Raw genomic sequence first — 72,089 nt, forward strand, 5'->3', positions numbered from 1 at the left:
CCACTGGCGAGCTAGCGAGCAAATGGAGAGTCCGGGGAGGATCTACGGGACGCGGTGAGTGTAACCGACACTTGCCCGGGACCATTTGGTCGCCGGAAGCTCGTCGGCAATGAGCTCCCGCGGTGATGGGCTCGGGCACGTACGAGACGGCAACTACGGGCACGTTGGGGCGAGGAGAAGAGAGCGGGGAGGAAGGAGAGCTCACCGCGGAGCACAAGGAGGCTCGGTGGCGGTTTAGGAGCTGCAGGGGCGGCGCTGGAGACAAAGAAGATCGACGGCAGCCGGAGATGGGGACGAAGGGGATCCGATGCTGCAGCTCCTCCGAGCTCCAGCTGAGGCCATCAGTCAAAGGAGTCGACCCTGGCGGAGCTCACCGACAGGGTCATCGGGCGCGGGGCCACCGGTGTCCGCGACAACGACGAGGACGGCGGCGACCGCGCTCGGGCGTGGATGGGGAACCGGGGGAGAGGAAGGCGAGCGCATGGGCGAGAGAGAGAGGGAGGGGGCAAGTGGAGAGGGCAAGTGGGTGAGGGGAGACGAGGGGAGCCCGAGGCGTCGCCCTTATCCTCTCCTGGCGAGGCCGGCGAGGTGGTCCGGGTCGACCTCGCCCCTGTAGCGACATGGAGCAGAGGAACAGGAAGGGGAGGGAGCGACTGGTGAGGGGGGAGTGGGCCGGCCTGCTGGGCCAGCTGGCTCAGGTGGGCCGAAGCCCAAGTGGGGCAGGGGCTTTCTCTCTCTCTCTGCTTTTCCTTTTTCCTTTGTTATTCTTTCTGTTTTTCTTTTTATTTTCAGCAGCTTTTTCATTTTCTTTTTAGCCAATAATGACTTTGCAAAATTATGCCACTGGCCAAAACAATTTCAAAGAATTAAAGTGCACTGCCACAAAAATATTGTGAGACTTTTGAAATAGTTTGCCAATTTTATAAATTAAAAAGGCATTTAATTTATTTCTTAGGTCACTGTTTTAAGTAGTTTAGGCCACTCAAACCCTTTGCAAAAATGTTGGTTCACCACCAATTTTAGTTTTGGATTATTTGGCACATGATGAACATTTTAGTTTTCATGTTTGAGCAATTTTGAGTTTCACTCAGAAATTGAAATTGAATTCAACTGGAATTTGAAATGGAATATTGATTAAAGTGACTAAGCACTGTTATAGCAAAATGATTAGCTTGATCTCAGGGATTACTGTAGCATCATTACACCGGGGTGTTACAATGGGCTCCAAAAAAACCTTCAGAATTAGCAAATGGGCTGTAAATTATTAGAAATAATGGCAGATGGGTTGTATGCTGTTTTCCACAGATTTGAGGCTTTCCTAAAAAAAGGTTGACGCACAAGCAGTGACTATTGGATGTCCATCCAACGGCCGTCGTGCTTCTTCAATCTCTACTCTTCCTGCTCCAGCCGCTCAAACAAGCGCCGGCGGGAATGCCTGCTCCCTCCTCCCCGCGGCCGGCTGTGCTGCCGCGCAGGCTTCACCGCCCCACCGTACTCCCATCGCTGGCCTAGCCATCCCTCTACTCACCCACACCTGTTGTTATTCTCCGGCGACGGCAGACGGACCAGTAAACCCTCGTATAGTCGTACTCCCCTCCGCGTGGGAAACAACTACCGAGTCTTCCCTGTCTCCGTGTCGTTCCCTTCCTAGGCCTCGCCGTTGTCCACCGCCCTGGTGCTCCCGGCGCGGCATGGTCAACGTGGTCAACAACCGACATGCATCTGAAGTGGACTGTACGTGGAGAGGCTGACAGCTGGGTCCACGGCCGCACGCAAGGAAATGCCTCCTTTTTACGCGCAAAATAATGATTCCTCCACCTGACATCTGGGACCGTATGATGTCAACTTAGTCAATATGCACGACTCTAGCTCCAGTGACCGTATGATGTCCATCCAACGGCTGTAGTGCTTCTTCAACCTCTGGTCTTGTTGCTCCAGCCGCCCAAAGCAGCGCCGGTCGTGCCGCATGCTCCTGCCTCCCGTGGCCGGTTGTGCTGCCGCGGAGAACTCACCGCCCCCTACTATTCCCACCGCTGGCCAGTCCCTGCGGCGACGGCAGCCTCACACCGCAGCCGAACCAGTGAACCCTCATACTCCTCTCCGCGCGGGCTTCCACTGCCGCGTCTTCCCCTGCTCCGCATCATCCCCTTCCTAGGCCTCGCCATCGTCCACCGCCCTGGTGCTCTCGGCGTGGCGTGATCAACATGGTCAAGGAACGGTTTCCATCGGACGTGGACTGTACATGGAGAGGCTGACAGCTGGGTCCACAGCCGCAGCAAGGAAGTGCCTCCTTATTACGCGCAAAATAATTATTCCTCCACCTGACAGCGGGGACCCACCGGACAGGCCACGGTATTTCGTAAAAAAAATGTTTCCCCCTGACTGCGGGGACCCACCAGCTACATCTTCGCATGCAAGGAAGTGCGTCCGGGCAAAAAACCGATTCGCCCCCCTGACTGCTGGGACCCACCAGCTACATCTTCGCAAACAAGGAAGTGCCTGACAGTCGGGACCCACCTGGTCGAAGCGTACGTAGCATTGTCATTCTGGTCGCGAACGTGTACGTACATACTGGTCGATGTAGAGGCGCGCACGTGTCGTAGTAGAGGCGCGCACGTAGCATGTACACGTACGTACAGCGGCCAGTGTGCAAGAAAGAAAATACGGCCACGTACGTATATATGGGCAGGGTCTCGAACGCCTACTCGCGCATACGTACGGCCAGGGCTCGTGTACATGGCTGGGTCGGAACGCAGAAACAGCGTCGTCGTCGTGTTCATGGGGAGCCAACCGGCTGGGTCAGAACGGAATGCGTCGTCGTGTTCATCGGGAGGGCTTGGACGGAACAGCCAATGGAAACGAGGCCTGGCGTACCGCAGAACGGAGGAAACGGCCTTGTGTTCGACCGGCCACGTTTGAAATGGGATCCTATTCATCGGGAGGGGTCTGGCGTACCGCAAAACGGAGGAAACAGACCTCCTACGGTCGAAATGGGGGTCCTGTTGATTGGGAGGGGTGTGGCATACCGCAAAACAGAGGAAACGGACTTGTGTTGGAGCGCTACGGTTGAAACGGGGGTCCTGTTCATCGGGAGTGGTGTGGCGTACCGCAAAACGGGACTCCACGGGATACTGTTCATCTCCACCATCGACCCCCTCCAGCCTCCACGGGCTACTGTTCATCCACCGTCGACCTCCTCCAGCCTCCACCTGCGACTGTTCATCCACGGGCTCCTGTTCATCCAGCCTCCACCACGCGCTACTCCACCGGCTACAGTTCAACCAGCCCTCTCCACGGGGTCCTGTTCAACCACCCCTCCACGGGCTACTATTCATCTAGCCCTCCACCGTCTACTGTTCATTCTGCCCTCCACGGGGTGGTCCTGTTCATCCTGCCCTCCACGGGGTCCTGTTCATCCAGCCCTAACCGGCTCGATCGATCGGGGTCCTGTTCATCCAGAGGCAACACCACGGGGTCCTGTTCATCCACCCCCACCGGGAACTGTTCATCCAAACCCCACCAGCAACGCTCACTGTTCATCCAGAGGCAGCATCGATCGGCTTCAGTTAGCAGCAGTAGCGAAGGAATCGCTCGATTGGGTTCAGTTAACAGCCATCGATCGATCGCTCGGGTTCAGTAACGCGTAGCCTGCAGTGCAATCACTCGGGTTCAGTTAGAGCCCAACGCCTCTCTCGGGTTCAGTTAGAGCCCAATGCCTCGCACCCACGCGCGTGCGTGTACGAGAGAAACGTGCATCGCTTGGCCCCGACCACCCACCCTAACCGGGAACACCCCGATATTTTCCTCGACCTCGCTTCTACCACGGTTTTTTCCGTCATGGACAGCCGAAAGAATGTCATGCAGCTGCGTCTCCGGCCCGCCCAGGACGAAAAGCCCATTTTCTGTCATGATTTTTTGTCATAGAAGTGGGACCCCACCACATCTATGATGATACCGGGTTTTATCACAATTATCGTCATAGAAGTGTCATAAGTATGACAGAAAAAATTTCGTTCGGCCCAAAATGTCACGGATGTGTCTTTTTTTACTAGTGTTATCTTTCTTTGGTACCATCACCAGGTTTGCCAGCCAGTCCGGATGCTTGATTTCTCTAATGAATCCGGCCTCGATGAGCTTGGCCAGCTCCTCCCCCATGGCTTGTCGCTTGGGTTCGGAAAAGCGCCGCAGTGTTTGCTTGACTGGTTTAAATCCTTTTAATATGTTGAGGCTATGTTCGGCCAACTTGCATGGGATCCCTGGCATATCTGAAGGGTGCCAGGCAAATATGTCCCAGTTTTCGTGCAGGAACTCTTGTAGTGTGGCGTCAACTGTTGGTGTCAGTTGAGCTCCGATAGAAGCTATCTTCTTGGGGTCCGTTGGGTGGACCTGGAATTTGTCTATTTCTTCTGCTGGTTTGAATGAGGTGGATTTGGGGCGTTTGTCGAGGATCACATCGTCCCTGTTCACTGTGGAGCGTAGTGTAGTTAATTCTTCGGCCGCGAGGGCTTCGGATAGCGCTTCCAGGGCCAGGGATGCGGTTTTGTTTTTAGCGCGCAGTGCTATGTCTGGATCACTGGCGAGAGTGATTACACCATTTGGTCCGGGCATTTTGAGCTCCATATATCCGTAGTGAGGTATGGCTTGGAAGCGTGTGAAGGCATCCCGCCCCAATAAGGTGTGATATCCGCTGCTGAAAAGGGCCACTTGGAAGGTTGTTTCTTCGGACCAATAATTCTCCGGCGTGCCGAATGCCACGTCAAGTGTGATTTTGCCCGCGCACCGCGCCTCCGACTAGGAATAATTCCCCGAAAGGTTGTGTTACTTTGTTTGATGCGGCTCCTGTCTATTTCCATTTTATGGAGTGTGTCCTCATAAATGAGATTTAGTCCGCTGCCACCGTCCATGAGGACCTTGGTGAGTCGAAACCCATCCACAATGGGGATGAGGACTAATGCGGCTGGTGCTCGTATTGTTCTGTACTTTGGTTCGTCACCGGCATTGAATGTTATAGCCGTGTCGTTCCATGGGTTTATTACAACAATTTGGCAAACTTAGTTGAGCTCGCGAAGTGCCCTTTTGCGCTTGTTATTTGAAGCGAATGTCTCAAAGACTGTCAGTACTCTTGGGTCGTCATCTTCTGGGGGGTATTGTTCCGGGGCGTCCTTTATAAGGATGTCCTCGCCGCTCTTGGCTACCTGTCGTAGTATCCAACATGCTCTAAGGCTGTGGGTTGCCACGGTATCTGTTGTTGCATGTATTTTGCATGGGCCATCGAGCCACCCTTCCAGAACGGTGCCGTGCCGTATGGCGGCTTTGTGTTTTTTGACTGTGGTACTGGGCGTGCCACGAGGGTACGCCCTTTTTTCCTGTAGGGGGAGTTGGGTTGGGGCTGGTGGTTCCCAGCGAGTTGCCCGAGTTTCCCAGGCGCTTTCCGTCGTGCAGTATTTTTGTATGATGATTGCTAAGTCAGCAAATTTCAGTATGCGGCGGCGACTGACGGCGTTGAGGATTCCTTCGTCCGTGCAATTTTTGCAGAAAGCCGATATTGCGTCCTCGTCACGGCAATCTTTTACCTTGTCCTTGACAAGGAGGAATCTGGCCCAGAAGTGGTGGACCTTTTCCTGAGACTGCTGTTTTATGCTCATTAGAGCCTCTGTGTCTGGGTGGGTGGGTGGAACGAAATCCGAACCCTGGCCCGATTTTGAATCCAGAGTTTGAAGATCTACCGGCCCTGGCAGTTCGGGTTCCGGGATATCGACTGATTTTTTAGGCTCATCATCCAACTCCATATTCGGGGGACAGGGCATGCCTTTCGGCCGGAGAATGTCCGGCCCTTCAATATCGGAGATCCGGACATAGTTCGTCTTCAATATAGTAGAAGAGTTGCTCCGCTCCTCGACTACCGCTATCTGGTGGGTGATCGGCGGAGTTTTAATTTCTCTCTGGTCGGGTTTAAGCCCGACCCGATCGTAGTCTATAGTGACCCCCAAGGCGGTCATGCGATCCAGGAGTTCACTCAACGATGATAACTCCGTTGGATCCATCCGGGCGGAGTATTCGGGATCAACATGGAGGCAATTTTCGATGACCTGAGAGGCCATTGTCGGCTTAAGGGTTGATCCGGCGGTCATGATGAAGCCGCCCAGCCGGAGGGTTTGGCCTGGGGCCAGGGTTCCTCCGAAGATGATATTATCCTTGAGAACAAGGCGAGCCATCAAATCTCTTGGCGACGGCACAGTGGATCTCTCAATGAAAGCACCAATGTCGGTGTCAAAACCGGCGGATCTCGGGTAGGGGGTCCTGAACTGTGCGTCTAGGATCGATGGTAATGACACGATGTTTCCCAGGTTCGGGGCCTCTCTATGGAGGTAATACCCTACTTCCTGCTTGATTGATTTTGATGAATATGAGTATTACAAGAGTTGATCTACCACGAGATCGTAATGGCTAAACCCTAGAAGTCTAGCCTATGTGTATATGGTAATGAATGTGTCCTTTCCGGACTAACCCCTCCAGTTTATATAGACACCGGGGGAATCTAGGGTTTACATGGAGTCGGTTACATAAGAAGGAATCTTCATAGTCGGACGCCAAGCTTGCCCTCCATGCCAAGTAGAGTCCAATCCGGACACGGTGCAGTCTTCGGTCTTCATGTCTTCACAGCCCATCAGTCCGGCCCTGATGACCCACAAGTATAGGGGATCTATCGTAGTCCTTTCGATAAGTAAGAGTTTCAAACACAACAAGGAGCAGAAGGAAATGATAAGCGGTTTTCATCAAGGTATTCTCTGCAAGCACTGAAATTATAGGTAACATCTAGTTTTGTGATAAGATAATTTGTAACGAGCAACAAGTAACAAAAGTAAATAAAGTGCAGCAAGGTGGCCCAATCCTTTTTGTAGCAAAGGACAAGCCTAAACAAACTCTTATATAGAGAAAAGCGCTCCCGAGGACACATGGGAATTATCGTCAAGCTAGTTTTCATCACGTTCATATGATTCGCGTTCGGTACTTTGATAATTTGATATGTGGGTGGACCGGTGCTTGGGTGCTGTCCTTGCTTGGACAAGCATCCCACTTATGATTAACCTCTATTGCAAGCATCCGCAACTACAACAAAAGTATTAAGGTAAACCTAACCATAGCATGAAACATATGGATCCAAATCAGCCCCTTACGAAGCAACGCATAAACTAGGGTCTAAGCTTCTGTCACTCTAGCAACCCATCATCTACTTATTACTTCCCAATGCCTTCCTCTAGGCCCAAATAATGGTGAAGTGTTATGTAGTCGACGTTCACATAACACCACTAGAGGATAGACAACATACATCTCATCAAAATATCGAACGAATACCAAATTCACATGACTACTAATAGCGAGACTTCTCCCATGTCCTCAGGAACAAACGTAACTACTCACAAAGCATATTCATGTTCATAATCAGAGGAGTATTAATATGCATATAGGATCTGAACATATGATCTTCCACCAAATAAACAAACTAGCATCAACTACAAGGAGTAATCAACACTACTAGCAACCTACAGGTACCAATCCCAGACTTGGAGACAAGAATTGGATACAAGAGATAAACTAGGGTTTGAGAGGAGATGGTGCTGGTGAAGATATTGATGGAGATTGCCCTCTCCCGATGAGAGGAGCATTGGTGATGACGATGGCAATGATTTCCCCCTCTCGGAGGGAAGTGTCCCCGGCAGAACAGCTCTGCCGGAGCCCTACATTGGTTCCGCCAAGGTTCCGCCTCGTGGCGGTGGAGTCTTGTCCCGAAAGCTTGCTTATAATTTTTCTTTGGACGAAAGACCTCATATAGCAGAAGATGGGCACCGGAGGGCCAACAGGGGCCCATGAGGCAGGGGGCGCCCAGGGGGGTAGGGCGCGCCCCCCACCCTTGTGGACAGGTGGAGGCCCCCCTGACGTGGATTCTTCTTCCAGTATTTTTTATTATTTCCAAAAATAACTTTCGTGGAGTTTTAGGACTTTTGGAGTTGTGCAAAATAGGTCTCTAATATTTGCTCCTTTTCCAGCCCAGAATTCCAGCTGTCGGCATTCTCCCTCCTTATGTAAACCTTGTAAAATAAGATAGAATAGGCATAAGTATTGTGACATAATGTGTAATAATAGCCCATAATGCAATAAATATCGATATAAAAGCATGATGCAAAATGGACGTATCAACTCCCCCAAGCTTAGACCTCGCTTGTCCTCAAGCGGGAGCCGATAACGAGAAATATGTCCACATGTTTAGAGGTAGAGGTGTCGATAAAATAAAATACAGACATGAGGGCATCATGATTATTCTCATAACAGCAAGATATATGGATATTGTCATATGATTTCTTATGCTCAAGTAATAATCTATTCACAATGCAAAGTATGAATCAGAAACTTTATTGAGAACTAACAAACTATAATCTCAGTCATTGAAGCAATTGCAATTTATCATAACATCAGAAAGAGTCTATGCCAGAGCTTTCTAGCAAGTCCACATACTCAACTATCATTCAGTCTTTCATAATTGCTAACACTCACGCAATACTTGTGGTTACGGAGTTTTAACCGGACACAGAGAAAGATAGGGGCTTATAGTTTCGCCTCCCAACCTTTTACCTCAAGGGTAATGTCAACAATAATAGTTCATGCTAACCCACATCCAATTAGACATATATATCAGGATCTTTCCAACATATTGTGCTTGCCAAAGGATAAAATATAAAAAGGAAAGGTGAAGATCACCATGACTCTTGCATAAGGAAGAAGATAATAATAAAAGATAGGCCCTTCGCAGAGGGAAGCAGAGGTTGCCATGCGCTTTCAGGATTGGATGCACAAAATCTCAATGCGAAAGAACGTCACTTTATATTGCCACTTGTGATATGAACCTTTATTATGCAGTCTGTCGCTTTTATTTCTTCCACATCACAAGATCATATAAAGCTTATTTCCTCCACACCAATCAATCGTACATATTTAGAGAGCAATTTTTATTGCTTGCACCGATGACAACTTACTTGAAGGATCTTACTCAGTCCATAGGTAGATATGGTGGACTCTCATGGCAAAACTGGGTTTAAGGGTATTTGGAGGCACAAGTAGTATCTCTACTTGGTCCAAAGAATTTGGCTAGCATGAGGGGGAAAGGCAAGCTCAACATGTTGGATGATCGATGACAATATACTTTATCTCAGATATAGGAAAACATAACCCATTACGCTGTCTTCCTTGTCCAACATCAACTCTTTAGCATGTCATATTTTAATGAGTGCTCCCAATCATAAAAGATGTCCAAGATAGTATATTTATATGTGAAACCTCTCTTTCTTTATTACTTCCAATTAATTGCAACAATGACCAAAGCTATGTTTGTCAACTCTCAACAATTTTTAATCATCATACTCTTTCTATGTGAAGTCATTACTCTCAATAAGATCAATATGATCCCTTTATTTCTTTTTGTTCTTTTTCTTTTTCTTTTATTCACTCAAGATCATGGCAATAAATCAAGCCCTTGACTCAACAGTAATCTTTATTATAAAGCTCACGGACTCGATAACATAGAGAGATCATAAAGCAAAACTCAAAACTATATCATACCAAAACTTTATTCTACTAGATCAAGATACTACTTAATAGGATTGAACTAAGAAAAAAGGTAAAGATAGGAGTGTGATGGTGATACGATACCGGGGCATCTCCCCCAAGCTTGGCAGTTGCCAAGGGGAGTGCCCATACCCATGTGCTTATATCTCCTTTGCTGGTGAAGGGATTGTTGATGATGTAGGCTTGTCGTCCATTTTCCAAGGCATAGGCTCACCATCATAGAAAGATGATCGAGTCTCCGGGATCCTTAAATCTGCAGCCAAACTCATCCTTTTGAATCTATATTCATACTCACAGTTTTGGTTTTGCAGGTCATAGATTTGGGCTTGGAGGTGCTCGATTTTCTCGTGGAGCTTGAAGATGGTCTCCCCAATGTCCTTGGCATCCAGCTTGTGGTTGTTGGTGAACTCCGTGATCATTATGTGATTGGAGTCAAGTCCACGCTCCACCATCTCCTGGCACTTGAAAACTTGTTGCTCCATTGCTTCGAGCCTTGTCTCCACGCTTCCGGTCCTCCGTGGTCCCTCAACATCACGGATGTGCAGCAACCCATCACGCATCTCAATGGTTTGAGGGTGTTGCAGCACCTCTACGAGGTAGGGGTTGATGACCTTCTTGAAGAACTTGTCCTTGGGGGCGCTTGGAGACGTCATGATGATCTAGATCTGTCAGAAAAACAGCTCGCAACAAGAACAGAGGATAATTGCGTGATACAGGAGTCAAAACCTTCGAGAGATTAAATAATGAATTTTTACCGACCAAAATACGTATCGTGCAAGAAAACGGAGTCCGAAGAGCGCACGAGGTGCCCACGAGGCAGGGGGCGCGCCCAGGGGGTAGGGCGCGCCCTCCTCCCTCATGGAGGCCTCGTGTTCTTCCCGGACTGCTTCTTATTTTTCTATTTTTCTAAATATTCCAAAACGGAGAAAAAATGCCATTAGAACTATTTTGGAGTCGGTTTACTTACCGTACCACATACCTATTCCTTTTCGGAGTCTGAAACATTCCGGAAAGTGTCCCTTATGTATTCCTCCGGGGTTACGGTTTCGATAACATTGGTTCCAACATTTATAGGATTACCTGAGATATAATGTTTGATTCTTTGACCGTTCACCACCTTCGGATCTGTGCCTTCGAAATTGTTGATTTTTATGGCACCGGAACGATAGACCTCCTCGATAACGTAAGGACCTTCCCATTTAGAGAGAAGTTTTCCTGCAAAAAATCTTAAACAAGAGTTGTATAGCAATACATAATCACCTACATTAAACTCACACTTTTGTATTCTTTTGTCATGCCATCTTTTAACTTTTTCTTTAAACAACTTGGCATTCTCGTAGGCTTGGGTTCTCCATTCATCAAGTGAGCTAATGTCAAATAACCTCTTCTCACCGGCAAGTTTGAAATCATAATTGATCTCTTTAATAGCCCAATAAGCCTTATGTTCTAGTTCGAGAGGTAAGTGACATGCTTTTCCATAAACCATTTTATACGGGGACATACCCATAGGATTTTTATAAGCAGTTCTATAGGCCCATAATGCATCATCAAGTTTCTTGGACCAATTCTTTCTAGATCTATTAACAGTCTTTTGCAAAATCAATTTGAGCTCTCTATTACTCAATTCTACTTGACCACTAGACTGCGGGTGATAAGGAGATGCAATTCTATGATTAACATCATATTTAGCAAGCATGTAACGAAAAGCACCATGAATAAAATGTGAACCACCATCAGTCATTAAATATCTAGGGACTCCAAACCTTGGAAAAATAACTTCTTTAAGCATCTTAATAGAAGTGTTATGATCAGCACTACTAGTTGGAATAGCTTCTACCCACTTAGTAACATAATCAACAGCAACTAAAATATGTGTATATCCATTAGAGGGAGGAAAAGGTCCCATATAATCAAAGCCCCAAACATCAAATGGTTCAATAAAAAGTGAATAGTTCATAGGCATTTCTTGACGTCTACTAATATTACCAATTCTTTGACATTCTCACAAGATAAGACAAACTTACGGGCATCCTTGAAGAGAGTAGGCCAATAAAAACCGGATTGCAATACCTTATGTGCAGTTCTATCTCCAGCGTGGTGTCCTCCATAAGCCTCGGAGTGACACTTGCGTAGGATCTATTCTTGCTCATGCTCAGGTACACAACGTCTAATAACACCATCTACTCCTTATTTATAAAGATGTGGGTCATCCCAAAAGTAATGTCTCAAATCATAGAAAAACTTTTTCTTTTGCTGGTATGTGAAACTAGGTGGTATAAATTTAGCAACAATATAATTAGCATAATCAGCATACCATGGAGCAGTTCGAGAAGTATTTATGAAATTTAATTGTTCATCCGGAAAGCTATCATCAATAGGTAGTGGGTCATTAAGAACATTTTCTAACCTAGACAAGTTGTCTGCAACGGGGTTCTCAACTCCTTTTCTATCAACAATATGCAAATCAAATTCTTGTAACAAGAGAACCCATCTAATAAGTCTATGTTTAGCATCTTTCTTTTCCATAAGATATTTAATAGCAGCATGATCCGTGTGAATAGTTACTTTAGAATCAACAATATAAGGTCTGAACTTATCACAAGCAAATACGACTGCTAAGAATTCTTTTTTAGTGGTAGCATAATTTCTCTGGGCATTGTCTAGAGTTTTACTAGCATATTGAATAACATTTAATTTCTTATCAACTCTTTGCCCTAGAACAACACCTACAACATAATCGCTAGCATCACACATAATTTCAAAAGGTAAATTCCAATCAGGTGGCTGAACAATAGGTGCAGAGATCAATGCTTTCTTAAGTATTTCAAATGCTTCTACACAATCGTCATCGAAGACAAATGGTATATCTTTTTGCAATAAATTAGTCAGAGGCCAAGAGATTTTTGAGAAGTCCTTAATGAACCTCCTATAAAATCCCGCGTGACCAAGGAAACTTCTTATACCTTTGATGTCCTTGGGACATGGCATCTTTTCAATAGCATCAACCTTGGCTTTATCAACTTCAATACCTCTTTCAGAAACTTTATGCCCCAAGACAATACCTTCATTAACCATAAAGTGGCACTTTTCCCAATTCAAGACAAGAATAGTTTCTTCACATCTCTGCAAAACTCGATCAAGGTTGCTCAAGCAATCATCAAAAGAGGATCCATAGACGAAAAACTCGTCCATGAAAACCTCAAAAATCTTTTCACAAAAGTCAGAGAATATAGCCATCATGCATCTTTGAAAGGTAGCATGTGCATTACATAAACCAAAAGGCATACGTCTATAAGCAAAAGTATCGAAAGGGCAAGTAAAAGTGGTCTTTGATTGATCATCGGTTGACACAGGTATTTGAGAGAAACCAGAATAGCCATCTAGAAAGCAAAAATGTGTATGTTTAGATAATCTTTCTAGCATTTGATCGATAAAAGTTAAGGGGTAATGATCCTTTTTAGTAGCTTTATTTAATTTGCGGAAATCAATTACCATCCTATAACCTGTAATAATTCTTTGTGGGATTAATTCATCTTTATCATTAGGAACGACAGTAATACCGCCCTTCTTAGGGACACAATGGACAGGACTTACCCACTGACTATCAACAACGGGATAAATAATACCTGCCTCAAGAAGCTTTAGTATTTCCTTTCTTACCACTTCTTTCATCTTAGGATTCAGCCGTCGTTGGTGATCACGAACTGGTTTGGCATCTTTCTCCAAATTTATTTTGTGTTGACATAGAGTGGGACTAATGCCCTTAAGATCATCAAGAGTATATCCAATAGCAGCATGGTGCTTCTTCAGAGTTTTCAATAATCTCTCTTCTTCATGCTCTGAAAGGTTAGCACTAATAATAACAGGATATATCTTTTTCTCATCAAGATAAGCATATTTAAGAGTATCAGGTAACGGTTTAAGCTCAAACATGGGATCACCCTTGGGTGGAGGAGGATCCCCTAAGATTTCAACAGGCAAATTGTGTTTCAGGATGGGTTCCTGTTTAAAGAGTACTTCATCTATTTCCCTTCTTTCATTCATAAACATATCATTTTCATGGTCGAGCAAATATTGTTCTAAAGGATCATTAGGAGGCACGGCAATAGAAGCAAGACCAATAATTTCATCTTTACTAGGCAATTCCTCATCACGGTGTTGTCTACTAAATTTAGCAAAATTAAACTCATGAGACATATCACCCAAACCAATAGTAACAACATCCTTTTCGCAGTCTATCCTAGCATTAACGGTGTTCAAGAAGGGTCTACCAAATATAATGGGACAAAAGCTATCTTGTGGGGAACCAAGAACAAGAAAATCAGCAGGATATTTAGTTTTCCCACACAAGACTTCAACATCTCTAACAATTCCCATTGGTGAAATAGTATCTCTATTGGCAAGTTTAATTGTGACATTAATATCTTCTAACTCAGTAGGTGCAATATCATGCTTAATTTCTTTGTATAAGTCAATAGGTATTGCACTAGCACTAGCACGCATATCACATAAGCCATGATAACAATGATCTCCTATTTTAACAGAAATAACAGGCATGCCTACCACAGGTCTATGTTTATCTTTAGCATAAGGTTTGGCGATTCTAGCAGTTTCATCACGGAAATGAATAACATGCCCATCAATATTATCAGACAAGAGATCTTTAACAATAGCAATATTAGGTTCAACTTTAATTCGCTCAGGAGGTGTATAAGTTCTAATATTGCTTTTACGGACCACAGTTGAAGCTTTAGCATGATCCTTTATGCTAATAGGGAAAGGTGGTTTCTCAACATAAGAAGTAGGAACAATAGGATCATTATAAGTGATAGTCTTTTCTTCAACTTTAATAGGTGCAACTACTTTTACTTCTATGGGAGGATGATATTTAAACCACTTCTCCTTAGGGAGATCAATATGAGCAGCAAAAGATTCACAAAAAGAAGCTACTATCTCAGAGTCAAGTCCATATTTAGTGCCAAATTTACGAAAAACATCGGTATCCATAAAAGATTTAACACAATCAAACTTGGGTGTCATACCTGACTCCTTACCTTTGTCGAGATCCCAATCTTCATAGTTGCGTTTAATTCTTTCCAATAAATCCCATTTGAATTCAATAGTCTTCATCATAAAAGAGCCAGCACAAGAAGTATCGAGCATGGTGCGATTGTTATCAGAAAGCCGAGCACAAAAATTCTGAATAATTATTTCTCTTGGGAGCTCATGATTGGGGCATGAATATAGCATTGATTTAAGCCTCCCCCAAGCTTGAGCGATGCTTTCTCCTTCGCGAGGCCAAAAATTATATATATAATTGCGATCACGATGAACAAGATGCATAGGATGAAATTTCTGATGAAATTCCAATTTCAATCATTTGTAGTTCCATGATCCCGTATCATCACATAGCCTGTACCATGTCAATGCATCTCCCTTCAAAGATAAAGGGAATACCTTCTTCTTAATAACATCACCGGGTATACCTGCAAGCTTAAATAATCCACAAACTTCATCCACATAGATTAGGTGCTCATCAGGATGCTTTGTTCCGTCTCTTGCAAAAGGATTAGCTAGCAGTTTTTCTAACATACCCGAAGGAATTTTAAAGTAGACATTTTCATTTTCAGTAGGTTCAGTAGGTTGAGGAGCAACTCTTTGCTCTACTGGTCGGGGTGAAGATACCCTGAACAAGCCCCTCAGAGGATTACTTTCCATAGTAACAAGTGACAGGAAATTTCAGCACACTATATAAATTTTTCCTTACCAAATTCCACCTACCAAAGGCGCTTCACTCCCCGGCGACGGCGCCAGAAAAGAGTCTTGATGACCCATAAGTATAGGGGATCTATCATAGTCCTTTCGATAACTAAGAGTGTCGAACCCAACGAGGAGCAGAAGGAAATGATAAGCGGTTTTCAGCAAGGTATTCTCTGCAAGCACTGAAATTATAGGTAACAGCTAGTTTTGTGATAAGATAATTTGTAACGAGCAACAAGTAACAAAAGTAAATAAAGTGCAGCAACGTGGCCCAATCCTTTTTGTAGCAAAGGACAAGCCTAAACAAACTCTTATATAGAGAAAAACGCTCCCGAGGACACATGGGAATTATCGTCAAGCTAGTTTTCATCACGTTCATATGATTCGCGTTCGGTACTTTGATAATTTGATATGTGGGTGGACCGGTGCTTGGGTGATGTCCTTGCTTGGACAAGCATCCCACTTATGATTAACCTCTATTGCAAGCATCCGCAACCACAACAAAAGTATTAAGGTAAACCTAACCATAGCATGAAACATATGGATCCAAATCATCCCTTACGAAGCAACGCATAAACTAGGGTTTAAGCTTCTGTCACTCTAGCAACCCATCATCTACTTATTACTTCCCAATGCCTTCCTCTAGGCCCAAATAATGGTGAAGTGTTATGTAGTCGACGTTCACATAACACCACTAGAGGATAGACAACATACATCTCATCAAAATATCGAACGAATACCAAATTCACATGACTACTAATAGCGAGACTTCTCCCATGTTCTCAGGAACAAACGTAACTACTCACAAAGCATATTCATGTTCATAATCAGAGGAGTATTAATATGCATATAGGATCTGAACATATGATCTTCCACCAAATAAACCAACTAGCATCAACTACAAGGAGTAATCAACACTACTAGCAACCTACAGGTACCAATCCCAGACTTGGAGACAAGAATTGGATACAAGAGATGAACTAGGGTTTGAGAGGAGATGGTGCTGGTGAAGATGTTGATGGAGATTGCCCTCTCCCGATGAGAGGAGCGTTGGTGATGACGATGGCGATGATTTCCCCCTCTCGGAGGGAAGTGTCCCCCGCAGAACAGCTCTGCCGGAGCCCTAGATTGGTTCCGCCAAGGTTCCGCCTCGTGGCAGCGGAGTCTCGTCCCGAAAGCTTGCTTATAATTTTTCTTCGGACGAAAGACCTCATATAGCAGAAGATGGGCACCGGAGGGCCAACAGGGGGCCCACGAGGCAGGGGGGCGCGCCCCCACCCTCGTGGACAGGTGGAGGCCCCCCTGACGTGGATTCTTCTTCCAGTATTTTTTATTATTTCCAAAAATAACTTTCGTGGAGTTTCAGGACTTTTGGAGTTGTGCAGAATAGGTCTCTAATATTTGCTCCTTTTCCAGCCCAGAATTCCAGCTACCGGCATTCTCCCTCCTTATGTAAACCTTGTAAAATAAGAGAGAATAGGCATAAGTATTGTGACATAATGTGTAATAACATCCCATAATGCAATAAATATCGATATAAAAGCATGATGCAAAATGGACGTATCAGGCCCACGGATAACAGGCCGGACGCCCGATGACCCCTTAGTCCAGGACTCCCTCAAAAACCTCCAGCAGATCCATGCCAGTCACGCCATCACGAACGAGCTGGACTACTCGCTCGACCAGCCCCTTCACCTCCGCTTTCTCCGCCGGAGTCACTTTCAAGGCGGAGGGCTTCTCGACTCAAGCTATAGAGAAGGGGGGAAGCCCAGTCGGCTGGCCTGGAGTCGGCTGGTCTTTGCAGGAGAACCAGGTCGACTGCCACCCTCTGACTGACTCGGGGAGAATCATGGCTGGGAAAGTACTCTTACCTCTCATTTGGACCCCAAGACCCCCACACATCTGGATCACATGTGTCCTCTCATCACTCGGATTGGCTTTTTTGACCGACTGAGAACGACAGGTGAAAATGTGTTTGAAGAGACCCTAGTGTGGTCGACAACCCAGGAAATTCTCGCACATAGACACGAATGCAGCAAGGTACACGATGGTGTTGGGGGAAAAGTGATGAAGTTGTGCTCCAAAGAAGTTCAAGAAACCTCGGAAGAAAGGGTGGGGAGGCAAAGAAAAACCACGGTCGACGTGGGTGGCGAGGAGGACACACTCACCCTCCTGCGGCCGCGGCTCGGTCTCGTCCTCCAGGAGCCGCCCTGATCCGTGGGGAATCAGTCCCCCCTCAACCAGATCATTGATGTCGTCTTGCCGGATCATCGACCGAATCCAGTCGCCCTGGATCCAGCCGCGCGGCAGGCTGGATCTCGACGAAGATCCGCCCCGGCCGGTCTTCTTCCCCGTCGCCTTCGCCGTCGCCTTCTTTGCGCGCTCCAAGGCCGCCGTCTTCTCTTTCCCCATTGCAGCGGACGGAGCTTGAGCGAGCCGGCGGCGCCGAGAGCAGAAGTGGATGCGGTGGAGAAACAGAGGAGAAAGGAGGAGAATGAGGCGCACTGTGCAGAAAACCCCAGCCGCGTCGCCTTATATGAGGTCTTATCCCGAGTGGCTGACTTGTGGGTCCAAGCAATCCCATCAAATCCCGCAACAGTCGCGCGCGCGGTACGTGGAGAAAAAGGTGGCGCGGGAATCGAGGCGCCCCTACCTAATATTCTCCGATTACCGTGGCTTCCTCCGCCCCGCGCGCTTCCCGAAATTCGAATCCCGCAAGATTCGCAAGCAGCAGAGCAACCTGTCAGACGGAGGATTTTTTTTCCATATCAACACTCGAAGCTTTTCAGTAAAAGTTCACTCGACAAACTAAGAATGGATCAAGGCGACTGAAAAAGAAGTTGAAGTCATCGCGATTGTTCATTTGATCCCAGTAAGACGCTTCCGAAGCGCAAGAATTGAGTAGGAGGTATTCTCAACTCCTTCTCCACTCGAACCCTGAACCATTCGGGGGCTAATGATGAAGCTATGTACCTAGGGTAGGGTCATAGGCCTGACCTAGACACCCTCCCCTAGGACATCACCCTAAAACCAGAAGCATCCAAGGGATATCATCATCCACTCGACCAGAAGCATTCCACTTGGAAGACTCGAAGTCACTCGACCACAGCAATTGTCACTCGACGACCAGAAGACCTAAATCCACTCTGTATAGCAATGGTCGGACGTTTACTCTGTAGACTTAATGGTCATTTATGTCACTTTATTTCTGGCATTACCAGAAACGCCCCATCTTTATGTACCTTAAACCCTGTGTAACTGAGGGCCGGAGGGGTCAGACGTACTCTATATAAGCCACCCCCCTCCTCAGGGACAAGGGTTTGCACCCCCTGTAACTCAACACACATATAATCCAGTCGACTCCCTCCGGGCACCGAGACGTAGGGCTATTACTTCCACCGTGAAGGGCCTCAACTCGTAGATCTTGTGTGTACAACTTTACCATAGCTGAGATCTTGCCTCCTCATACCTACCCCCCATTCTAATGTCAATCTTAGTACCACAACAGTGGGTAGTGAGGATGTCAAGCAGGGGAGGCCGGCAGAGCTGACGAGTGGAAGGAGGTAGGAGAAAGGCGAAGATAAAGATGTGAGGAGGATGGGTTGCGCATTTGCCCTATGGCGTGAATGTCACACATGTTGAATTTCGTATTATATCAGCTAAAATAATGAAAGCAAAAAAGACCCGGTCGTAATTAACCTTCCAATATACTTTTTCTACTATTAAGTGATAATAAACCAAGTGGGATAACACACTCAATCAAGTCAATTATCCTAAATTCTCTACTGAGAGCTCTGATGGCAGTAAAATGGACTAGAGCGCACAAGGTGTTGGAGATCAGAAGGTAGCGAGGTGCAAGAGTAGACGAAGAGAAGGTGGGGCTATGAGGACGTCGAGCAGAGGAGGCTACCGGTGCTGACGAGAGGGAGGAGCTACGAGGAAGACAAAGACAAAGACAAAAGCATGAAGAATAGTGGGTTGCACATTTGCCCTATGGCGTGAATGCCGAACACATTGAATTTCATATTAAATCGGCTAAAATAATGAAAGCAAAAATAACTTATCATAATTAACCTTGCAATATATGGTATACTGTTAAGTAATAATAAACCAAATAAGATAACACACCCAATCAAATTAGTTATCCAAAATTCTCATCTAGATGGGACACAGCTATTCTTAGCTCGAGCTCAAATGAGCCTGTATGAACAGTAAATTCGTAAAAAATTCTGAATTTTTTTGGGTGTGAAACATTGGCAAATTTTTTGAGTGCCTGCAAAATTTCATCATGAAATCACATTTGTGGAAGTGGTGGCAATAAAAACAAAATCGGTGCTGCAAAAAAATCATTTTCAAAAGCATTTTGGCTTCCAGGAATGCCATTTGAATGTGAAAATTTGCAGGTTCTTAAAACATTTGTTAAAGTTTATCACACAAAAATTTCAGTTTTTTTGAATTTTTTCATTTTCTTTCGAATTTACTGTTCACCCGAGCTCAAAGAGCAGAAAGACACTTTCGATCTAGATGCTCTATGGCGGGAAAGAGGATTAGAGTGCACAGGATGCTGGAGAAGAGAAGTTAGCGAGGTGCAAGGGTTGAGAGGACGTCGAGCAGCGATGACGAGCGGGGGAAGATAGGTGGAAGACGAAAAGGTGTGAGGAGGAGGAATAGCGGGTTGTGCACTTGCCCTAAGGCTGGTGCATCAGTCACATCCTTTCATGAATCTTGTCCAAAAATAACTCACCATAATTAACCTTCTGATATACGTTTTCTACTACTAAAAAAAATATACATTTTCTGCTGTTAAATGACAGTAAACCAGATGAGATGACACATTAACACACCAAATCAAGTCAATCATCCCAAAATCAATGTTGTCTTTTTTAGGATAAATATCACTAGAGTTACTAGTATACACCTACACAGAAGCTAAAGTTCGGCTACTTGTTTTTTTAATACAGTACAAATACAAATGTTTATATATAAATACATACACTCATGTTTTTATGAACACGCACGCCCTATCTTATGACCATTTGTTTTCTTGAAAACCGGCGGCGCCAACCCACCCCGTGCGCGTCCCCGCCGACGCGGTCAAGCCCTCCGGCGCACGCACGCACGCGCACCACGACGGACCCTGTCCGGCGTGCGCGCCACCACCCACTGACTCACACGGCGCGACCGCACCCGCGACGCGTGCGCCCTGTCATCGCGCCACGTGGCCGCGATGGGGCTCCGCTAGCCACCGTGCGCCCGACCCGCTACGGCCAGCCGCTAAATAAATCGCCTCGGATCTGACCAAATCCTCTCCGTCCGGACCGCACGCCGTCTCCCCCGTTTCCATTTCGCGAGGAGAAGAAAACGAGGGGGCAAGGGGAGGACAAAGAAACGGGGTCGGCGCCGCCGCCGCCGCCGGTTCGAGGTGGAGAAGGTACGAAATGGATGGATGCGCGCTCAGCGTGCCTTCGGTTCGATTGTCGTACGTGGGGGGAGAAGCGAACGAGCTTTGGGAATCTCTGTTCCCTTGATCGTTTCTTCCCTTCGTTTGTGTTAGTGTGGGGATTTTGTTCAGGATGAGAGGGTCTACCTTCCGCCCCGTTTGCCGTGGGCGTGTCGATCATTTGGGCTTTGGATTGGTCGATTTTTCCTGCGGATTTCGTTTTTTCCTCCCTCGGGTTGGGCCGCTACATGGTTGTTGCGCCGGCGATCGTTTTGATTCCAGATGCATACATACTCCTATTATGTAGTAATCTGTGTTTGTTTACGAGCTGAGGGGAGAGGGGAGGGATTCTTAAATTCTATGGGCGCATGATCCTCTCGTAATGATTCAGAAGGCAGAGGGGACTTGTTGTTTCTATTGCGTTTTCTGTTATTCTTTACGCGATTGAGTATTCTGCGAACATTTCTTCGTTTGTAAATCGATAGGCAGTTTTTCCTGTTTGTACATCTACAAATAAATTACTACTGTATGTGGTATGATGTTTGCACATGACATAGTTATCCATGACCCAAGTGTTTTTATATTGTGTGGGTGGTCCCAGACTGTCTTTTGTTTGAAGCACGAAAAAATTCTGCATAACTGTATCACAATCTAAACTGTTATATGGAGCTTTCGATCAAGTCAGTTTCATTCAACTGCTAATTCCAATTGGTTTTGGCCTTTTCGGACAATGAACAGATGATGGCCAAGAGGCAGATAGGACAATGAATAGAGGGTCTTATTTCGTTCCAATTTTGTTACGAAAATCTATTGAGTACATTTTAGGAAATATTTTCTAATATATTTTTTGTCTGCTTAAAATGAAAAAACCGAAGAGCGGCCGTTGAACTTGTAGCGCCGCTACAACCTAGCGATTTGATATAATTTCATAAACATAGGTGAATATAGCTTCCTTGGAGTGGAGCTGAATGTTCTTAACTAACAGTAGGTGCAAAGTTGGATTGTTTGGTGCTATTGGAGATTTGTATCATTACCTTCTTCCCATTTTCTTACGTGAACTGTATCATTTCTACATGCGGATTTACATATTTGAGGTTACCTTTCTGACTGTTTGTGGCAACATCAGTTCCTAACTTTCATTGCATTGTGGCTGCAGAAGTGTAACACAAGTTGCCATGGAGGAGAACGCCGGTAGATCCACCACAACAATTGGCCTTCTAAGAAGGGGTTCTGGCGTCTCCTTGAGAAATCAAAGCAATGAGGAGAGACCAAATCAGTTCCAGAATAAGCCAGGGAACACCACAAAAGCAACATGGGCTGGCAACAAGGAAAAGCCGGGGTATTTGCGTGACTCTTTTAATTCTTCAGGATCCAAGTCTGTATCTGCAAGCTCTTCAAAAGCTCCTGTCAGAAAGAATTATGACGAAAAGCTAAGGCGCCCATTGTCGGCACAGTTTAACAATGCTGAAAGTAGTAACAGAAGAACTGTTGTCAACCGTCTGCAGAGTAGCAAGAAAGCTATTGCTGATGAGGAGGATGGGCATCCATGTGCTCAGCAGATTGAGTCAGAAGATTCATCATCCACATCAACCACTGGGGATCAGCCAACAGGGCTAGATCCTGAAGTCTTAGGTTCATCTGTTTCTTCAGGGAGTTCTTCACATGTAGTTGATTCTGTGGCGAGAAATACTGCATTGAGGACTAAACCACGTAGGCAGAAGGATAAAGAGGAAATAGGTTTGGGTAAAACTCAAACTGCATCTACTTCTGTCCATCAGCCTGCTGGACCTCGCAATTTGGCCATTGGTGTGAAATCATCAAATGGTGCTGGTCCTGGTGTACAAAGGCGTGGTATAAAAAACCTTGGTTGCACATCAATCTCTGATGTTTTGCCGTCAGGCTGTTCTTCATCTAATTCTGTCCATAGTAAGAGGACTGAGATTACGAGAGAGAGGATTTCTGATGGGGAGACTTCTTCAAGACCAAGGGGCATAAGTGGGCAGCCTTCCTTGTATCCTGGCAGTACTGGTCCTAGAGTCAGAGACTCTGAACAATCAGCTTCTCAACAAACAACAAGGACTAGCAACAGAATTATTCGGGATTCTGCAGATTCAGTAAGGACTAGGCGTCCTTTTACTCAGCAGGCTAGGATGAGGATGCCAGATGAAACAGAGCAGGGCGTGTTTGCTCTGCGTGAGACTTTTTCAGGGGCTCGTCAACCAGATTGGGCCCGATTTTCGATGAACGAAGTTCCCCCACAGAGGTCAACAAGGCCTTTTCCTATGGAGTTGCCTCATGCAATTTACTCTTCTAGTCGTCAAGGCTCTAGTAACCGTGCATCAAGGAGCAGAGGGAGTTCTCGTCCCGAGGATAGCTCTCCACAAATGTTTAGAGATGTCTACAGACGCATGAACATGGACGGAATTGCAGAGGTAATTTTTTTTCCCATGTACTGTCTGAGTTGTTTGATTTTGTGCTTAGGTCTTGTTTGGGATGAAACTGATCAAACTATCATAGTTTACAGAGCAGTGATTTTTATTAGCAGCTAGGAAGTCTTGACATGAGAAAGCAATAACGGTGTTGATATATGGAATGCTTATTGTGTACAGGTGTTGCTTGCATTGGAAAGGATCGAACAACATGATGAATTGTCTTATGAGGTCAGTCCTTTTGTCCTTGTTTGCAACTTTAAGTTTCTCTTTTCTTGCCAACCTTGCTCTGAAGCGTGTTCTGTACAAATTATTCGCAGCAACTGCTGGTGCTGGAAACCAATCTATTCCTCAGTGGCCTTGGCTTGAATGATCAGCATAGAGATATGAGAATGGATATTGACGACATGTCTTATGAGGTACTACTTTCATGATATTGATTTTGCCGTAACAGTTTGATATGAGCCATCATTTCCTTTGTTAAGAATTGTTACTCTGTAACCATTCAGTTTGCGTGTACAATTTCTTAAAACGTAGCCATATGCTCGCCAAGTTCAGACTTCAGAAGCTCATGCGTTTTGTGTTACTCAGGAATTATTACAACTAGAAGATAGAATTGGCTCCGTGAGCACTGCCCTTTCTGAAGAGCAATTGACAAATTGTCTCAGTCGAATCATGTATAAATGGGAGAATGCGGCGCTAGAAGTGAACGAACCTGTCGTAGATGATGTCAAATGCAGCATATGCCAGGTACTTCCCCATTCATTAGCCATTAATGTTTCTGCGCGCTACTAGACTGTTACGTGCGTGTTGTTTTGCGCTGCTTACGCATGTTTTTGACATCAACTGGATATTACAGGAGGAATATATTGAGGACGAAGAGGTCGGTAGAATGAAGTGTGAGCATCAGTACCATGTGTGCTGCATTCAGGAGTGGCTTCGACAGAAGAACTGGTGTCCGATATGCAAAGCTTCAGCAGTACCTTCGTCGGACGCCGACAAGGGGGATACATGAATCTATGTCAAATACCCCCTCCGTCCCATAACCATAATATAAAAGCGTTTTTGACACTACATCTTATATTATGGGACGGAGGGAGTAGTATGAACTTACCATGAAACCATGTTAGACATCGTAGACGCTGCCCCAAATCAGGTCCCTCCAACTTGTGAATATATATGATAAACTGTTTCTCTCTTGCAAAGCCCTGTTTCTGTCATTTTTTGGTTATATTATCTTGTTCTATTCACACCACACGCGTGGGGGGAGCTCGCCATCGGATAAAAAAAATGAACATCCTTGGTACTGGAAGATAGTACAATCTACGGATTACTGAAAGAGGAAAGGTGTGATGGCTGTAAATTCATGGCGGCTGCCCACCAGAGAAAGAAGCTCCTAGGAAAAGAATAAGGCTGTGTTCGGGATGAGGGAATTTCACAGGAAATGTGGAGGTTTTCTTTCATGTGGTCTTTTTTCCAAATGGTGCAGCTAAGCAGGCCTTCCTCGGGCCTCAGCGAAAAAATGAGGTACGAATGGATGTTCTGATTCCTTTGAAATAGGCACACTAGAGGTTCAATTCCTAAGTTTTTCTGTAGTTGCATCCTTTGAAATAGGCACACTAGAGGTTCAATTCCTAAGTTTTTCTGTAGTTGCATCCTTTGTACCGAACGCCTCTGAAGGAAAAAAGACCACAGGAAAGAAAACCTCCACATTTCCTGTGAAATTCCCTCATCCCGAACACAGCCTTAAAATAAAATAGTGAAGGAAAAGGAGGGCATGGGGCATTTGAACTCTTGCCTCCTGGATGATTGCAACGGTACTAGCCACCAGGCTAGCGTCGGGATCCCGATGAAGAAATATGGCGCGCTCTACTTGGCGCAAAATGAACCAGGTTTTCAATGATTTTTTCCTGGTTTCCTTGGTTTTACGTTTTTTCTTTTCTTTCTTTTTGCTTCATTTTTATTTGGTTTTCTGTGGGTCTTTTTTTTTTTGGTTTCTTTTGTTTTTTGTTTGGTTATCTTATTTCCTCTCCATTTTTTGTTCTGGGTTTTATTTTGTTTCTTTCATCATTTTTCTTGCATTTTCTTTTTTACTCATTTTCCTTTGTTTTTATTTATTGGTTTCCAACTTTTTTTGTTATTCTTTGTTTCTTTATCGATTTTACAGCTTTCCATTCTTTTTGCGTATGTATGTTCAGTTTTATTTTTCCGTTTTTTTTTCTTTGTTCATTTAGCTTCTTTTTCGGTTTTCTTTGTTTCTTTTGGGTTTCATTCTTTTTTTGTATATATCAACATCATTTTTCTAATACATGTTTAACATTTTTCCACTAGTAATAATTTTTTAATGCATGGTCACCAGTTTTTCTATACACATTTTCAAATGCTAGGTTATCATTTTCCAAATGCAAGATTAACATTTATTGAATACATGGTCAACATTTTTTTCTACCCACACTTTAAACTTTTTCAAATATATGATTAGCATTTTTTAAATACAACATTAAAATTAACTATTACATGGTCAACATTTTTGTTAATATATATAATATTTTTGAAATGCTTGATTAACTTTCTAACGATATTAACATTTTCTGAACACATGGTCAACGTTTTTTGAATCACATTTAACATTTTTCAAATGCTACATTAACATTTTTTAAACACTTGTTCATCATTTTTTTTCAAAATTTGATTAATATTTTTACATGCATGATCAAATTTTCCATTATTCTTTAAATACATGGTCAATATTTTTCTATACACATTTAACATTGTTCTAATTCTTGTTTAACATTTTCCAAATACTTTTTTATATTTTTTCAAATACTTGATTAACATTTTGCTATACATGATCAAAAAAATTCACCATTTTTTAATATATGGCTTAACATATTTTCTATGCACATTTAACATTTTCGAATGTTTGATTAATATTTTTCATATGCTTGATTAAAAAATTTAAATACATGATCAAATTGTTTCGTACACAATTTATTCTTTTATACATTTTTCGTATGTGTGATAAATATTTTCTCTATAGTCTATACATATTTAAGATTTCAAATGCTTGGTGAATATTTTTCAATTGTTTCATTTAGAGTGATTTTTGTAATATATTTATTTAGAATATTTGAAGTATAAGCAAGAGTAAAATAGAGATCAAAAAACATAAAAAAATTGAAAAAAATAAAACAAAAAGCGAGGTTGTTGTTCTGGTGGGCCTGGACGGGCCGAAGTCGCTCCAGCCTTCAGCAGCGAGGGTTCCTCCAGTCTCGCTGAATGCGAGATATAGGGGCGCCCCAGCAGTTCTGCAGTTTGGTCGTTGGGCTGATTGGTTTGTCGGCCTGCTGCAAGATTCATGCTTTCTAGTACTTCTAATGCAACCAAACATAGACCGTTTGCGTCAGTGAATGGAATGATGGGGATTCTATGCTCTTATGATTAAATTAAATTTTCCATGATAAACATAGATCAGAACATGATACATTATGTGCACGTGCAGAAATTTGAGCAAAGCTCTACACTTAGAAAAGACAACAAAAGTACCCGAATGTGTGCTCCTGCTCGCAAGGGCTTCAGTTCCTTGCAAGGTCCGGAAAGAAGCCGTGCCCCTCTCGAAGACGTTTGGTCGCGATTCTTGGGCATCGATCGTTGCTGCTCCTGCTAGCTCTGTGGCCTCGGCGGATATCCCAGTGCGGCCTGCCTTGGAGAGGCAAGCCGAGTTGTTGTGCTCTGAGCTCCTTGATATGGCTTCCTTCCGGTTTGAGGAGACGGTCCAGCCTCTGCGTGATGTCGTTGACTCCATGCAAGGTTGGATGTTGCGGATGGAGAGCTTCATGGAGCGAGTTGAGGCTGCACTAGGAGGGCTCTCCCTGGCGCCGCCTGTGTTGCAGAGTGCTCATGTGTTGCGCCCTTTGATTGTGCCTGATGGCAGCTTCGAGGTCGAGAGGGGAGACGAGCTTCATGGTTGTTTCTCCCCTCGTGCTAGAGCCAGCTCGCCGCCGTCGGCCTATGAGGGTCCAGGCAATGATGTGGTTGTGACTCCGGTGCTGCAGATCATGCCTGAGCTTCGGGAGCTGTGTGGAGGCTCGGTTCTGCCTCTGTCCGTCGAACAACCGAAGGTAGACCCTCCTGAGATCTCAATTGTGGCTTTATCGCCAGCGTCACCCCTGGATTCTAGCCAGATACTTGATGCTGAGGAGTGTGGTGATTTGGATGTTTCAATATCTCCATCTCCTAAGTCCATTGGGTGTCAGGCGTCCACCAGTTTACCTCTTGGTGTCATGGAGCATGGAGTTCTAGATGTTGCTGATGTTCCCTCGTTTGCGACCATGGAGCAGGTGATGCCTGTGAGTGACATGACCATTGAGCCAAGTGTGTTGGCACCTACTCCAAATCCAGATGCTCTCTTCGCAAAGAAACTTTGTGACTTGCTCGCCAGTGTGGAGGTTGCTAGACCTGGTTTGGGCAAGTCGATTGCTTGCCTCTTGACGGGGACACCAATAAGGGGCAAACAAAAGAAGGTGGGCAAAGGAAAGAGTGGCGCCATGGGCAAGGCGTCTCTCGCTGCTTGATGGATGACCTTCGATCTCTCGGCTTGTCCGCTTTGATTGGGTTGTCGTTGAGGGTTGGGAGGTGCCTGATGTCTTGTGTCGAGCTGTTCTTGTCGGGGGTCTCTTGGCGTAGTAGCAATATCGGGGTTTGTGGATGTTGTGTATTCGGAGAGTCTGGGAGGGGCCGCATGTGCTGTTGTGGGGTTTCTTGCCATGTGAGGAGTTAGTCCGTGCTCCATTTGTATTGGTTTTCGCCCGGTTTTCCGTAAATTAACTGGGCAATTCTCTTCTTCTTAATTAATCGATGAGGCAAAACTTTTGCCTCTGTTTCAAAAAAAAAATGTACACATTATGAATAGTAAAATCAGAAAACTAGTACTGTTAAAACAAAACAAAACAACGCAGTGAACATGATCCGAAGCAAGGTGGTTGACTGATCCATGTATGCACCTGGTGCAAGATATTAAACAGTTAGTCAGTAGTCATAATGCTTGTATTACTCACGTTCCTCGTTCTTGTAATAAAGCTAGTGATAAGCTGGCATCCTTTGTCAGAACTAGAGGTAGAACTATGACCTGGTTGGGGTCCGGGCCACATGAGGTCCTTGAGGTTGCTAGAGATGATTGTAATGACACTTTGATTGAGTAATACAAGCTTTATTCCCACACAAAAAACAAAAAACAAACAAATCTGATTTTTGTAAATAAAAATGAAGAATTTTCTACATACTTGAAAAAATTATGAAGGAAAAACATTCTAGTGTTCTAAAAAAAATACAAAATCAATGCTCCAAAAATGCTTTCAAAAATAGTTTTCTTAATGGCCAACTTCAACTATTCCACCTAAACTTTGGAGTGATAACGTTGTTGCCAAAGGAGGAGGCAATGTGCATTGAGCAGTTCAAACCAATATGTCTGCTTAATGTGAGTTTCAATTTTTTTTTACTGAAGTTGGTAAGAAGCGTCTCACGCAGATTGCACATACGTGGATCCATACATGGACGTTACTCACTCTTGCAGAAGCCAGGAAGCTTTTGGATATTGGGTGTACCCGGTGAAAGATGGTAGCACATGGTACTTACAATTGGTTTGGATGACAATCCAATAATAGGCTAGGTGTTTAGTCATCTCGACCTATTTTCATCGGTTATGGCAACTTTTTTTTGCTTTTCTTTTCTTTTTAGCTCTAATGAACCGCAGACATCTTGGTACTTTTGCTAAATAATATAGCTGCATGCATTAGTCTGATGCAGAGGCCAGGGTGACCCACCTTTTCAAAAAAGAAATCTTTTGGAGCAACATTGTTTTAATTATTATTTTTTGGCCAGAGCATTGAATATTCTTCTTCACGACTTTTTTTATGTATGCAGACAATCCTTCAATGTTTGTTGCCAAAAAAAATTAATTTTATTTTTTAACTATTGTTTTCAAGTTTACTTTTCACGGGAGAGAATTTGAGCTCGCGAGCTGAAACTCCATGTCCGAGAAGTAACATCCTCTACTGTAAGTTATGTGCACGTTTGGCTCATAGTCAGTGTAAAATATTGCCAGTGATTATGCCATAAATTTTCTAAGCTTCATCCGATTTTTGTGGCTTTGCTCTAGTAGGAAAAATAATGTAGCAGCGTCCCCCTGCGAACTAAACATGACTTATATTTTTTCTTTACATTGGTGTTAACAATTAGAGCTTATACCATTTGTTGGTCTTTGGTTTTCAATCACCTTAGAGGGTGGTTAATAATATAGCCAACAATCAGCTGTAAGATGTTGCATTTCATCTAGAGCCAACCTAGTAGCCGGCTTGTACAATAATAAGTTTTAAACATGTACTACTTTACTAATAGTTGGCCCATCTTATAATTTTACAAAGTGTCTTGGGTCTCGTGCTATAGCCGGCTCCTATTCTACAACCCGTTTTTCTTCTCCCTCCTCTGACTAAGTAAAAATATAATACTTTGTCCTTGTAGCCTGCTTATGTCATCTTACTGTACTTGCTGTTACTAAATAGCCCTTCATTCATTTTCCTGATAGACTGACCTAAATTAATGCAAGGACGTGTACTATTCCAACCATTTTTTGGAGACTTTGCAGTCTTCTATGTTCCAATCATCCATGTGTTTCCCTATCATAATAACAGAATAAATGGACCGTTTGTAAGTTGTAACCGAGGGGACATATTTTCCTACCATAAGAACTGAATAAATGAACGGTTTGTAACACAGGGAACATCATATCAATTCATTCATCATGATATTATTTTTCATGTCCGCAAGGAACTGTTCGAGGAACCCACAGTTATATAAACTTAATTTATGGCAGATACACTGCATTCGGATCAACTGGTTGCATGCAGAGAATCTGAGTCATCGGGTATGTGCCCATTGTGTTTGTAACCCCTTGATGCTTCATTTCGAGTTAATAAAATCCACCTTTTGTCGTGGAAAAAAATGCAATGTATGAGACTTGGACCTACTTTGTCTGATCTCAAGAAGCACACAACATGCCACATTACCTTCATGTAATAGCCAGATGTCCCACATGGGATATATGGACAAAACGACCTAACAAGTTTTTTCTAGATGCAATCTTAATAAGTAGCAGACGATGGCTTGCTTCTAGCTTTGTGCACGAAGAGCGAGACAAGACCAAATTGGTTGGCCGTGCTGCATGCTGCCTGTCGCAGCCAGCGGCATCGTTTGGGTTGGTTCTTGGAGGTGCTTCAGAGGGGGTCCATGAGGCACGAATTGGCACGAGAATTCTTCCCTTTTGTTGCATCAAATCTGTGTACGCATAAGGGTATGGGCAGAACATGCACAGGATAAGTGTCTTCAGACGAATTTGGCACCGCTAAGCAAAGGAAAGGAAACATGGACAGGATCTGTCGGCACTGGTTTCTATGTTATCTTTGCAAAGTTTCCTTCAAGTGTCACTCCTGCTATATATATTCGTTCAGTTTTGCTTCTTTCGTTACCTTATTATTATTAGTTGGAGCTGGCGTTTCTGAATGATACAAGTTCAGAGCAAGGAACTTGGAACGCTTTCATATTTTTACCATCCCACTTTAACATCCATTTCATTATCCTTTCTTCAGTTAAGTTGGTTGGGAAAGCAAGGCAGGAGGATAAGCCAAGAGTTGACAGCTGATTTTGCCGAAGAAAGAGACGGCGCATTTGCGCCACCGAATGCAACCCGAGGCGACGCCAGTGACAGGGGCGACCCGATTAACATGTCGACCAAGAAAAGCAGCGGTGCGTGGCGGGCACTTTGGAGGCATCGTATACCTGTCAACACTCGACACCACTTCTCTTTGTGCCTGTGGATTTGTGGTCTCTCCCATGGTATTTTTCCATCCTTTCAGCCAACCAGCCGGCCGGGACCAGAAGAAAAGCAGCGTGTCAACTTGCAGCTAATCGTTCTGCATACAGCTAAATTTCGTCCACAGCTCATAGCAAACAAAGTACACGCTGTTTTCTTTTTTCTTTTTATGAAAAAAAGGGATCCCCTCGATTTCATTAACAAAATCAAATATCTGTTATTACAACCAGAAACGCAGACCAAACAAACTAGAACCACACACCCCCCACCTCACACACCCTGTGTTTCCAGAACTTCCCCCGTTGCCCTCTTTTTTACAAGGAGGCAAGGCTTTAAGGAAGATAAATTCCTATGTGAACATCACCCACAGAAACTCAGCTAGATCAGACCCAACCTAAACAAAACATCTAAGCAAGCAAAAAAACTCTCAACATAGGTCACTTTTTTGAATCAGTCTTCAATCCTTGGAATCTAAGATGCCCAGCTACTTCGCGCCTGGAAAATGTCACTGGCGACTCGCTCCAGCAGCTTTGCGCCCTGTTGCAGCTCCACCTTTGCGTCCTCCTCCCCCTGCAAAATACTCTAATCATTAATCCAATGCACCATCTTATACATAACCACACTAGGATCAGCAGGCCAGACATGTTGAAAACAGGCTAGATTCCTAGTTTTCCAGATGCTCCAAATCAAAGCCGCTACCCCTACAAAAATTATTTCCTTTTTCTTTTCTCCAAATTTACCCAGCCAAACATTCAAGCATGTTTCCATATCATAGAAGTCACATTGAATCCCTGTTATATGACTAACCACACCCCATATACATCTGGCCAGGGGACACTGGAAAAAAAGATGGTTAATAGATTCATTTTTACCACAAAAAAGACATTATTTCTCACATTTTCCACCCCTGTGAAGTAAAACATCCCTGGTTAAAATACTTTTTTGGTAACTAACCAGATGAATGTTTTAATTCTAAGGGGTATTTTAACTTTCCATAAAAATCTATTTGGACAGTTTTCCCCAACTTTTAACACCGAATAAAAAGATCTAACACTATATTCTCTCGATCCCTTTGGGATCCAGAATAGCTTATCTTCTTCTTTATTCAGAACGACTTCTCCACACATCTTTAATAATTCCTGCCACTGGTCTGCCTTATCTCCCACCAAATTCCTTCTGAATTTCAGCGAGGTAAGATGAGAGGACAAAGCGTCAGCCACCGTGATATGTTGATCTAGAGAAATATTATAGAGTTCAGGGAAAGTGACTGCTTGAATGATGCTGACTGCGAAATTGAGGTTTAAAGGCTATCATAATCATTCGTAGAATCTATGAACGGTTCGAACGAGACCTGCTGAAATGGCCAGTGATCACGACGCGGCACAAATGGCAACACCGAAGCCGGTGGGTTGGTTTCTCCATTTAATCAAGACAAGAAAGGGACCCGACTGCTGTCCAAAACCAACGCACCAAGTTATGCAATCCAAACGTGTGCTACGAATGGCTTGAGACGGAGTGCTTGACCTTGTAAAGGAGTGGGGTTCATGGCCGGCATACTCTGGTGTTATGGAATCACATTCCGGTCTCCACTTCCTTCTTTCTCGTGTGCCATAGCCTGGGCTCTCTAGCTTCTTTTCCGTGACCATCTAATTTCCATCACGGCACTTAATTTTTTTTGGAAAACTTCTGATTCATCTTCAATAATTGTAATACAACACACACCAGAAATAATAAAAATTACTTCTAGATCCGTAGTCCATCTAACAACGACTACAAGCACTAAAGAGAATAGAAGGCGCGCGGCCGTTATCGCCCCTCCCTCGTCCGAGCCGGGCAAAGCTTATTGTAGTAGACAATCGGGAAGTTGTCGTTCTAAGTCCCTATAGAACCAGTGCACCAAAACTGCAACCATCGCCGATGAAGAGACGCGTAGATCGAAAGGATCCAACCTGAAGGCAGCACAAGAACGTAGACGAACGAAGACCCGATCCGAATAGATCCACCAAAGGCAACCACCGACCGAATCCCACGAGATCCACTAGAGACACACCCCTGCAAATCCTCTGATGCACCACCGGGACGGGGGCTAGGCCACCCCGTCTTGCCTTCCTGAGCAGCACACAAACCCTAACAAAGCTCAAGAAACATCTAAAAATGGATCCTTGCCGCCGGCAAGGACCGGGATCCACGACACTCCCATACCCCTAGGGTCACCGGACACGAGGCGGACCGGCGGCGGTGCCCACGGGAGGCAGAGGAACCCTAAGCTTTTTCAGAGAGGTGGCGATGGATGCATGTCGATGCGAATGTTGTGTTTCATGTTTTTGACTACGGGATTAGATTGAACCATGATAACCCACAAGTGTAGGGGATCAATTGTAGCCTTTTTCAATAAGTAAGAGTGTCGAACCAGACGAGGAGCTAAAGGTAGAACAAATATTCTCTCAAGTTCTATCGACCACCGATACAACTCTACGCACGCTTAACGTTCACTTTACCTAGAACAAGTATGAAACTAGAAGTACTTTGTAGGTGTTGTTGGATAGGTTTGCAAGAATATAAAGAGCACGTAAATAAAAAGTAAGGGTTGTTTAGATAAAGATACAACTAAATTAGTTTTAGTAGAGAGTTTTTTGTCACGAGAAAGTTATTTGTCCCTAGGCAATCGATAACTAGACCGGTAATCATTGTTGCAATTTTATTTGAGGGAGAGGCATAAGCTAACATACTTTCTCTTCTTGGATCATATGCACTTATGATTGGAACTCTAGCAAGCATCCGCAACTACTAAAGATCATTAAGGTAAAACCCAACCATAGCATTAAAGTATCAACTCCTCTTTATTCCCATACACCATGACCCACTTATCCGTGTTTGTGTTTTAGTCACTCACGCAACACAGACAATAAGCAAATCATGAACATATTGCAAACCTTACAGTGGGGATCCCTCACGCTTGCGCGACACGGAGAGCACCATAGGACATCACCAATAATAAAACATGCAACTCAAACCAATCACGATCATCAATTAACCCATAGGACAAAACGGATCTACTCAAACATCATAGGATAGCCATACATCATTGGGAAATAATATATAGTGTTGAGCACCATGTTTAAGTAGAGATTACAGCTAGTAAAAGAGGGGTTACACCGCTGCATAGGGGGGGGGGGAGAGTTGGTGATGACAGCGGTGAAGTTGTTGGTGTAGATTGCGGTGACGATGATGGCCCCGGCGGCACTCCGGTGCCACCGGAAGCGAGGGGGAGAGAGTCCCCCTCCTTCTTCTTCTTCCTTGACCTTCTCCCTAGATGGGAGAAGGGTTTCCCCTCTGGTCCATGGTCTCCATGGCATGGGAGGGGCGAGAGCCCCTCCGAGATTGGATCTGTCTCTCTGTCTCTCTTTGTTTCTGTGCTCCCAGATCTGGCCTTTCACCGTTTCTTCCCGGAGATCCGTAACTCAGGTCTGGCCTTTCACCGTTTCTTATATTCCCGGAGATCCGTAACTCAGGTCCGGCCTTTCACCGTTTCTTATATTACGGCGTGTCCACGAGGGTCAGGGGCGCGCCTGCCCCCCCCCCCGGGGCGCGCCCCTGCCTCGTGGCCCCCTCGAGCATCGTCTCACGTTGATTCCACTTCCCATAATTCACATATATTCCAAAAAAATCTCCGTCAGTTTTTATCGCGTTTGGACTCCGTTTAATATGGATTTTCTGTGAAATAAAAAACATGCAGCAAACAGGAACTGGCACTGGGCACTGGATCAATATGTTAGTCCCAAAAATAGTATAAAAAGTTGCCAAAAGTATATGAAAGTTGTATAATATTGGCATGGAACAATCAAAAATTATAGATACAACGGAGACGTATCAGCATCCCCAAGCTTAATTCCTGCTCGTCCTCAAGTAGGTAAATGATAAAAAAACAAGATAATTTTTGATGTGGAATGCTACCTAGCATAATCTTCATGATGTATCTATTCATGGCATGAATATTAAGACACGAGTGATTCAAAGAAATAGTCTATCATTTGACATTAAGACAATAATATTTCAAGCATACTAATAAAGCAATCATGTCTTTTCAGAATAACATGGCCAAAGAGAGTTATCCCTACAAAATCATATAGTCTGGCTATGCTCCATCTTCACCACACAAAATATTCAAATCATGCACAACCCCGATGACAAGCCAAGCAATTGTTTCATGGACATGAGCGTGAGCCATGGACATAGCACTATAGGTGGAATAGAATATGATGGTGGAGGTTGTGTGGAGAAGACAAAAAGGAGAAAGTCTCACATCGACGCGGCTAATCAACGGGCTATGGAGATGCCCATCAATTGATGTCAATGTGAGGAGTAGGGATTGCCATGCAACGGATGCACTAGAGCTATAAGTGTATGAAAGCTCAAACTGAAACTAAGTGGGTGTGCATCCAACTTGCTTGCTCATGAAGACCTAGGGCATTTGAGGAAGTCCATCGTTGGAATATACAAGCCAAGTTCTATAATGAAAATTCCCACTAGTATATGAAATTGATAACTCAAGAGACTCTCTATATGAAGAACATGGTGCTACTTTGAAGCACAAGTGTGGTAAAAGGATAGTAACATTGTCCCTTCTCTCTTTTCTCTCTTTTATTTTTATTTTTTAGGCTTCTTTGGCCTCTCTTTTTTTTTGGGGGGGGGGGCTTCTTTGGCCACTTTATTTTGATAACCTCACATGGGACAATGTTCTAATCATGATGATCATCATACTTTTATTTACTTACAACTCAATATTACAACTCGATATCTAGAACAAAGATACGACTCTATATGAATGCCTCCGGTGGTGTACCGGGATGTGCAATGATCTAGCGTAGCAATGACATCAAAAAAGGACAAGCCATGAAAACACCATACTAGCTATCTTACGATCATGCAAAGCAATATGACAATAAATGCTCAAGTCATGTATATGATGATGATGGAATTTGCATGGCAATATATCTTGGAATGGCTATGGAAATGCCATGATAGGTAGGTATGGTGGCTGTTTTGAGGAAGATATAAGGAGGCTTATGTGTGATAGAGCGTATCGTATCACGGGGTTTGGATGCACCGGCAAAGTTTGCACCAACTCTCGAGGTGAGAAAGGGCAATGCACGGTATCGAAGAGGCTAGCAATAATGGAAGGGTGAGAGTGCATATAATCCATGGATTCAACATTAGTCATAAAGAACTCACATACTTAATGCAAAAATCTATTAGTCATCAAAACAAAGTACTACGCGCATGCTCCTAGGGGGATAGATTGGTAGGAAAAGACCATCGCTCGTCCCCGACCGCCACGCATAAGGAAGACAATCAATAAATACCTCATGCTCCAACTTCGTTACATAACGGTTCACAATACGTGCATGCTACGGGAATCACAAACTTCAACACAATTATTTCTACAATCCACAACTACCCACTAGCATTACTCTAATATCACCATCTTTATATCACAAAACTATTGCAAGGAATCAAACATATCATATTCAGTGATCTACAAGTTTTATGTAGGATGTTATGACTAACCATGTGAATGACCAGTTCCTGTCATCTCTCTAAATAGATATAAGTGAAGCACGAGAGTTTAATTCTTTCTACAAAAGATATGCCCATACTCTAACAAATATAAGTGAAGCAAAAGAGCATTCTACAAATAGCGGTTTCCTATGTGAAGAGAAACAGGCAATCCAAACTTCAAATGATATAAGTGAAGCACATGAAGCATTCTATAAAGCCATACTCAAAAGATATAAGTGAAGTGCAAAGAGAATTCTATAAATCAACCATGTACTATCTCATACCAGCATGGTGCATCAAAGAAAAGTGAAAACTAAATGCAAAAGACGCTCCAAGATTTGCACATATCACATGAACGAAATGAATCCGAAAACATACCGATACTTGTTGAAGAAAGATGGGATGCCTTCCGGGGCATCCCCAAGCTTAGAAGCTTGAGTCTCCTTGAATTTTTACTTGGGGTGACTTGGGCATCCCCAAGCTTGAGCTCTTTCCTCTCCTCCTTTTCCTCATATCAAGACCTCCTCGATCCTCGAACACTTCATCCACACAAAACTCAACAGAAAGCTCGGTAAGATCCGTTAGTATAATAAAGCAAATCACTACTCTAAGTACTGTTGCAAACCAATTCATATTTTGTTTTTGCATTTTAGCTACTGTAATATAACTTTTCCATGGCTTAATCCACTGATAGAAATTGATAGTTTCATCAAAACCAGCAAACTATGCATCGAAAACAGAATCTGTCTTAAACAGGACAGTCTGTAGGAATCTGAACATTCACCATACCTCTGGTACTCCAAAAATTCTGCCAAAATTAGGAAAAATAAAAAATTTGTATATAAAGACAGTGCAAAACTTTTCAGACCCGTTTGACGTTCCAATAAAAAATGTAAAATCGCACACTACAGCCAAAGTTTCTGATTCTGCACCGCACAAACCAACAAGCATGTAAAGATTCTAAAGGCAAATCTTGGCACATTATTTTTTATAATACAATGGAATTGTACAAGGGGATAATTATTTTTTTGAAAAGTTTCTGTAATCAAGATTCACAAAGTTTCCGTGAGCGTGGACAAAGTTCAAGGCTAGCTCCCACTTTAACAATGCTCGTCTTTCTCACTTTCACTTTCCTTTTCTGAACATTTTTGGGTTCCCCTCTTTATTTTTTTGTTTTTAAACTATATAAAAACACTCAACAGAAATAAATGACTCTCTAAAACTTCCGGGTTGTCTCCCTGGCAGCGCTTTCTTTAAAGCCATTAAGCTAGGCATAAAGTGCTCAAGTAATGAATCCACCCGGATCCCAAGGTATATCAAAGCCAATCTTAATTAACAATGATTTGTGATTTAGTAGTGAGCACAAAGTAACATATATCATGCAATGACGAAGTCTAACTCTCTTCCTATGCATTGGCATGTCATAAAAGAACAATTCATGCACACATAGTAAAGGCCAATGCATAGTATAAACAGTTTCTTGCAATTTTATTTTATTGGAAACAAGGAGAGGAGGAGATGTAGTTCCTCTCTCATAATAATTGCAAGTAGGAGCAGCAAGCACATGCATATTATATTCATCAAAATCATCATGTGTAGTAGTAAAACGCAACCCATCAATATAATCCTTAATAAGGGCAAACTTCTCCGATATAGTGTAGTCAGGAGAATTCAAAAAGATAATAGGACTATCATGCGTGGGTGCAATAGCAACAATTTCATGTTTAACATAAGGAACTATAGCAAGTTAATCTCCATAAGCATAATTCATATTGGCATCTTGGCCACAAGCATAGCAAGCATCAAGTTCATCAAAAAGGGATATTTCAAAAGAATCAACGGGGTCATAACAATCATCATAGCAATCATCCTTCGGTAAGCACGAAGGGACATTAAATAATGTATGAGTTGGAGATTTATTCTCATTAGAAGGTGGGCACGGGTAGCTAATCCGCTCTTCCTCTTTTTGTTCTTCGTTCTCCTCATCATCTTTTTCATCCAATGAGCTCACACTTTCATCAATTTCTTCTTCCATAGACTCCTGCAAAATATTAGTCTCTTCTTGGACAGCGGAGACTTTCTCAATAAAATCATCAATATCGGAATTGAATTCATAATTCTCATAGCAATATTTAAGTATAGCAAAATTTTCAGGTCTGTAAACAGCATCATCAAGATTTTCACACTCTTTAAACAAAGCTTCAATTTCATAAGTACCCATAAAAGCAACGAATTCTTCTATTTGTTCCACATCATAGTAATCATATATACCATTAGCATAAGAAGCCAAGGTTTTATCATCATTAAATTTGCATGAAAAGGGAAGGTGTGGAGCCTTCATCCTAGAGCAACAGGTATAATCATATCTCAAGCATAGTTCCCGAGCATACCAATGCAACATATGAATTTGATCCCATAATAGTTTCCCTTTTTGAGTCAAGCGATAATCCCTAAAGTATTCACGTTGATCCAACGTGTCTCCCATTACAAAGTTGAATGGGGTTTTCTCAGGATTATCAAAGTAGTACATAATATCTTTCACATAATGAGCATCGAGGGTTTTAGGAGGTTCCCCATCTCCATGAGTGGCAAGTAAACCTAATTTTTTTGGTATTTCTTGTTCCATATCCATAACTAAAGATAGAGAACAACTTAGAACAACAAATAAAAATTACTTAGTGATAAAGCAAACAAGCACACACGAGAATATTCACCCCACCCTATAACTCCCTGGCAACGGCGCCAGAAAAAGGTCTTGATAACCCACAAGTATAGGGGATCAATTGTAGCCTCTTTTGATAAGTAAGAGTTTCGAACCTAATGAGGAGCTAAAGGTAGAACTAATATTCCCTCAAGTTCTATCGACCACCGATACAACTCTACGCACGCTTAATGTTCGCTTTACCTAGAACAAGTATGAAACTAGAAGTACTTTGTAGGTGTTGTTGGATAGGTTTGCAAGAATATAAAGAAAACGTAAATAAAAAGTAGGGGCTGTTTAGATAAAGATACAACTAAATTAGTTTTAGTAGAGAGGTTTTTGTCACGAGAAAGTTATTTGTCCCTAGGCAATCGATAACTAGACCGGTAATCATTATTGCAATTTTATTTGAGGGAGAGGCATAAGCTAACATACTTTCTCTTCTTGGATCATATGCACTTATGATTGGAACTCTAGTAAGCATCCGCAACTACTAAAGATCATTAAGGTAAAACCCAACCATAGCATTAAAGTATCAAGTCCTCTTTATTCCCATACACCATGACCCACTTATCCGTGTTTGTGTTTCAGTCACTCACGCAACGCAGACAATAAGCAAACCATGAACATATTGCAAACCTTATAGTGGGGATCCCTCACGCTTGTGCAACAACATGGAGAGCACCATAGGGTAGCACCAATAATAAAACATGCAACTCAAACCAATCACGATCATCAATTAACCCATAGGACAAAAAGGATCTACTCAAACATCATAGGATAGCCATACATCATTGGGAAATAATATATAGCATTGAGCACCATGTTTAAGTAGAGATTACAATGAGTAAAAGAGGGGTTACACCGCTGCATAGAGGGGGGAAGAGTTGGTGATGACGGCGGTGATGTTGTTGGTGTAGATTGCGGTGACGATGATGGCCCCGGCGGCACTCCGGTGCCACCGGAAGCGAGGGGGAGAGAGCCCCATCCTTCTTCTTCTTCCTTGACCTTCTCCCTAGATGGGAGAAGGGTTTCCCCTCTGGTCCATGGTCTCCATGGCATGGGAGGGGTGAGAGCCCCTCCGAGATTGGATCTGTCTCTCTGTCTCTCTCTGTTTCTGCGCTCCCAGATCTAGCCTTTCACCGTTTCTTATATTCCCGGAGATCCGTAACTTCGATTGGATTGAAATTTGAACACGATTTTTATCCGGATATTAGCTTTCTTGTGGCGAAAGAAGGGCAACAACCTCCTTACGGGGTGTCCACGAGGGTCAGGGGCGCCCCCCTGCCTCGTGGCCCCCTCGGGCATCGTCTCGCGTTGATTCCACTTCCCATAATTCAAATATATTCCAAAAAAAAATCTCCGTCAGTTTTTATCCCGTTTGGACTCCGTTTAATATGGATTTTCTGCGAAATAAAAAACATGGAACAAACAGGAACTGGCACTGGGCACTAGATCAATATGTTAGTCCCAAAAATAGTATAAAAAGTTGCCAAAAGTATATGAAAGTTGTATAATATTGGCATGGAACAATAAAAAATTATAGATACAACAGAGACATATCAAACCATCACGTGTATCTCCTCCTCCACCCGCAACCCTAGTCGATCGCCTCCCCCTCCTCTCGATCTTTCTCTCCTCGCCGCTGCTGGAAAAGGCCGTGCGGTGCCCATGACGGGGCAGCGAGGATCGAATCCCTGGCGGTCTCATGGGCCTTCGATAGGGGATCCCTCCGCGTCTTCCTTTGCGGTTGCAGCAAGGTGAGTCACGGATGCGACCTTGTTCTCTGGATCACTTGGGCGAGGCGTGGCGATGGTCCGACAATGCTATCTTGCTAGAGGTCAGAGGCGCGGGTGACTAGGTGCGTTGCTCCTCCCGTGGCGGCGCAGCGTGCTACCTGTTGAGCACTGCGTTGGTTTTCCCTTGAAGAGGAAAGGGTGATGCAGTAAAGTAGCGGAAGTATTTCCCTCAGTTTTTGAGAACCAAGGTATCAATCCAGTAGGAGACCATGCTCGAGTCCCACGCACCTACACAAACAAATAAGAACCTCGCAACCAACACGATAAAGGGGTTGTCAATCCCTTCACGGTCACTTACGAGAGTGAGATCTGATAAGATAATATTTTTGGTATTTTTATGATAAAGATTAAAAGTAAAGAAAGCAAAATAAACGGTAATAGAAATAACGGTAGATTAATATGATAGAGAATAGACCCGGGGGGCCATAGGTTTCACTAGTGGCTTCTCTCAAGATAGCATAAGTATTACGGTGGGTGAACAAATTACTGTGGAGCAATTCATAGAATTGAGCATAGATATGAGAATATCCAGGCATGATCATGTATATAGGCATCACGTCCGTGACAAGTAGACCGACTCCTGCCTGCATCTACTACTATTACTCCACACATCGACCGCTATCCAGCATGCATCTAGAGTATTAAGTTCATAAGAACAGAGTAACGCTTTAAGCAAGATGACATGATGTAGAGGGATAAACTCAAGCAATATGATATAAACCCCATCTTTTTATCCTCGATGGCAACAATACAATACGTGTTGTTTCCCCTTCCTTCACTGGGATCGAGCACCGCAAGATTGAACCCAAAGCTAAGCACTTCTCCCATTGCAAGAAAGATCAATCTAGTAGGCCAAACCAAACTGACAATTCAAAGAGACTTGCAAAGATAACCAATCATACATAAAAGAATTCAGAGGAGATTCAAATATTGTTCATAGATAATCTTGGTCATAAACCCACAATTCATCGGATCTCGACAAACACACCGCAAAAAGAGTTACATCAAATAGATCTCCAAGAAGATCGAGGAGAACTTTGTATTGAGATCCAAAGAGAGAGAAGAAGCCATCTAGCTAATAACTATGGACCCGAAGGTCTGAGGTAAACTACTCACATATCATCGGAGAGGCTATGGTGTTGATGTAGAAGCCCTCCTAGATCGATGCCCCCTCTGGTGGAGGGCCGAAAAAGGCCCCAAGATGGGATCTCAAGGTACAAAAGGTTGCGGCGGTGGAAATAGGTTTCCATGGTGCTCCCTGGATGGTTTCGGGGTACGTAGGTATATATACGAGGAAGAAGTAGGTCGGCGGAGCCATGAGGGGCCCATGAGGGTGGAGGGCGCGCCCAGGGGGGTAGGCGCGCCCCCTGCCTCGTGGCCTACTCGTTGATTGCTTGACGTCCACTCCAAGTCCTCTGGATCACGTTTGTTCCGAAAATCACGTTCCCGAAGGTTTCATTCCGTTTGGAGTCCGTTTGATATTCCTTTCCTTCGAAACACTGAAATAGGGAAAAAACAACAATTTGGGTTGGGCCTCCGGTTAATAGGTTAGTCCCAAAAATAATATAAAAGTGTATAATAAAGCCCATTAAACATCCAAAACAGAATATATAATAGCATGGAGCAATCAAAAATTATAGATACGTTGGAGACGTATCACAGCGGCTCTCCCTATTTTTTTGTTTTGTTTTGAGTTCTCTTTTATCGTCGGTTTAGTCATTGTCTGGTGGAGTTAATGTCGCGAGGCATGAGCCTCAATTTTTTTTAATGTTCTTTCGTGATGTTTAACGGCGACCGAATTTTAATATAAATGAATACTTTGGTGCATATCAATAAGCGGAACCAGTTGCTCATAATTCAACACTTTAAAGTAACCTAGCTCCATCATGTTCAAATGACCATTAACGCAACTACAGTCGTTTAGTCATCGAATGACTCAGGATGAAGATCAAAGTTCTATTGGTGCTCATAACAAGTTTGGACTAAAATAACCAAGATGACAAAAAAATTGCATCTATGCACTGTCATAGACCCGAGGAGCCACAATTATGGTAGGAGTGGTCGGTGTAACAAAAGTAGGGGATCTTCTTTTGACCCCTTTACTTGTGCACGGGCAGTAGAGCCGCGCGCCACGGCCACACTTAGCAGGGCAGAGGAGGGAAGCCAGAGAGAAGCCGAAGCCCAAGACAAACAAGACGCCAAGACCAAGAACACAAAGAGCAGAGGGGCGAAGCAGGTTCCCCCGGCAAGACCCTTGCCGGGGCAGCCTCAGCAGCCCCGGCAAGAGCCTTGCCGGGGCAGCTCGCCCAACACCAGCGGAGCGAGCCACCCTTGAGCCCAAGGGTTCCGGACGCCGTCAACAGCTACGTTGGAACCAGGGCTCGGGAGGCACCTCCGTGGTGGCATGCAGATCTTTGTCAAGATCATGAATACATGAGATCAGATGAGAACCAGAAGACGACGACCCTCGGCGAGATCCTAGCCGAGGAAATCCACAAGACCCCCGGTAAGCGCCTTGCCGGGGACGACCACAACACCACGGCAAGACCCTTGCCGCCCCCCGGCAAGGCCCTTGCCGAGGACACCAGCGGAGCCGCAGCCAGGCCCGCGTCTGCCAAGGTGCCACCACCGTCCCCAAGCAGCTGCTAGCTCAACCAGCTGGGCAGGCACCTGCATGGCGACGGGCGGCCTCTACACCGACTCAGCAAGCACCTGCGTGGTGGCATGCAGATCTTCGTGAAGACCCTACCACCGCGCCACCTCAGCAGCCTGCCTGCCTACATGGCACCGCACGCATCGCTGGCCCGGGCGCGTGTCGAAGCGAGGCGGGGCGGCGACGGACGGGACGGGCCTCGTTCCCGTCCCCGATAAAGCTAATGGACACCTAAGTAGCGCATTTAATGTGCTTTGTCCCGTAACGCCGGGCGATAAGCTCGTGCACTGTACACCTTTTCACCTCCTGTGTGCCACTGTGGCAACCCCTTTTGCCTATAAAAGGAGGCCTGAGGCGACCAGGGGAAGGATTCGGCTCTTTTGGGCAAGTTACACCCCGTAGCTAGCTCAAGAACACAAGAACACTCAATACATCCACCAAAGCAGGACTAGGGTATTACGCATCTTCGCGGCCCAAACCTGGGTAAACGATCCGTGTGCTTCCTGTCAGACCTGCTCTTCTCACAACCTCGCGCCCGCCAACCGTAGAAGGGATTCCAGTGATCCCATAGGTGTCGTTTCCCACCGACATCTTTGGCGCGCCAGGTAGGGGGTGCGCAGTTGTGAGAATCTGGTCTAGCAGTTAGCCTAGCAGTTCTTCATCGCCATGGCTCCCAAGAAGAAGACGATCACGACGATCGGCTCGTCGGGAGTCGAATGGCCCGTGCCAGTGCGGGCGAGCAGCGGGCCAGTCGCGGACAGAACCCGAGCTGCGGCCCGCGAGCACCAGCACCGCTCTGGCAGTCAGAGCCTGGCGAGCGGCGTCGTTCGTGCGCCAGACGACGGCCGCGCACTGCCAAGTCCAAAGACGGAGCTGGGCCCTCCAGGGGTGTCGCTGTGCCACCTACGGGCGGTGCAGCAACCTCCAAGACGCCTACACCGTCGCCCACAGTGCGCTCTTCCTAGGGTGTGCGCGACCAGCAGTGTCACCACGCTGGTGACCCTGGACATCGCCGTGGGAAGAGCCCTGTGCATCATCCGCGGGACGGAGGAGGCCAGCATGCCCGCCGAAGTGCTGGCGAAAATGGCACGCAGCCGCTGAGCCGTGATAGAGCTCCTTCTAACATGGTTAGAAGTCGAAGCGCACCACGGTCCACGTAGCTTTCGCCACCACCCACGCCAGCAGACGCTTTGGCGCGCGTGCAGCTACTCCTCGACTTCCCTCCTACCGCGGAGAAGCTCGACGAATGGAGGGCCACCATCCGGAGCCTCGTCGCCGTCGCCAACAAAGATGATCCGCGACCGGCGGGGCCCTCGGGCCGGCGCTCCGTCGAGCCACCACATACCAGCGGTGGAAGGACTGGGGGAGCTGCAGCCACAGTACACACTCCTCCTCCGCGCCGGTTGCTGCCGGTGCCGGTCCGTTGTGACGACGCTTGTGATAACATTTCCATAGCGTCGTCCGACCCACGGACCCACCGCGACCAGCGCCAAGTTCTTCAAGAACGAGCCCATGAAGATGCTCGAACCACCATCGAGCCCCGGCGCGATACACGCTACCAGTCGGATAAGCGGGCAGGACCCGCTATGGACCACCCAGCACCGAGGGGCTCCGGCGGCCTACCTTACGAGGTGGGTTGCCCAGCCTTCACCTGTGAGCTGCCGCAGTTCCAGTGGCCGTCCCACCGCACGTTCAAGCCCGACGTCGGCGAGAAGTACAATGGCAAGACCCATCCGTCAGAGTTCCTCATCTACACCATCGCGATGCAAGCTGTTGGAGCTCGCGATGACAAGGTGCTTGCAAATTACTTCCCGTTGGCACTAAAGCCCGACGTCATGTCCTGGTTGATGCACTTGCCGGCGGATTCCATTTCTTCTTGGTCGGATCTGTGCCATGAGTTCGTTGGTGCCTTCACTGGAGGCCACCAAGCTCATGGCCAGGCCAGTGATTTGCATATCATTCCCCAGAAGGAAGGGGAAACCCTGCGCAAGTACATACAGAGGTTCAGCCGGGTGCAGTACAACATCCCCGATGTTCATCCCGCCGCCGTGATTAGCGCGTTCCATCAGAACTTGCGTGTGTGAAGAGCTGGCGCTGAACAAGGTTAAGGATGTGGCCGAACTTTATGTTCTGGCTGATAAATGTGCCAGGGCTGGAGAGGGAAGGAAGTACCCCGACGAGGATGCCAGCGCGGAAACCGACTCTACGGACGAAGACACCGCCGCCCCGACAAAGAAGGGCCGGCGCCGCAACAGGAAACGCAAGGATAAGACCGTGCTTGCCGTCGAGGGATCCAAGGACACCGGCGCTGCCAAGAAGGCCAAGGCAGACGACCCCGACAAGGAAATAGCTGGGTGCGCCGCTTGCCGGGCCTTGGCGGCTGCCGACATGCCAGGAGGCTCCGACAAGCAATACTGCAAGATCCACCGCACCAAGGGCCACGACCTCCAGAACTGCCGGCAAGTCAAGCTGCTTGCTGAGAAGCAAAAAGCTGAGTATGAGAGGTGGGACAAGGAGAAGGGCCAGGATGGTGCCGAGGGATCCGGCAAGAAGCATGGCGGCCAAGGAGGTCGCCGCGGCAAGGATAACCAGCAAGAGAGGCCCGCTCGAGGCCGCGACAAGAAGCAGAAAGACGATGATCATGACGAGGACGACGAGTCTGGCGAGCATAAGTTCCAGAAGGCGACGGAGGCCATGTGCGTCGATGGTGGCGCCTCGCTGCATACTTCTCACCGCCAACTCAAGCAGTGGGCGCGTGAGATCACAGTAGCAGAGCCGGCGTTCGACGCTCAGAAGCCGCTAAAGTGGTCCAGCACGCCTATCATCTTTGGCGCCGAGGACCACCCTGATCGCACAACTGTGGTCGGGTGTTTGCCGTTGTTGGTCTCACCAACGATACGCAACCTCAAGGTGAACAAGATGCTGGTTGACGGCGGGGCCGGTCTGAACTTGATCTCACCCGTTGTGATCAAAAGGCTGCAAATTCCTAATGGAGACCTCAAAGAGACGGGCACGTTTCAAGGGGTCAACCCGGGAAGGAGTCAGCCGAAGGGCAAGGTCGCGCTGCCTGTGACGTTTGGAGGTGAGCTGAACTACAGGACGGAGAGGATCGTCTTCGATGTAGCCGAGATACCCTTTCCCTACAGCGGGATCCTCGGCCGCCCGGCACTAGCCAAGTTCATGGCGGCATCACATTACGCCTATAACACGCTGAAGATGCCTGGGCCGATGACCATCATCACCGTTCCCTGCGACAAGAAGGATACGCTGATCTGCGCCGACCTACTCTACCGGGAAACAGTTGTAGCAACTGCCGCCAAGGCACTTGCTCCTGCCACTGAAGCCCCCCCCCCCCCCCCCGGGGGGGGGGGGAGAAGACCGGCAAGACCTCTCGCACCCACTCCAGAAAGCGCACCTCTTCGGAGTGTTGTGCTACCGTCGAGGACATGCCAGAGAGCTCCACCGGCAAGAGCAAGAAATCCAGAGCTGCGCCACCAGAGACCAAGAAGGTGTCCGTCAAGGAGGATGGCACGGGAGGGGCTTTCACCATAAGCTTCACCCTCGACAGAAAAAAGGAAAGCGCGCTTGTCACTTTCCTGCGGGCGAATGTCGATGTGTTTGCATGGCAAGCATCTGACATCCCCGGTGTTCATGTTGCTGTCTGCCCCCATGCGCGACCCGTCAAGCAGAAGGTCAGGAGGCAAGCTTTGGAACGGCAGGAGTTCATCACAAAGGAGATCAGGAAGTTGGAAGCAGCAGGCTTGGTGAGGGGAGTGCTCCATCCGACGTGGTTGGCCAATCCGGTGGTGGTGCGCAAGGCAAACGGGAAGTGGAGGCTGTGTATTGATTACACAGATATCAATAAGGCTTGTCCTAAGGACCCCTTCCCGTTGCCGTGCATCGACCAGATTGTTGACTCCCCGGGTGTGATCTGTTATCATTCCTCGACGCCTACTCGGGCTACCACCAGATCTTCATGACAAGAGAAGACGAAGAGAAGACAACATTCATCACCCCATGTGGTACGTATTGCTTTTTACGGATGCCTTTCGGGTTGAAGAGTGCTGGCTCGACGTTTGCAAGGGCAGTCCAAATTGGTTTTGAGCCCCAGCTACATAGAAATATGGAAGCTTATATCGATGACACAGTGATCAAAACCAAGGACAAGGCAACTCTTGTACAAGACTTAGAAGAGACGTTTGCCAACCTGCGCAAGATCAACCTCAAGCTGAACCCTGAGAAGTGTGTCTTCGGCGTTCCGTCCGGCAAACTTCTCGGGTTCTTTGTGTCGCAGCGTGGGATCGAGGCAAACCCAGACAAGATCAAGGCTATCGAGCAGATTGAGGCGCCCAAGCGGATCAAGGATGTGCGTCGGCTCACTGGCTGCGTTGCCACCATGAGCCGATTCATCTCCAAGTCTGCCGAGCGCGCCCTTCCCTTTTTCAAGATTTTGAAAAAGGCGGGCCCAATGGAGTGGACCCCGGAGGCCGAAGCAGCACTGCAGGATCTGAAGAAATACCTCTCTTCTACACCAGTACTGGTGGCGCCTAAACCACAAGAGCCGTTGCTGCTGTATCTGGCGGCGACGAATCAAGTGGTCAGCGCCGCGCTGGTGGCGCAGAGGGAGGTCGACGAAGAGGCAGTGGCAACGGCAGGGCCTGGTGCCGGCAAGGCAAGGCCCCCGGCAGAGTCTGACGCCATCGGGACAGGGCCCGCGCAGCCAAGTGAAGTGGTGCAGAAGAAGAAGAAGTTGATGCAGCACCCGGTTTACTTTGTCAGCTCCCTCCTGCAGGGGACTAGGTCAAGGTACTCCGGTGTGCAGAAATTGCTCCTCGGCCTCCTTATGGCCTCGAGGAAGCTGCATCATTACTTCCAAGCCCACGAGATCACTGTCGTCACCCGCCTCCCGTTGCAACGGATACTGCACAACCCAGACGCAACCGGAAGGATTGTGGAGTGGGCCTTGGAGTTATCAAGCTTTGGTTTGAAGTTTGAAAGTACTTCGACAATCCAGAGTAGAGTCTTGGCGGAGTTCATTGCAGAATGGACCTCAACGCCTGACGAGGAGATCCAGGAGACCACTCTCCCCGGCAAGGAAACAACTCGCGACTAGATTATGTACTTTGACGGGGCTTTCTTGCTGCAAGGTGCCGGTGCTGGTGTGCTGCTCGTCGCACCCACCGGAGAGCACCTCAAGTATGTAATCCAGATGCACTTTCCCAGGGAGATGTTCACCAACAACACTGCTGAGTACGAGGGGTTGCTTGCCGGTCTCAGGATCGCGGCAGACCTCGGGGTTAAGAAGCTCATCATCAGGGGTGATTCGCAGCTTGTCGTCAGACAAGTCAACAAAGATTCTCAAAGCCCGTTGATGGAGGCTTACGTAGATGAGGTGAGGAACCTGGAGGAGCGCTTTGACGGTATACAAGCGGAGCACGTTCCCCGAGCGGAGAACGACATTGCCGATTACCTGTTAAAATGCGCTGCATTCAAGCTACCTGTGGAACCAGGTACTTTTTTTGCTTCGGTTAACTCAACCATCCGTCAAACCATCAACGGAGCAGAACAAACGGAGGAAATCAGGCCCCGGCAAGTACTTTCCCGCTGAGCCCCCAGGGGCCGCCGGCAAGGGTGTTGCCGTGGATCCTGAGCCTGCCGAGGAGCGACTGACTCCGGCAGGCCGTCAAGCCCTGGCCGTAGAGACGGCCGCTCCCATGGCAGAAGAAATGCCTTCGGTCCTTGCCGTCGAGCCCCAGGATTGGGCATGGGCACAGCATAGCGTTCGATTCCTCCAAACAGGGGAACTTCCTGAGGAGCAAGAAGAAGCGGAGAAAGTAGCATGTCGGTCTGCCATGTATCAGTTCGTCGATGACGTCCTGTACAGGAAGAGAACAAACAGTGTGAAATTAAAATGCATTCCCCGGGAGGAAGGACTGGAGCTGTTGGCGGAGATACATGGAGGCATATGTGGCTCCCACATAGGGTCTAGGGCCCTTGCCGGCAAGGCGTTCCGGCAGAGTTTCTTTTGGCCCACTGCCCTCCAGGATGCAACGGCACTAGTAACCAAGTGTGAAGCGTGTCAGTTCCATTCGAAGAAACTTCATCAACCAGCTCAAGCCCTTCAAACCATTCCTCTCTCCTAGCCATTTTCGGTCTGGGGGCTCGAGATACTGGGCCCTTTCCCCCGCGCTGTCGGGGGCTTTGAGTACTTGTATGTTGCGATCGACAAGTTCACAAAGTGGCCGGAGGTGGAAGCAGTGAGGAAGGTGACACATAGTCAGCCGTCAAGTTCTTCAAGGGGCTAGTGTGCCGTTTTGGTGTGCCAAACAGAGTCATCACCGACAAGGGCACGCAGTTCACAAGCCACGCCTTCATGCAATACATCCAAGACCTCGGCAGCAAGGTCTGTTTCGCTTCCGTGGCACACCCACGGAGCAACGGCCAGGCAGAGAGGGCAAATGCTGAAGTGCTGCGAGGCCTGAGTACAAAGACTTTTGACAGGCTGCACAAGAGCATAAGGCGCTGGATTGATGAGTTGCCGGCGGTTCTTTGGTCGATCAGGACGACACCCTTTGCCCTGGTATACGGGGCAGAAGCAGTTCTCCCCACGGAACTCATATACGGGTCACCTCGAGTGCTCGCTTACGACGAGCCTGAGCAAGAGCAATTGCGGCAAGATGACGCAACGCTCCTTGAGGAAGATCGTCTTCGGGCGGCTGTGAGAGCAGCACGCTACCAGCAAGCCTTGCGCCGCTACCATAGCCGCAAGGTTCATGCCTGAAGCTTTGAGGAAGGCAACCTTGTTCTTCGGCGCGTTTAGTCGGCCAAGAATTCCAACAAGTTAACGCCGAAGTGGGAAGGCCCTTATCGGGTAATACGAGTCACCAGGCCCGGCGCAGTCCGCCTGGAGACCGAAGATGGTATTCCAGTGAGCAACTCCTGGAATATCGAACATCTTCGCAAGTTTTACCCATAAGGCGCGGTTGCCGGGCCTCCCGGCAAGCCACCCTTTTGTACAAGCTTTGCCGGCAAGGCATGTCACCCTCTGTACAAAGCCAGGCGTAGACCCTGAGCATAAATAAATGAAGCGCTGGCGCCCTAAGTTATAGCATGCATGCTAGATTAAGTCTCTCCCTCGGTTAGGGTTGATAGTGCTTAGCGGTGACTAACCCCTAGCCTGGAGGTCGAGTGTGCGTCTTTCCGTCCTCTTTGGTTCGCAGGGCACGTGGACACTTCTGCTGAGCCGCTTGGAAGAAAGAGAGCGAACCGGCGCTCCGGCCCCGGCAAGCCAAGACTGCCGGGGGCTGAAGACACAAGGATCCAACCACGGCAAGCCAAGGTTGCCCGGGGCTGCGGATTCAGATGTCTTTCATCCCATGTTTTGCATTTCCGTATGGAACTGGGACATGTGAAGCCTCGTTTTGCTCCTAGACCACCGTGCTCCCCCTCTTTCCTGCACCCAAGTCCCTGGGTCGGAACCGGGTCGTAGTTGCGTTGGCGAGGAAATAAACGAGGGGCCTAACTCTACTTTGCCCTTGCCTCCGCCAAGAGCTTGAGAATGGTCGGCTAAAGTAAAGGGGGCGGCAAGGCCTGTTGCCGGGCGTCGATGTTTATCTTAAAAATAACGAGGATTTAATCCTTGGCATGGGCCTCGCTCATGCACAAAGAACCCGGCAAGCACCCTTTTTCATTAAAAACGTCCTATACAGGTACAGTTCGTACGGAATAAAAAACATGAGCAAGGGGATTACAAGTTTTAGATCTAACAAGTGCCCGCAGGCTTACAAACTAAAAAGAGATAAGGTGCCCGTAATCCCTTTCTTGTCCCTCTCCTCAGAAGATGGAACAAGGTAGCAGGAGGGCGAAAGGAGCGCCGAGGCGAGGTGCGGGAAGCAGAAGGCACCAAGAGAGCATCCCGGTGCCGGGAGAGGAGCTGGAAGATGGGGCAGTGGCCCGACAATACGCGACGAAGGCGTCGGTGCCCGCGTACTCCGATTTGACGGCCGCCGCCTGCCTTCTTCGCCTTCTCCGGCCCTCCGCCGCCAGCCGCCCAAGGAGGCAACAGGTAACGCGCCGATGGAGAGCTTGGCGAGGAAGGCCCTCGGCAGGGCGCGTGGCCGTGGGAGGGGCGACGCGGTCAGTCAGAGTCGGGGTCGGCTCCCCGCCGCTCGACGCCCTCATCGTAGCTGTCGCTGTCGCTGTCCTCCTTGTCACTCCCGCGCGAGGAGTAATCTTCATCGTCGGAGGAGCTCTCCGCGCAGCACTTCAGGCGAGTTCCAAGATCTCCAAAGACCTTGATGGAGAGCAGGCCGTCCTCCATTAACTTGAAGTAGAGGACGAGCCCCGCCGTCAGGCTGTGGATGCGAGCGAACGTCTTCCATCCATGACAGAGGTACATGACGTGAGGAGCGGGGAAGTCGATGTCGACCCGCATGCCGCCGTTCCCACAGCCCCTCATGTGCAACCTGAGGGTCTGGGGTGGATCGAGCTCCATCTCCCTAGCAAATGGGGTAGCGAGACGGAGGCGGCGACGCAGTGGCCGGCGCAGCCTGATGAAGAACTCGCGGGTCTGGTCCACGACGTGGCCCTCCATCGGGGGAGGCATCGCTGGCGGGGGCGAGTACGGAGCGCCGCCCCGCCCCCCCCTTCCCCGAGCGCCACGGTGACCTCGGCCTTGCCCCCTCCCCCTTCCTCTCGTGGCTGGCTCCGCCGCCACGAGTTCTTGGGAAGGAGGGACGCGTTGTCGAGCAGCAACCCTCGCCGCCACCGTAGAAGGGCCGGCGCCTCCTCTCACCATGACGGATGGAAGAAAGGAGCCGAAGTAAATGGGTATGGATGATGAAAGGATGTGGGATGCCGTCCCGCTCCCCGTTCTTCTAAAGGGCCGGGGTCGGGGCTCGGCCGCCCCGCTCGGCCAATCCGACCATCGGGGGCGCAGTGAATCGAGACCGACCCACTGCCCCAATCAGCGACGGCCCGGTTTCCCGCCTCCACCGCCTACCACCTGTATGCGGGACACGTGGCGAGCAAGCAGAATTGAGGGGACGGGTGAGGCGGCCGTTCCCCACCCCGTGATCATGGGGCACGAACGCCTTGAAGGCCATGACCCGAGTCCACCCGAGTAAATGAGCCGCGCCTCTGCGCCTCCCTCTTTTTTGGGAAGACGCGAGCCGCCTCTTTACCATGATGTGACGCATGCGTGCGGAATCCACCCCACGCATGACTCCCATGTCACATACGGCCCTCCACGTCGCGCGTTCAACGCGGGTCATGGGGAAGCGCAGCGGACGAGAAGTTACTGCGGTAAAAATCCGCCCACCTGCCCGCGCACCGTTCTGGGCCTGGCCCAACAACGCGTCGCGCTTATGTGTGGCCCAGGCCCGGGGGCTCCTGTCGATGTACGAATGTAGGGGCTCTTCTTTTGACCCCTTTACTTGTGCACGGGCAGTCAGAGCCGCGCGCCACGACCACACTTAGCAGGGCAGAGGAGGGAAGCCGGAGAGAAGCCGAAGCCCAAGACAAACAAGACAACGCCAAGACCAAGAACACAAAGAGCAGAGGGGCGAAGCAGGTTCCCCCGGAAAGACCCTTGCCGGGGCAGCCTCAGCAGCCCCGGCAAGAGCCTTGCCGGGGCAGCTCGCCCAACACCAGCGGAGCGAGCCACCCTTGAGCCCAAGGGTTCCGGACGCGGTCAATAGCTACGTTGGAACCAGGGCTCGGGAGGCACCTCTGTGGTGGCATGCAGATCTTTGTCAACATCATGAATACATGAGATCAGATGAGAACTAGAAGACGACGACCCTCGGCGGGATCCTAGCCGAGGAAATCCACAAGACCCCCAGCAAGCGCCTTGCTCAGGATGACCGCAACACCACGGCAAGACCCTTGCCGGCCCCCCCGGCAAGGCCCTTGCCGTGGACACCAGCGGAGCCGCAGCCAGCCAGGCCCACCATCTTCAAGCAGCTGCTAGCTCAACCAGCTGGGCAGGCACCTGCGTGGCGACGGGCGGCCTCTACACCGACTCAGCAAGCACCTGCGTGGTGGCATGCAGATCATCGTGAAGACCCTACCATCGCGCCACCTCGGCAGCCTGCCTGTCTACATGGCACCGCACGCATCGCTGGCCGGGCGTGTATCGAAGAGAGGCGGGGCGGCGACAGACGGGACGGGCCTCGTTCCCGTCCTCGGTAAAGCTAATGGACACCTAAGTAGCGCATTTAATGCGCTTTGTCCTGTAACGACGGGCGATAAGCTCGCGCACTGTACACCTTTCCACCTCCTGTGTGCCACTGTGGCAACCACTTTTGCCTATAAAAGGAGGCCCGAGGCGACCAGGGGAGGGATTCGGCTCTTTTGGGCAAGTTACACCCCATAGCTAGCTCAAGAACACAAGAACACTCAATACATCCACCAAAGCAGGACTAGGGTATTACGCATCTTCGCGGCCTGAACCTGGGTAAACGATCTGTGTGCTTCCTGTCAGACCTGCTCTTCTCACAACCTCGCGCCCGGCAACCGTAGAAGGGATTCCAGTGATCCCATAGGTGTCGTTTCCCACCGACAGGGAGCTCCATATCCAACCCGCGAGCCTTCATATTTGAACACTGTGGCGTTGATTTGGAGCGCGCTCCATTCATCAACCGGCCACCACTTTTTTCCCACAGCCCACCGCTCACAGCAATAAAAAAGCGCATGGGCTCCACTTCCCTTTCTCGTCACTCACACCCTCCACTTCCCTTTTAGCCGCCCATAGCATCCACAATCACCGGTGGCGAACTAGGTGTTGTTCTCGGAGGAGAAGCACTGGTAAAAATTATACTGGTCATTTTAAAAGACATAAAGATTTCCGCAAGGATTAACGTATATGTCTCCAAAATGACTGTCATAACTTTTCCATTAGATGGGGAAAATTGGCGAGTCAGCGGCTAGTGATGCGTGGAAGAGTGAATCGACGTCGATGTTTGAAAATGTAAGAAGCAGAGAATCCACCGGGATGCATGGATTCTCCGCTTCTTAGATTTTTGAGCATCGCCATCGGAATTGACACCCCAAAGCTGATATCGGTGTCGATGTTCGACACTATGAGAAGCATTAGATGGGGCATCCATGTGGATGCCTTTCATAGTGCTTCTCACCATTTTGAGCATTGCCACCAAATCTAGTTGTCACGGTCGAATCGGCACCCAAAGTTGAAATTGAAGGAAATATGCCCTAGAGGCAATAATAAAGTTGTTATTTATATTTCCTTATATCATGATAAATGTTTATTATTCATGCTAGAATTGTATTAACCGGAAACTTAGTACATGTGTGAATATATAGACAAAACAGAGTGTCCCTAGTATGCCTCTACTTGACTAGCTCGTTAATCAAAGATGGTTATGTTTCCTGACCATAGACATGTGTTGTCATTTGATGAACGGGATCACATCATTAGGAGAATGATGTGATGGACAAGACCCATCCGTTAGCTTAACATGTAGATCGTTAAGTTTTATTGCTATTGCTTTCTTCACGACTTATACATATTCCTCTAACTATGAGATTATGCAACTCCTGAATACCGGAGGTACACCTTGTGTGCTATCAAATGTCACAACATAACTGGGTGATTATAAAGATGCTCTACAGGTGTCTCCGAAGGTGTTTGCTGGGTTGGCATAGATCGAGATTAGGATTTGTCACTCCGAGTATCGGAGAGGTATCTTTGGGCCCTCTCGGTAATGCACATCACTATGAGCCTTGCAGGCAATGTGACTAATGAGTTAGTTACGGGATGATGCATTACGGAACGAGTAAAGAGACTTGCCGGTAACGAGATTTGTATTGCGGGCAAGTAACATACCGATGACAAAGGGAATGACGTATGTTGTTATGCGGTTTGACCGATAAAGATCTTAGTAGAATATGTAGGAGCCAATATGACCATCCAGGTTCCGCTATTGGTTATTGACCGAAGATGTGTGTCGGTCATGTCTACATAGTTCTCGAACCCGTAGGGTCCGCACGCTTAATGTTCGATGACGATTTGTATTATGAGTTATGTGATTTGATGACCGAAGTTTGTTCGGAGTCCCGGATGAGATCACAGACATGACGAGGAGTCTCGACCATGATTCATGTATTGGAAGGTTACATTTGGACACCGAATTGGTTTCGGGAAGTTTCGGATTAGTTTCGGAGTACAGGGGGTTACCGGACCCCCCCGAAAGTTAATGGGCCATACATGGGCCTTAGTGGAGGAGGGAGGGCCGGCCAAGGAGGTGGCGCGCGCCCCCCCTTGCCAATCCGAATTGGAAAAGCGGTGGGGGCGGCGCCCCCCTTTCCCTCTCCTACTCCTCCTCTCTTTCCCTCTTTGCTACTCCGGAAAAGGAAAAAGGAGAGGGGAATCCTACTAGGACTAGGGAGTCCTAGTAGGACTCCCCACAGTTGTCACGCCCCTAGGGGGACGGCTACCTCTCCTCCCCCCTTTATATACGTGGGAGGGGGGCACCCCAAAGACACACCAAGTCTTCTGTTAGCCGTGTGCGGTGCCCCACTCCACAGTTACACACCTCGGTCATATCGTCGTAGTGCTTAGGCGAAGCCGTGCGCCGGTAACTTCATCATCACAGTCGCCACGCCGTCGTGCTGACGGAACTCTCCCTCGTCCTCAACTGGATCAAGTGTTCGAGGGACGTCATTGAGCTAAACGTGTGCTGAACACGGAGGTGCCATACGTTCGGTACTTGGATTGGTTGGATCGTGAAGACGTTCGACTACATCAACCGCGTTACTAAATGCTTCCGCTTTCGCTCTACGAGGATACGTGGACACACTCTCCCCGCTTGTTGCTATGCTTCTCCTTGATAGATCTTGCGTGATCATAGGAAAATTTCTGAAATACTACGTTCCCCAATAGTGGTATCAGAGCCAGGTCTATGTGTACATGTTATGTGCACGAGTAGAACACAAAGAGTTGTGGGCGATAATAATCATACTGCTTACCACCAACGTCTTACTTTGATTCGGCGGTATTCTTCGATGAAGCGGCCCGGACCGACATTACATGACCGCATTCATGAGAATGGTTCTACCGACGCGCTTCACACACAGGTGGCTAGCGGGTGCCAGTTTCTCCAACTTTAGTTGAATCGAGTTTGACTACGGCCGGTCCTTGTTGAAGGTTAAAACAGTACACTTGACGAAAAATCGTTGTGGTTTTGATGCGTAGGTGTGACGCCCCCGATTCAATCCTACACTAATCATACACGCAAATGTGTACGATCAAGATCAGGGACACGAGAAGATATCACAACACAACTCTAGACACAAATTAAAATAATACAAGCTTTATATTACAAGCCAGGGGCCTCGAGGGCTCGAATACATAAGCTTGAATACAAACGAGTCAGCGGAAGCAACATTATCTGAGTACAGACATAGGTTAGACAAGTCTGCCTTAAGAAGGCTAGCACAAAAGCAACATCGATCGAAAAGGCAAGGCCTCCTGCCTGGGAGCCTCCTAACTACTCCTGGTCGTCGGCGGCCTCCACGTAGTAGTAGGCATCCTCAGTGTAGTAGCAGTCATCGTCGAAGGTGGCGTCTGGATCCTGGGCTCCACCATCTGGTTGCGACATCCGAGAAGAAAGGAAAAGAGGGAAAAAAGGGGGAGCAAAGCAACCGTGAGTAGTCATCCAAAGTACTCGCAAGAAAGGATCTACACTACATATGCATAGGTGTCAATGAAATGGGTAGTATATGTGGACTGAACTGCAGAATACTAGAAGAGAAGGGGAAAGCCTAGCCTATCGAAGACTAGCATCTTCAAGCAGCTCCAAGCATCTTGCAGCATCAAAAGAGATAAGAGTAGCATAAAGTAAAGTAGTAGTAGTGTTATCAACCTCGGCCAGAGATCCTTTCTCGACTCCCTGCAAGAAAGCAATCCCAGAGCCATACTATCCAGTTATCACCTCAAGTATCCAGTTCTAGTTGTATCGATCGGGATACAACTCCAAGTGTCCGTTACCGTACGATAGGCTATCGGTAGATGTTTTCTTCCCTGCAGGGGTGCACCAACTTACCCACCACACTCGATTAACTCCGGCCGGACACACTTTACTGGGTCATGCCCGGCCTCGGCCAAACAATACGCCGCAACCCGACAACCCGACCTAGGCTAAATAGAGAGGTCAGCACGCCGGACTAAACCTATGCCCCCAGGGGTCATGGGCCATTGCCCCGGGAACTCCGGCACGTTGCGTACCCTGCTGATACGTCTCCATCGTATCTACTTTTCCAAACACTTTTGCCCTTGTTTTGGACTCTAACTTGTATGATTTTAATGGAACTAACCCGGACTGACGCTGTTTTCAGCAGAATTGCCATGGTGTTATTTTTGTGCAGAAATAAAAGTTCTCGGAATGACCTGAAACTTCACGGAGAATATTTTTGAATTTATAAAAAATATTGGCGAAAGAATCAAGACCAGGGGGCCCACACCCTGTCCATGAGGGTGGGGGCGCGCCCCCTGCCTCGTGGGCCCCCTGGTGCTCCACCGACCTCAACTCCAACTCTATATATTCACGTTCGGGGAGAAAAAAAATCAGAGAGAAGGATTCATCGCGTTTTACGATACGGAGCCACCGCCAAGCCCTAAACTCTCTCGGGAGGGCTGATCCGGAGTCCGTTCGGGGCTCCGGAGAGGGGAATCCGTCGCCGTCGTCATCATCAACCATCCTCCATCACCAATTTCATGATGCTCACCGCCGTGCGTGAGTAATTCCATCGTATGCTTGCTGGACGGTGATGGGTTGGATGAGATTTCTCATGTAATCGAGTTAGTTTTGTTAGGGTTTGATCCCTAGTATCCATTATGTTCTGAGATTGATGTTGCTATGACTTTGCCATGCTTAATGGTTGTCACTAGGGCCCGAGTGCCATGATTTCAGATCTGAACACTACAAAAAAAAATACACTTCCGTGATGATACGTGTTTTTCACAGTAGGTCGCGTTTTTTGTCATGCATGTACATCCATGACAAATTTATGACAGAATCAAGATAGTCATACCTGTGCTATCGTAGAAATGTTCCATGACATTACCAAAATTATCATCACGGAAGTGTCCACTTCCATGACGATAAATCGCGCGTCACAGAAGTGCTTTCGTCAAGGGTGACTGACACGTGGCATCCACCGTAACGGAACGCCGTTAAGCTATCGGGTCGGGTTTTGGATCCGTTAACCCGCCCCGACCAATGGGGATTTTCCACGTGTCGGCTCATCGTTGGGACAGATGTCATCCACTCATTGGACAGAAGGCGCCTATGATACGTCGACACATGGCACGGCCCAACAGAGGCCCGTTCCTGTGAAAAGGCCGGCCCGTTTGACTTGGTCAAAACATGGCGGGCCGGCCCATGGAAAGCCTGTTAACGGCCTGTTCGCATATAGCCCATTTACAGCCCGCTAACCCAAGGCCCGTTACGCCCTATCTGAATTAGGCCCAGTAGCGTCATCTGGGCCATCCAATATGATTCCAGCCCGTTTTCACTTCTGGCCCATGTATGGCCCATGACGTCTTTCGGCCCATATGAGGCCCTATGTAACTCTTGGCCTATTAACGGCCCGTGGTGAAACTGGCCCATAATGAACAGTGTATGACTTTACACCCATTAACGGCCCATGGTGAAACTGGCCCGTAATGAACAGTGTATCACTTTATACCCATTAAAGGCCCGTTATTCCGTTGGGCCGTTTCCAGCCCATGTTATCTTTCGGCCTTCTCAGAGCCCATTTATTCTTGGGCTCATTTCCAGCATTCGTTTACTTACGGCCCGTTACTGTCATTTTCTGCTTGTGGGCCAAATTCAGCCCGTGGTTACAGTCGGCCCGTTTGTGGTCCGTTAATACGTTGGGCCGTTTTCATAGCGTCATCAAATACGGCCTATTAACGATGGCCCGTTATGGTCGGCCCATGAACGGACGATTCCAACTCTAGCCCGTTTACGGCCATAATGCGGCCTGTTATTGGCCCATGTTTGGCCAATCGATCATACGGCCCGTATAAGGCCCATTGATGATACGGCCCGTAGAAGGCCTACTGTTTCTACGGCCCGTAGAAGGCCCACTGTTTCTACGGCCCGTAGGAGGCCCAGTGTCACTACAGCAAATATTAGCCCATGGTTATTGTGGCCTAGTTTTAAAAAATAGGTTATTGCAGCCACTAGCAAACCGTGGAAAAAGAACTGCATTGACTACAAGCAAACAAATAAACAAGACAACAAGGAAATAAATAAGCAAGCAACTTATGCTAGGCTATCATGGCTATTACACATATTACATCCACTGGGCATCAAAGTTCGCCACCAGTGCAAATATAGGGAACAAAGCAGCATATAAACGCCGCAGCAAAACAAATCCAGAACTGAAACCACTTCAGAAGAGTTCAAGAAACAATATCCTGGGTACCCATAATGCTGGCAAGATGCTTAGCAAGCTTATTAACTTTCTCTTGTTTGGCGCTTAAATCCTCCAGCGCTTGCTGTTGCACAAGAAAGTACGCATCTGAATTCTACAGGGACTTCCTCAGTCCTTCGGCTTCTTGCCGCAGCACAGCTGACTGATGCCTTTCAGCTTGTAGCTGAGACTGAAGAAGCTGAAGTGATTCAGGCAGCGAGTTCGAAGAGCTTCTGCCAGCGGTACTGGCCAGTAACTCGAACACTACATCAACGCAGGACTGTGGGGTTTGCTCACTGTCTACAAGATCGTTTTTATTACCTTTCTTGGAGACCAACAGGGTTGTCTCACTATCTTGAACCTTATCTTTATTACTTTCTCTACCATTGCATAGTGGGGTGCTCTTCTCCAATATTCTGTTTGCATACTACAAGAGAAACAAGCAGACACATCACAGGTTTAGCTTGTAGTATACGAAACTCATTTTGGTAAACCGGTTCAGTAGTAAGGTGGACAGGATAACAACATGAAACAAACATATATCTATGTACTATGGTCACTGTATTGTCCATATAATTCTAGTTTATGTTCCCTAATCAAGATAGAGACACAGTTCAACTCATATATTTTTAAGACACAGCAGCATAGACAGAATATAAGTGTGAGAAACTACACAGCATTGGCAGCACTTGTAATGTGCATCACATGAGAACATAACTGTTTATACAACTTAAACTGAAATCAACATAGAGCAACAAGTTAGAACATCAATCCAGTTAAAGAAATAGGTTTAAAACATACATATTGCGCCATTGGAGTTTCAATTGGATCCTTCAAATTCGAAAGTAGTTGGTATGAGTAAATACAGTGATGCAACAGCAAAGGAGTATGGACCATAGCTACGGAATCTGACCTGAGAACAGTTGCTCTTCTGCTTTAAATGTGGAGTTTGGGTTAGCTGTGGTGGTCTTCGTGCTTTGGGCACTGCAGTAGCTTTACAAACTGCTCGTGTGGGGGTACTCTGTGGTGGACATGGTGCTTTGTCAACTATAAGTGGGTTACTATCCGCTGGGGTTGCGGTTAGATGGGTTGTAGCTGGTTCTCTGCCCAACGGTGTAAGTGTGCAGTCCGGAAGAGTCTCGATTATGTGTGGTGGGGCTAGTTTGTGGGCCAGTACAACCATGGTTCTATCTGCATCGACGGGTAGCACTGTCTTTTGTGAAGAACAGGTTTTTGCTCCCTTAGATACCACCATCACCCCCTCCAATTCAAATGGCTGATAAACAAGAAAAGAAATTGAACGTACATACATTGTATGATAGACATATGTGGTAATTCACATATATGTTGTCTAACCAAACAGGACAGCATGACAAAATTTCACATATATGATGCCTAACTAAACAGGATAGCATGACACAGTTTCAGATATATGATGGATAACTTAACAGGATATAATGGCATAATTCAACATATGATGAGTACCTAAACAGGATGACATGACAAAACTATATGATGTCTTTCTAAAATAGGTTGGGATGAAATAATTCACATACATGTTGTCTAAGTATACAGGATGGCATGATATAATGGACATAATTGATTCATATACTAAGCAGCTGGCACTCGCATGTATGATCTCTAAACTAAGCAGATAGAATTCAATATTGTCCATATGATGTCTAAACTAAGCAATGCAAGACACCATATGCATCATATGAGAAATATAAACATTGCAACTTAGAGCATACACCTCAGGTGGGATATAGGATTGGTCATCTATCTCTGAATCCTCCTCTGAGGAGCTCCCTGTAACCATTGAGATATATGCTTCAACAGGTACCATTGCCTGCTCTAAAGACCTTGTTTTCACTCCAGATTTTTCCATAACCGGCTCAAATGGCTGATACACATGAAGAGTAGTTCAATATACATAGATTGTCGGCAAATGGAATACGTAATGAAAAAAAAGATGGCATTGCATATATGATAACTGGCTGAAAAACATGGCATTGCATAATTAGAAAGCAAACAGGAGGCATTCACACAAAGCATGTCTAATCTAAGCAGATGGCATGGCAATGCAAGGCACCATATGCATGATATGAGCAATATAACCCAGCCAAGTTAGAGCATGCACCTCGGGGGGGGGGGGGGGGGGGGGGAATACGACTGGTCATCTCTCTCTGAATCCTCCTCTGAGGAGCTATCTGTAACCAGCAAGAAATCTGCATCGACAGGTAGCATTGACTGCTCAGAAGACCTTGTTTTCACTCCAGATTTTCCCATGACCGACTCAAATGGCTGATGCACAGGAAGAGTAAATGAATGTATAAACATTGTTGACAAATGGAATACATTATGGAAAAAAATATGGCACAATACAATTCACATATACGATGACTGGCTAAAGAGGATGGCATTGCATGATTAACATATATGATGCCTGGCTAAAGAAGATGGCATTGCATAATTCCCATATACTCCCTCCGTTCCTAAATATTTGTCTTTTTAGAGATTTTAAATGGACTGGCTAATGAATCAAACGACCAATGTAGGAAAATTATGAGGGGGGTCTCTCCAATAGTGTTCCTGGGCTCTCACCTAACATCACGGTAGTCGAACTTGGAGTCATTCATCTGGTACACGTGGCATCTCAGATCTGGACACAAGGTGACGCGATCTCTGACTTCCTTCGCCATTTGAAGCGGCGCGCCGGTGGAGGGCTAGCATACTCCAATATTAGGTTGGCTCTATGTGATGTGGCAACTTCATATACTAACCGGATGCTGGCTATACTACTACGGTACTCACACTCCAAGAAGTGACTCGAAAACCATTCATAAATTGAGTCTATGACATGCATTCGCAACTGAAATGTACCACTCATTAAATACAACAAGTCATCAACACACAACGACAACGAGGATACATGTTGGATTATAGATTATTTCCAACAAAACATTCTAGAAAATACTAAATTTTTCATCACACAACAAATAATAAGCAATGAAATGAACTTCAACTCAACCAATCCTCGGCGTTGGAAACGCTTGCTTTGAACCATAGGTGCTCTGGGAAGGGCCAGCTATTGTCAATATCGAGAGCAACGCAGGACTGATCATCCAGGCTGAAGCGGCATATATCAGGACCAGGGTAGGGAACCACCGAAATGTTTGAGGTATAGATACAGTTGCTTCTCATAAATGGTAGTAACGTTGTGTCAACAGCAGCTGGATCGCCTTTCACCATCATTGGATAGTTTGGTCCAAGGAAGAGCGAGTTTGTTCCAAGACTATCAATACTAAACCAGGGACAAGGTGTTTGCGCTAGCACACTAGTATCCGTCCTGAATACCATGCAACGGGTGTTGGAATAGGTCAGGAGAGGGCGACCATGGGAGAAAACACCTGCTTCCTCAGTAGTAACAGTCTGAGTGCACTGTATACAGACAACAAGAGGTGATCCATCGGAATTAGTTGCCAGGCGCCACTGAGTATATAAGTTCTGCTCCTCCTCATGCTCGTGATCATCACCATCGTCATCTCCCCCTTGCTTATAAATTTTTTCAAGTATAGGTGGTGGAATGTTCACAGGACCTTGGAAACACAAGAAGAAGGTTAATTAGTAAAGGGAAACTTGCTAACCCGCATGCATGTGGATGAAACAATTATAATTACAGTGGAAGACAAACATACCGAAACTACAAGGATCCCATGCAAAAACAGTGCCACGAGTGGTGGCAGCAAACACAAGATCCTCGTATTCAATTGCATCACAGTACACATCCGTGTATAGAAACTGATTTTTGAGCAATATCCATCCAGTCGAACCACGAAGGACAGCAACAAGCTTGTCGAAGATAGCAACAACTTGATAGTTCTTGTAATTCCAAGAGCGGTTGGGAACTCGACAAATTGCTATCTTCAGTAGACGACAGTCACCATGATCGTATTTGAACGTACGTAGATCATCTGTGTGCTCAACCTCAGGGCACTCGGAGATTTTTGGAAGTGGAATCCGCTGACGAGTGTACACATTCACAAGTTCCCACTTGCAATTGTACCCAATATAAACAACCCAATCTCCATTTGTGCCAGCCCAGGACTTACCCTTAAGCGATGGCATCTTGACATCACACGTATCATTATCAAGCGGCATCAACTTGCACAAGGCGAGGCCTCCGTCGTCCGCGCCCATGCGAACAGGCATATAGCAAAGAAGATAAGGGAGATCAAACCGCTCCTGGACCCTTTGGTTCCTTGTAATGATGTTATTAGTTGAGTCGAGAATGGGCTTGAACGAACCTGCCATGCTAGCCGAGGTGATGACGTCGCACCGATCAATGAGTTCCCCCACCACGTCATCTTTCAGATCGGGGCAAGAATAACGGGGTCGTTTCCGGCTTGTTCCCTCCATGGAGAAGACGATCGAACAATGGCAGAAGGAAAGGTGAAGGAAAATGGAGGAGGGAGGAAGAGCGTGCGACAACAGTTCCAAATCGAGAGGGAAAGGCGAAGAGTCGGTGGACGGTTGCCAGTTTGCCACGGTACACGAAGAGGCGCCCCGGCCTACACGTCCTTTTGGAAATTGTACAAAAGGACTCGCCGTTGTCTCACTGACATGTTGGAACGGGACCACATGTCAACGAAACATCGTGTGTAATTTCTCGTGCAAAATGCGATCTGGCCGCGTTGGCCCGAGGTGCCGCATTATTTCTCGACTTTATTTTTTGAATGGCGTGTCGTTCAGTTTTGAAGCACGACTAACTGGTACTGTTTGCAGAGAAAATATAAACTACTCTACCACTACTCCACCTCTAGTACTAGTAGTATAAAAAAGATATATAGGCTGGAGCTTCAGAGCTTTCTTGCTAAGGGCTGCCCACTTGCTTCTCACACTATCACCCTCTCTCCAGATCTAAAAAAGACGGCCTCTCTCTCCCTCCTCACTAGTGGTCACAGATCCGCCGGGGAAGAAAAGGACGTGCAGTGTTGACACACTCGTCGTCGGCGAGCGAGGTCACGCACTAACGATAAGGCCGTCCTCTCAGACCTAGCGCCCGTGCGGGATGGCCTCCGTCCCCAAGCTCGTTGTCGTAGTGCGTGTGGAGGACAATGACCACGAGTGAAGCCACTTCCCGCCGACCCTCAGGTATGGTACCTCTTTTCGAACCATACCCTTGTTCTATTGCCCCATCTGCCATGTCGCTGCATGTGGATCTTTTTCCACTCCACCATCTTCCCAATTTGCTATCCTCTGCTCTGCTGGTCACGCAGACGAAAACCTTAATTTGCACTATTAAAGGAAACCCTACTTCATGCAGACTAATCCATGTCTGGGTTGAATAAGGAAAGGAAGGGAGACTGTACTGTCCAAGAGAGTAGGCATCGAACCCGCATCTAGGTTGAGAAGGGGAAAATCAGTAGCTAAGGAACGAGTCTCGTGTCTCTTAGTTGAAGAAGGGTAGAAAGGAATGACAACGCAATAGAGAATGACCAGGTCGATCGGTTTGTTGTCCTCACATAGGAAAAAGGTGGCTAAACATAACAAAGATGGGACGTAATCCACATATGCTGCCTGGATATTTGTTGCTCTGGGCAACCATACCTCCCTCACCACTCTATGCGTCCGTGGAGGTACATCGTGTTGGAAATATGCCCTAGAGGCAATAATAAAATGGTTATTATTATATTTCCTTGTTAATGATAATTGTCTATTGTTCATGCTGTAATTGTGTTATCCGGAAATCGTAATACATGTGTGAATACATAGACCACAACGTTTCCCTAGTAAGCCTCTAGTTGACTAGCTCGTTGATCAACAGATAGTCATGGTTTCCTGACTATGGACATTGGATGTCATTGATAACGGGATCACATCATTAGGAGAATGATGTGATGGACAAGACCCAATCCTAAGCATAGCACAAAGACCGTGTAGTTCGTTTGCTAGAGCTTTTCCAATGTCAAGTATCATTTCCTTAGACCATGAGATCGTGTAACTCCCGGATGCCGTAGGAGTGCTTTGGGTGTACCAAACGTCACAACATAACTGGGTGACTATAAAGGTACACTACAGGTATCTCTGAAAGTGTCTGTTGGGTTGACACGGATCGAGACTGGGATTTGTCACTCCGTATGACGGAGAGGTATCTCTGGGCCCACTCGGTAATGCATCATCATAATGAGCTCAAAGTGACCAAGTGGTTGGTCACGGGATCATGCATTACGGTACGAGTAAAGTGAATTGCCGGTAACAAGATTGAACAAGGTATTGGGATACCGACGATCGAATCTCGGGCAAGTAACGTACCGATTGACAAAGGGAATTGTATACGGGATTGATTGAATCCTCGACATCGTGCTTCATCCTATGAGATCATCGTGGAACATGTGGGAGCCAACATGGGTATCCATATCCCGCTGTTGGTTATTGACCGGAGAGTCGTCTCGGTCATGTCTGCGTGTCTCCCGAACCCGTAGGGTCTACACACTTAAGGTTCGGTGACGCTAAGGTTGTAGAGATATTAGTATGCGGTAACCCGAAAGTTTTTCGAAGTCCCAGATGAGATCCCGGACGTCACGAGGAGTTCCGGAATGGTCCGGAGGTGAAGAATTATATATAGGATGTCCAGTTTCGGCCACCGGGAAAGTTTCGGGGGTTACCGGTATTGTACCGGGACCATCGGAAGGGTCCCGGGGGTCCACCGGTTGGGGCCACCTATCCCGGAGGGCCCCATGGGCTGAAGTGGGAGGGGAACCAGCCCCTGGTGGGCTGGTGTGCCCCCCTTGGGCCTTCCCTGCGCCTAGGGTTGGAAACACTAGGGGTGGGGGCGCCCCCCACTTGCCTTGGGGGGGGGGGGAAGCCACCCCTTGGCCGCCCCCCTGGAGATCAGATCTCCCCAGGGCCGGCGCCCCCCAGGAGGCCTATATATAGGAGGGGAAGGGAGGGCAGCCGCACCACAGCCCCTGGCGCCTCCCTCTCCCTCCCGTAACACCTCTCCCTCTCGCTGAGCTTGGCGAAGCACTGCCGAGATCCCCGCTACTTCCACCACCACGCTGTCGTGCTGCTGGATCTGCATCAACCTCTCCTTCCCCCTTGCTGGATCAAGAAGGAGGAGACTTCCTGCTCCGCACGTGTGTTGAACACGGAGGTGTCGTCCGTTCGGCGCTCGGTCATCGGTGATTTGGATCACGACGAGTACGACTCCATCAACCCCGTTCACTTGAACGCTTCCGCTCGCGATCTACAAGGGTATGTAGATGCACTCATCTCTCTCGTTGCTAGATAACTCCATAGATTGATCTTGGTGATGCGTAGAAAATTTTAAATTTCTGCTACGATCCCCAACACATCCTACTGGTGCGCCCACTGTCCGAATGGGCCTCGCATGCTCTTAGTCTAACTTTTTTGCTGTTAGTATAACGCCAGCAGTCAAGTCAAGCAATGCTACTGCTAAAGTGATGCCACATTTAACTAATGCCGCACTCAGTCTAATGCCACCGATAAATTTAAGAAATGCCATTTAATGTCACTGGATTATTTCAGGGTTAGCTGTTGATTGTGGATGTATTAAAGATTTTTCAACTAAGGCATTCTAATGATGTTGCACAGCCAGTATACCAACGATGAAACTTGTTACTACCTTCAGATTTTTGCACTGTTAATGCTTATAGATTACATACCTCACTTTCATGAGATAAGTTAATTTTTTGTACAGTGTCACCAAAATGCCAAGGCGCTGATGTCATTTTATTTTGGTTAAACTACACAAAAAATTATGAAGACAAGAGGAAAGGTTAAGAGCGGGCACCTCCTCCTCCGGCTGTTCTCTTGATTCGTTCGATCAAGTTTTTATGTTTGATCGATTATCAAGATTGGGATAGCAATTTTTAAGGTCCCCCCGAGTTCGAAATGATATTTACCTTGGAGGTACATGGTTTGCAATTTTTTTATATACTGTCATTAGTTAATAATGCTAGTTACCTTCAGACTTTTGTATTTGGTTTAATGCTCATGCACAACTAGTATACCAATGCTGAAACGTGTTACCTTTACATTTTGTATTGTTAATTCTTATAGAAATCTTCCAGTGCCAGAGTTTATTGAAATCTATTCAGTAAAACCATTGTACTGTACCCTGTAATAAAATAACTACTCTACTGTTGCACTAGCCACTGGATTAGTGTATATTTGTAGTATTCGAAATTCCGAATGGTGTTGCATTAGCGTATGGACATAAATAAAGGGTGGCAAGCTTTCCCAGATATGTGCTCAAGAAAACTACTACCTGTTTTTCTAAATACTAGTAGACGTTTGGGTACTTTAAACTGAACCACAAAAACCTCTTATATTAAGGAACAGAGGGTGTAGAGTTCACTCAAATTATCCCGGTAAAGCTAGTCACACCTTTGTTAAAATTAATGTTCATTATGTTATCGGAGGAGGTCTGTAAGTTTGTCTCTAATGCCTGTCGACTACATACCAGACATCATGATGTAATGTTAAGTCATTTCCTTTTGTACAGTGTCACTGAATTGTCAAGGCGGTGATGGCATTTTATTTTAGTTGAATTGCACAAAATATGCTTAAAAGAAGAGGAAAGGTCGGGAATCGGTCATTCTTTCAGAAAGAACTATATATGCCTTTCTGACATCAGCCTCTGTTACCATATTTATTCCTTCAAAAAGGTGGTTAGAAACATTGTTGCTACCTTTTCCCATTAAGAAATTGGAATGCTTATATTTGTGAGTCTATGCTTCAACTAGTGCCACTTTTATAGTAATCACACTTTCAATATCTATGCAAACAGGGATGCTCGAGTTTAGTGGAACTGCACAAAAAGTCCAACTGGTTCAACATTAGGAGCATGTTTTCTCCCAAACCTTTATATCCAATTGGTGGCACTATGAGCTGTTCATTAAGAAGGTACATGGTTTGCTACTATCTTGCTACTCTTTTTGTACTATACTAGATAGTAATACTAGTGGTTTGCATGTGAATTTATTGGCAGGGTGGACCTACATTGGAGGTGCAGGACATGATTCAATGACTGGATGCTCAATTTCGGTTGTATCGATTTCACCTCTTCCATCACTGCGAACATGGATATCCTTGGTCTGATGAAGAATAGGCGCTATATTTCTGCTCTGAACAAGCAAATCAATTCAGTATGAAATTGTCCAGGGCAAAACATGACTGTATCAAATTGTCCAGTGCAAAACATGACAGATCTAAGCGGAAGAGACATGTTTAAACCGAAAACACACAAAGTGACCGCAATTTTGGTTGAACTGCACAAGAGAATAGTATAGTCACTGCATGCAGTGCCATTTGAAAATATACACAGAAAGATTGGATAGTCACTTCATGGACTGCAGAAAAGTAGTACTGTACTATTTATTGGCCAACACTAGGTGCTTCATTGCTTTGGTCTGATTATACAATGGGCATCATTTTGCCTAAGTTAAAGTTTGTATTCCGAAAATAGTCTCGCCGTGTGATCAAGAGAAGACCAAATCATATTGTAGTGGATGTTCCTCCATCATGTGTGGTTCATTCCCATGGTTCCAGCTGTTGGTGAAACCACTTACGTTTGCAAGAGGAATTGTAGACTTCACAAAAAAATTTGTCATTCAGTCTGTACTGAATGTTGGCCAAGAGAAGCATCCATGTTAGTAGGAAGAACATATGTTTTTTCTAGATCTTTGCTTTTGGACCTACATATTTGTATATGATCTGTGAATCATTGAGATGCATTAACATGTTGATCTTATGTATGGGAATCGTACTAGTTGGTTTTAGTTGTGGTTGATCTTTGCTTTTGGAGCTACATATTTGTATATGATCTGTGAATCATTGAGATGCATTAACAGTTCCTTATATCTGTTCGCTCAGTGTTTACAAGTTACCGATTGATCACTAGCTAGCCTACTAATGCGCTCCTGGCTGTTTTAGTTGCGACGCAAGATCCGAAGTGGCAGTTTTTTGAATAGAAATGCCTACCTCTGAAGAAACTGACAAGCTGCTCTGAAGAAAATGCCATGGGAATCTGAAGAAACTGCTAGCAAAAACGTTCGCAAATGCCTTATCTCCCAGCTAAAGTTCATCAATTAATGCCCTCGGCTGCGACTCGTTGCATGCTGCTCCGCGTACTGCCTGCGAGCGATTTTGAGTGCCCGCATTCAGCCGGCCGTAATTAAGGCAGCTAACTGATGCGAAAAAGATGCGCTTTAATTGTTGTGGGCCTTTTAAATCCGTGGAATCTTTATTGACAAGAAGGGAGATGATTCGAGTGCACTCGTTTGACCGTAAGGCCGGCGTGCGACCCAGCACGGACGGGACGGGACGACACAGTGAGAATTTCAGTTTCTCTAGTTTTCCACGGCAAGCTGGCATGCTAAGCCATGTCTGCTTCATTATGCATTGAATTCCGATGACCGTCGCGCTACCTTCCGCTTATAAGTACTGTTTCTCGGCCTTCTATGGTGGCACCGTGACCCAACTCGCCCTATCCTCATAAGCCCCCACCGGCCCGACGTTGCTCGCCACTTATCCTCGCTCTCGCCGCGTCCGCCATGCCCCCGCCCGTCCGCGATAGGCGTGGCCGGAGGCGGTCACCGCCGGAACTAGTGTTCGGTTTTTCACCGGAAGGCAGACGGAGGGAGGAGGCATTCTATCGGTCTTTAGATGGCAATGCGGAGATCGAGGACTTGTTGGAGTGCGACCGCCTGGCGGAGGAGCAGGAGTTGTTGGAGCGCGACCGCTTGGCGGATGAGCAGCGTATTGCCGATTTGCGCCGCCAGCGGGACATGGAGTAGCAGCACACCGACGCTCTGAGTCGCGAGCAGAGCGCCTGCACGTGGGCCGACTACGTGGAGGCCGGCGCCCGGAAAATAGCCCTGGAGGCTGTCGGGCACGCACGCGTTCGCGACGCCGATTTTTACTACCAGCTCATCAAGTGGGTTTTCCGCTTAGAAGCCGAAGCTTCGGTGGACCACGCCGGCATGGAAAGGGCTAACGCGCGCGAGCAACGCGCCCTATCCCACCTCTGGCAAGTTCGAGGGGAGGCGGCGGACGCCGGTGCCAGCGTTTAGCATGTACCGTAGATGGCGGCCGGCATTGTCTAGTTAGCTAAGAGTAAGTTAGTACTTGTACGCTACTAGAGTATTAGTGGAAGTAGATAGTTAACTTGGCTATGATGGTTGTCAACGTGGAAGTTCAGTACTCTATATGTGGATCAGACCTGTTACTTTGCTCTGAATGTTGAACTTTCCGTCTGAACATATGGAATGGGCTGTTATTTTTTTAAATGGGTTGTATTTGTCCTCCATGGGTTTAGATGCTGACTTGTGGGCCTACCAAGTTGACGCGTACACAACCAGGAGATGATTGTACATGGAGAAGTTGACAGCAGGGACCCGCCAAGGTCATGGCAGTACGCAAGCAAAGTGCCTCCTTATTTCAATCCAATAAAAAATGGTTCCTCGTAATGGATTTCTGACATCTGGGTCCCATGCCATTGTCAACGTAGTCAATAAACGAGAGAGTTGCACAACGAGCGGCTGACATCAGGGACCCAGCAGCTCGCCCAGTTATTTTTGTTTTGGGTTAATTTGATAAATGCCACTCCAAATCTGGTGTTTCTAAGAAATGCCATTGCAATTTCCAAACTTTGAAAAATGCCATTTCATGCCATCCCCAGTGGCATTTTTCGAAGTCTGGAGTGGCGTTTTTCAAAGTTTGGAAATTGCAGTGCATTTTTCAAAGTTTGGAAATTGCAGTGGCATTTTTCAAAGTTTGGAAATTGCAGTGGCA

The 72,089-nt window shown here is 46.6% G+C and overlaps 1 protein-coding gene across 1 annotated transcript; it reads left to right on the forward strand.

The window, feature by feature from the left end:
- The first annotated feature begins 20,654 nt into the window (after positions 1 to 20,654).
- LOC123165859 (probable E3 ubiquitin-protein ligase RHG1A) lies at positions 20,655 to 24,455 on the forward strand. Its single transcript, XM_044583599.1, has 6 exons — positions 20,655 to 20,812; positions 21,978 to 23,253; positions 23,431 to 23,481; positions 23,571 to 23,669; positions 23,842 to 24,000; positions 24,110 to 24,455. The coding sequence occupies exons 2-6, from the start codon at positions 21,997 to 21,999 to the stop codon at positions 24,263 to 24,265; spliced, it is 1,722 nt and encodes a 573-aa protein (XP_044439534.1). The 5' UTR covers positions 20,655 to 20,812; positions 21,978 to 21,996; the 3' UTR covers positions 24,266 to 24,455.
- The last annotated feature ends 47,634 nt before the right edge of the window (positions 24,456 to 72,089 follow it).

Source organism: Triticum aestivum, chromosome 7D (genome assembly GCF_018294505.1).
Source record: "Triticum aestivum cultivar Chinese Spring chromosome 7D, IWGSC CS RefSeq v2.1, whole genome shotgun sequence".
NCBI lineage: Eukaryota > Viridiplantae > Streptophyta > Magnoliopsida > Poales > Poaceae > Triticum > Triticum aestivum.

What these genes read in the sequence shown, in the direction of transcription:
- LOC123165859 (XM_044583599.1), top strand. Translation starts at nt 21,997, where the DNA reads ATGGAGGAGAACGCCGGTAGATCCACCACAACAATTGGCCTTCTAAGA. An exon ending in ATGATGAATTGTCTTATGAG is followed by an intron (nt 23,482 to 23,570) that starts GTCAGTCCTTTT and finishes AATTATTCGCAG; the next exon opens with CAACTGCTGGTGCTGGAAAC. An exon ending in TTGACGACATGTCTTATGAG is followed by an intron (nt 23,670 to 23,841) that starts GTACTACTTTCA and finishes TGTGTTACTCAG; the next exon opens with GAATTATTACAACTAGAAGA.